Source organism: Macaca nemestrina, chromosome 6 (assembly GCF_043159975.1).
Source record: "Macaca nemestrina isolate mMacNem1 chromosome 6, mMacNem.hap1, whole genome shotgun sequence".
NCBI classification, from domain to species: Eukaryota; Metazoa; Chordata; class Mammalia; order Primates; family Cercopithecidae; genus Macaca; species Macaca nemestrina.
In genome coordinates this window covers 144,728,748-144,800,836 of record NC_092130.1, presented here as the reverse complement: position 1 = coordinate 144,800,836, position 72,089 = coordinate 144,728,748, and the positions used below count along the sequence as shown (strand labels likewise).

General features: G+C 41.1%; 1 long non-coding RNA gene across 1 annotated transcript; it reads left to right on the top strand.

The window, feature by feature from the left end:
- The first annotated feature begins 19,736 nt into the window (after positions 1-19,736).
- On the top strand, positions 19,737-54,969 carry LOC105473075 (uncharacterized). The gene is made up of 6 exons (XR_011625073.1): positions 19,737-22,197; positions 23,051-23,214; positions 24,288-24,485; positions 27,273-27,490; positions 48,519-48,605; positions 51,270-54,969. It is a non-coding gene; the product is annotated as an uncharacterized lncRNA (long non-coding RNA).
- The last annotated feature ends 17,120 nt before the right edge of the window (positions 54,970-72,089 follow it).

Below are 72,089 nucleotides of genomic sequence, written 5' to 3'. Positions count from 1 at the left end.
TATCTGAAACCAAAGTTTCACCCTGATATTTTCTATTCTTACTTTCCATTTGTTCATCATCTTCCTCTTCCTCATCCTCCATCTCTCCCTTCCTCTTCTTTACTCCTCCTCTTCCTACTCCTCCTCCTGCTCTTCCTTCTAGTGGAGTCCCACTAAATACATTTCATAACCCACAATTTGGAAAACTCTGACCTGCAGGGTGGCCTTAAAAACAATATTTATTTTGGAACAGTTGTATTACATAAATATTTCTCCACTATATGCAAAAATATTTTATCATAGCACTTAAAATACATATAATTCTGATTCATACCGAGTCCCGATACACTATAATCTTCTTCTTCCTTCAAGAAGAAGATTAGAAGAGGTAAATATTTCGCCAGACTCCCTTACAGCTATTCAGCTGGGGGGCCAGGTGTCCAAGTTCTGGCCAGTAACACCTAAGCAACTATCTGCTGGGAGTATTGGAAAGCATTTGTCTTCCTGCTGTTGCTGTTCTGTGCCTTTCCTTCCTGCCTTAAAAGTGAAAGTCATGCCTGAAGTAGAAGCAACCACATTGTGACCACGAATGAAAAATCAAAAGAATCCCAGGGGTGTTGGTCCTGACAATGTTGAACCTCTGAAATGAAGCCAACTTCACTTTGTGACACTTTCTACATCACTAAACTTCAGGAGAAAATGGTCTTCATGTCCAAAGCACAGAGCAACTCTGTGTCTGGTCCTTCGGTTCACACATTTGCCTTCTCTTCATTAAACTTGGAGGTCCCAGCCAGGTATGGATGAGCCTTGTGTGAAACAGAAGAGCAGGGCTTCACCATTGCATGTCAAGAACAGATAAAGCAACAAATGGAGCCCCTCAAAATTTCATATTAGTTTATATAAAAATAGAGGGTCTTCACTACCGTGTGCTAGTTTATTTTGAGTCTTGAGAGGATAAATTGACCCTAAGCATAGAAGACCCTAGCCCTGGGCTTTATGACTTCCCTGGCTTTTCCTTCTCACAATTAGTATCTTTTCAGAAAAACCGCCATTGGCACAAAGGGAGGCAAATGAGTTATGATGTTCAGGTTTCCCTGGGAATTCTGGCCAGGTAGTGAATCTCAGTCTTATTAACTTGCACTTGCTGTTGCTGACCTTGTGGGGAAGGTCAGAGTCTCTCTAGGTGATAAGAACAGATAGGGCTGAACCATTCTTTGGGCTTAGTGTGAGTCACTCAATGCAAATTGATGAAGTTATTGTGACACCCCCTGTATTAGTCAGATTTCCCCAGAGAAAGAAAACCAATAAGATGTGTAGATAGATAAGTAGATAATAGATAGATATTTGTCTTTTTATATATGTATAATATTGATTGATCTATAAGATGGATATGGATCAATCGATCAATCAATAGATAGATTTATTTTAAGGAATTGGCTCATGAAAGTATTGGGCCTGGGAAATCTGAATTCTGCAGGGAAGTCCAGCAGCCTAGAGACTCAGGGAAGAATTGCCGTTGCAACTTGAGCCTGAAGATGGTTTAGAGACAGAACTCCTTCCTTGAGGGACCTCAGTCTTTTTTTTCTCAATGTCATCAACCAGTTGAATGAGGCCCACTCACATTTTGGAGAATAATCTGCTTTATTCAAAGTCTACTGAATCAATGCCAGGTGCAGTGACACACACCTATAATCACAGCACATTGGGAGGCCAAGGTGGGGGGATCACTTGAGGCCAGGAGTTTGAGACCAACCTGGGCAGCATAGCAAGATCCAATCTCTGAAAGAAAAAAAAAAAAAGCCTACTGAATTAAATGTTAAGCATATCTAAAAATATCTTCACGGCAACATCTAGGCCAGAGTCTAACCAAATATCTGTGTATCATAGCCAAGACAAGTAGACACGTAATGGTAACCATCACATCCTCTGATTAATAAATCACACTTCCCCTTTACTGAGCCTCTCCAAATAGGAGGACAGAGGTGTCCTTAAGGAGCTGTCTGGCTTTCCAAGTACTTTTTTCTACTTCTATCAGCTGAATTAAGATTTTCTTCAAAAGAAAATGCAGCCCTAAGATAAATTCTTTGAATTTAAGAGGTTTTTTTTCAGGAACTTGGAAATAATCAGTTTATAAGTGCAACCTAAAATATTTCTGTCTGTAATTTCAGTTATCTTGAGTTTGTAGATTGTACTGAAATAGCTAGCACCTATTTTCTTCCACTTAAAATGCTCCAGAATTTCTGGCAAAAAGAATAGCTATAGGAGAAAAATTTTACATGTTTTCATACATATAGATTTTAATTTTCTTATCTGCAAATTTAGAAAGTTGGACTGCATTATCTCTAAAGTCCTTTTTAGATGTAGTGTTTTTGAGTTCATAATCATGATGAATAGAGTGAGTAGCCACTTGTCCCATGGAAGAGTAGAGTGTAGGTGTGTGTAAGGTAGGGGCATGCTAGGTATTTTGTTTTTACATAGGGCAATGACTCAAGTCACCAAAGCACAGTTCTATTCTTTTTCCTTCCTTGTCATCACTCCCTGCACCCCACCATTACATCGTGACTGCCAAGACCATAGAATCTAGGTTATCAGTGGCCAGGTTCAGTGGTGACCTGCCAAGTGTGAAACAAAATTTATTTGCATAAACCAGAAGACCTTGTTTGTGAGCATTGCCACTAGGATCTATACAAAGGGACTGGGAGGGATGAGACTGGCTCTTTTTGGACAGATGAGGGTTTGTGGAGCCTTCTAGCCTTATGGAAGAATGCAGGCACTGGACCTGCCCAATCTCAAGGAAGAGGCACCAGGAGAATCCACCCAATGACTTTTGAAGAAAGCATTCTGGAAGATAGAGTTGGTGTGCATTTCTCATCTTGAATCCTCTGAAAGTCTGGTGTTGGCCAGGACAGCTGAGAGAGAGGGAAAACGTGTCTGAGATAGCCTACGTCCCCACTGTGGGGTGTGGCAAAGGCGTGTGAGCTTTCCATGGGCTCAGCATGAGCTATAGAAGTTGGTGAGCCCTAGAATCTGGTTGCTAATGAGGCCTATAGCTTCAGGATGACTAGAGATGGGTTCTATAGGGGCAAGGGAAGGAAGTGCATTCCTGTGGGACTATCCATGTCCAAAAGCTATGCAGAGGGGCACATTAAGTGCACCACACTTTACAGCTTGCAACAGACAAGGACAGAGAGGCTGGAGGCAGCCAAAGAGTGGACCGCAAGCCAGATGCAGAACCTCCCCATCACCAATATTCAGCCAGGTTCGTTGAGGCCTCTTCCTTCTCTTTCTGAGGCTGAGGCTGCCAGGAAATTATCAGAGTGAGGGACCGTGGGATCTTAAGAGTCAGACAGGAGGAAGGGGCGAGCAGAAGCTCAGAGGGAGTGTTAAACTAGATGAAAACTGGTAATAATGATAATAATGCCTGTACTTGACTGAATGCATACTGGAGAGAGATCCTGTTACAGTTCAGTTCAAAGGGGCTAAAAAAATGACTGAGTTGGTCTTAGTTGTCTAAATTGTCCTGAAATCAGTTTTCCTCTCTCTAGGCAGATATGAGGACTAATCAAAGAAACGTGCACACAGATAAACAAAAAACAAGATTTATGTTTGCACATCACTGCTTGGTGACTTTCCAATGCACATACGCTGCATGGAAAGTTCTAGAATGATTCTTTTAAACCCAGCATTATCTTTCACAGAGGGTAATTAAGCATGGCAAGTGTTTGCCACACTTGTTTAACCTGAGTGGTTTTGTATGGACTGATTTAATCTGGCTGAATTCAGCCTTGCTTTGCTGATTTTGGTAACCTTCCCAATGGAAAGAAGGGCTGAGACGATTGGAAGGAGTCTGTGGAAAAGGGGAGAGGGGACTAAGGTGGTCATAGTAAATCTGTCTTCAGACTGCTGGCTGCTCCTTCTTAGAAGGACAATTTGACCAAAACAAAAGGTCAGGTACCTGTTGTTTTCAGGTGAGAGAATGTTTATTATACACAATGCCAGCACACAGATGGGACCTAGTAAATGATAATAGCTGCTTCTGTTATTTACAGATGCATAATCTTTCATGGCATCGTCACTGCTAGGAGACTTCTCTTAAAGTCGCTCAGCTGACTTCATACCTGAGTTCCTGGAAGAAGCTGGTCAGCAGGGGCGGCTCCGTGACCTTCCAGTGTGCAAGGGCATTGCTCAGTGCATCTGGGTAGATAATTCTGTGTTTCTGATTCATTGGCCCTGTGTCTAGTTGTGTTGCCTGCCTTTCTTCCCCTAGGAAATTCCTAGTATGTGCTGGTACCCAGCAGATTTACTCTGAAACATTTGTACTCCACAGGGCTTTTTTCTTCTTCATTGACTTTTGGCTTCTGATTTCAGAACTTCTGCCCCAACTAACTGGTAAACGCAGCTGGATACCATCTGGTTTATGTGCTTCCCATCACAGATGACCTACCTCAGGCAGGCCACTTGATTTTCCTTTCTTTAAGGTCAGCCAGTATATGGAGAGCACAAATGGGAAGCGTTCAGGGGCTTTCTGAATCTAAATTAGCTTTCCTCAAAGGGTGGTATATGCTAAGCCCTGGAGACAGTGTTTAAGTGAAAGATAAGTCACCCTGATGATAAAAAATATACAGAACAACTGCCATTTAATGTGCACTTGTATAGTCTCTAACGCCCCCAACAGTCTTCTGGGATGAGGACCCCAAAGCGTGAGGGGATGAAAGAACTTGCTCAAGCCCACACAGCTGGAAAGTGGGTTTGAACCCAGTCCTGCCTGACTTCAGAGTTCACATTCTTGCCTCTGTGCCAAACTGCCTCCCAGGTGTCCTTCACCAAAGAAATAATATGAATTGGTTGAAAGGAAGGATTTTGTGTTGCTTCAAAGGGTAGAGGTGGAATCACAGAGTGAAGCCGAAGGAGGCAGATTTCAGTTCAACGTTAAGACAAGACTTTTAACCACGGTAGGTGGCTAAAAAAATGGGATGAGCTATTTTGCAAGCCAGTGAGTTCGTGGCCTAGAGGGATTCGTTCAAACCCAGGCAAGTGCAAATCTGTGCTACTGCGCGGAGCATTCCTGCTTCAGCTGGGAGGTTGGACTGCAGAGTTTTTCAGGCTCCCCCAACTCTTTAGAGTCTATAGTTCTGTGATTTTTAGAGGACATGTCGCAGAAAGGTGACTTCTGTTCCTCAAGCATGCCAGGTTCATCCCGGAAGCTGTTGTAGGCCCGCACTTGCTGTGAGGCCTCTGGGCTGGTTCTATTCTCTGCTGAATGTTCTCTCCCACACGATTGCCCCCAGGCTAACTCTACCTCCACATCTTTTCAAAGAGGCCTACCCTATTTAGAATATACCCTTCACAAAAAGTGCATCTCTGCTAGCACTCCCAATTCCTCTTCCTCTGCTGTAACTTCTTTTTTTTTTTTTTTTTTTGTAGCACTTGTCATCACCTTTTATACTATGTAATTTACTTTGTTAATTCATTAATTGTTTATTGTGTTTCTTCCTCTGCCAGTTCTGTGGGGCCAAGGTTTTTTGTTTTTTTAAAAAAATTTGCATCCTGGTACCTAAATGGTCCGTGTCATGTTGTAGACAATCAATAAATATTTGTTGACTAAACGGTGGAACCACGTGGAGAAGTCTGAGCTCAGGCTCTGCTGACAGCTGGGTAGGCAACGTTGGGCAAATCACTTCATCACTCTGGTCTCAGATTCCTGTTGGGGTCTGTACATCTGTAAAAATAATTGTGTGATTTTAAAATTCAATTGGCTGGGTTGTTATATTCCTCTTAAAAATACACCAAGCAATTTCAGATGAACACCGGTACAAATGTAAGAAGAAAATATGCCAATCATCACTTTTGAACCACACTTTGGTCTTTTTGCAGCTGAATGGCTAACCTAAGCCTTTTCACACTCAGGTTCTTTGTTGCTCTGAGAGCCATTTATTATTGGAAACACACCATTGAAAGATAAATCTAGTGACCAGTACACTTCCTCTATGAACCCTTATGCTGGGGATTTTCCACTGCTTGGTTACTGCTTAGGGGAAAATTTTAGAGCAGCAGGAAAAAACATTGATAATTTGCTCCTGTTACTGGCATAAGTCATGATTGGCGCCTCTAAGCACACTGGGGATATAGCAACTAGTCTGATTGTTTGATTTTTTGTTTTTTAATCCACACACATTTTGTGAGTTTAACTATTATTTTCAGGTGTAGTTAGATGGCTTCACAAGAATATGGAGGATGCATGTTATATGTGCTATGTGAAAGTATAGTTATTAGATAATCATAGATATTAGATAGCTAGATATTTGTCATATCTAATATATGTGCAGTCATACATCACTTAACAATGGGACTATGTTCTGAGAAATGTGTTATTAGGTGATTTTGTCATTGTGCGAACATCATGGAGTGTACTTAACAAATCTAAATGGGATGGCCTTTTGCTCTTAAGCTACAAACCTGTTCAGCATATTACTATACTGAATACTACAGGCAATTATAACACAGTAGTAAGAATTTGTGCACCTAAACACATCTAAACATCAAAAAGCTACAGTGAAAATACTGTATAGAAGATTGTTTAAAACGTTAGACTGTATAAAGCACTTACCATGGATGGAGTTTGCAGGACTGGAAGTTGCTCTGGGTGAGTCAGTGGGTATGTGAGGAGTGAATGTGAAGGCCCAGGACAATTCCGTACACTACTGTAGACTTCACATACATTGTTTTCTTAGACTAAACTGAATTTATTTTTTAAGAATTTTTTTCCTCAATGATGAATTAATCTTCGCTAAATGTAACTTTTTAACCCCATAAATTTTTTTAACTTTTTGACTCTTTTGTAATAACACAGCTTAAAACATGAACACATTTTACAGCTACACAAAAATATTTGCTTTCTTTATATCCTCATTTTAGAAGCTTTTTTCTATTTTTATAAATTTATTTTTTTCCGTTTTTAAACATTTTTATTAAAAATGAAGACTCAAATATACACATTAGTCTAGGCCTACACAGGGCCAGGAGCATCCATATCACTGCCTTCCACCTCCACATCTTGTCCCACTGGAAGGTCTTCAGGGCAATAACACGCGTGGAGCTGTCATCTCCTCTGATAACAATGCCTTCTTCTGGAATCCCTCCTGAAAGACCCACCTGAGGCTGTTTTACAGTTAATTTTTTTTGTAAGTAAAAGGACTATAGTCTAAAGTAACAATAAAATATAGTATAATAAATACACAAACCAGTAACAGTCATATGTTATCATTATCAAGCATTATGTCATGTACATAATTGTGCGTGCTAGACTTTTATAGCACTGGTAGCACAGCACAGTAGGTTTGTTAACAAAAGCTTCACCACAAACGTGTAGTTCATAATGCTATGACATTAGGATGGCTATGTCATCATTAAGCAATAAAAATTTTCTAGCTCCATTATAATCCTATAGGACCACCATTGGATACATGGTCCGTATACGCCATTGACGTCTTTTCTGCAGTGCATGACTACACTGAATGTAGTAAAACACATACATAGATGATAAACTAAAGTAGTATTTTCTTGTAGACTAAAAGGCTTCAAGAAACTAGAAAAATAAGGACAAAATCATTCCAAAGCAAACCGAAAGAAGAAAATAAAGAGCAGAAATCAGTGAAATTTAAGTCAGTGAAATTTAAATTTAAATCCAACCTGTGTTGCCCAGGCTGGAGTGCAGTGGCACGATCTTGGCTCACTGCCAGCTCCACCTCCCGAGTTCATGCCATTCTCCTGCCTCAGCCTCCCTGGCAGCTGGGACTACAGTCGCCCGCCACCATGCCCGGCTAATTTTTTTTGGTATTTTTAGTAGAGACGGGATTTCACTGCATTAGCCAGGATGGTCTTGATCTCCTGACCTCGTGATCTGCCCACCTCTGCCTCCCAAAGTGCTGGGAGTACAGGCGTGAGCCACCACGCCCAGCCCTTTTTAGGTTATACTGACACTCATAGTAGAGATTCTTGATAAATATCTATTGAGTTTTTTCAGCACTTTGCCCATCTAGACATAATTACATAATAAGTGGAATCAAAGTCCTCTCTCTAAGCTGCATTACTCCTTGGTTTACTTATTTGAAAGCATCCTAATATTGCTTTTATTAATGTCATCCTGAGATACAGAAAAAAAAATTTGCTAATACGAAAAAAAAAACCCCACTAGTTTAACTGATCTCTCAACTAGGGCTCTCTATTTTAAGATTCCTCTGTGTATCTAGAGTGCTCCAGTTGTGGCTCATAACTGTTTAAAATACCCATTTCTGTACAACAAACCTCCCCAAAACTTAGTGGCTTAAAACAATAATAATCTATTATTTCTCATGATTTTGTGAGTTGAATAAATAGTTCTAGTCTTGTGGGGGTCAGTTCTGCAACTGCAATCAGTTGGCAACCAGGCTGCGCTTGTCAGCTGTGATACCTTCATTCTTCTCTGCATGGCCTCTCCTTATGGCTAGCTTGGGCTTCCACACAACATGATGATTTCCAAACAGCATTCCAAGATGGCTTCATCACATGTCTGGCATTTTGGCTGGGAAACTAGACTAGCTGGAAATCAGCCATGTGTCCTCTCAAGCAAGGTACCTGAACCTCTTTACATGGTGGCTCAAAACTCCATTAAAGCAAAGGTTGCTAATTTTTTCTCTAGCCTAAACTGGTATTGCTTCTGCTACATTCCGTTGGACAAAGAAATTCACAATACCATCCCAGATTGAAGGAGGAGGGAAAATAAGCTCCATCTCAGTGGAGCTTCCATCAGTGGAAGGAAAGTATAGAATTTGTGGCTATCTCTATAGTTCTAAATCTAAATCATTTATATTCCTCTAATCTGCAAAATACACTATTCCTTCCTAACATCCTGAAAAGTCTTATTCCACGATGGCATCAGGCTCATACTTAAGATCCAGAATATTTTCATTCAAATCAGGCCCAGATATAAAAGGGGTTTCTAAGGTGCTGTTCCCTGGGTACAGCCAATCACTGTGGCTCTTCTCTATCTAAAGATCTCTGAATTAAAAACACAAGTTCTTTTTCTTCCCTGATACTCAGCCTACAAAGAGGACAGAGTAATGGATACTCCCATTCAAAAAGGGAGGAAAGGGAAGCACATAGCAGCCTGTGGCCCACAGTAATTTTGAAATTCATCTGGGGAGAGGTTGTTAGATCTCCTACTACAGCACAGAGACTATTCCTTGATTAGGGGGCTTGTCTGCTCTCTCATTTCTCATTTGGCGCTTTGGCTTATTTTTCTCAATCTGCTGTTCTTGGTGGCTCTTGGTTCCACCCTCTGGATTTTGGCTCTATCCCTGGAGAACCCTTTCTTTTCCCTAAAATAAGGCCCATGTTCACAGCTGAGTAACTTTCTCTGCCTGGTTTCTGCTTTTGTAAAGTTTAGAGCCTGGAAGCCTCATTTTATTTTGTACTTCCCTGTCTCTTTTAGTCAAAACTGGTGAGGCTTTTACCAATAAAAATTCTCTTTAAAATGTTGTATATTTTCTATTCATCAAATTGCAAATTCACTTTATTAAATAAACATCACACCTGGCCAGGTGCAGTGGCTCAATGCCTATAATCCCAGCACTTTGGGAGGCCACGGCAGGCGGATCACTTGAGGTCAGGAGTTCAAGACCAGCCTAGCCAACATGGTGAAACCCTGTTTCTACTAAAAATACAAAAAATAGCTTGGTATAGTGGCTCGTGCCTGTAGTCCCAGCTACTCGGGAGGCTGAGGCAGGAGAATCACTTGAACCCAGGAGACAGAGGTTGCAGTGAGCCGAGATAGCACCACTGCACCCCAGCCTTTGTTTCTGTCTCACAAAAGAAAAAAAAAAAAAAACACCTATAAACATCATCAGAATAGGCATTTTTCCCCCTTTGAACTGCAAGTCAGGTGCTGTGGGGAAATGCTCTTAAGAATCTTACATTTTTTTGAAGTATTATGAAAGGGTTGCACAACCGCAAATCAAGGTCATGTAACCTTGATTCAGTCTTTACTCTGAGAATATCTGAGTGTCAGCACCATGGATTTAATCTTTACCTTGATATGACTCCTTATTTTGAGAACTTTTTTTCTCATGGAGATGCAATAAATATCAGTTTTCTTTTCCAAACTAGTACGTCCAGATATGGAAACATTTTCTCTCAATTCTGTTTTAAAAAGGAATAATTTCTTCTTTGGCTCATTTCTGTTTTCCCATACTTCATTATAGGTGGCTAAAATAAGCTGACTTTCACTTTTGACATTTTGCTTCAAAATTTTCTTAGCCAGATCCATAAATTCATTGATGTGTTTTCTGTCTTCCAGGTAACCACAGGCAACAATGTTGCCAAACAATTCCAGCACTGCCTAAGTTTTGCTTTCTCTAGCTTCTGAGAGCAAATACTTCACTGCTTTTCCAACCTCCACTAGTAGTCTCCTTGCCACCCTTCCAACTTCCACCTGCTCTACATGATCTGAAGCTGGTGCCACATGTTTTAGTTTTGTTGTTTGTTTGTTTGTTTTTGAGATGGTGCCTTACTCGGTCACCCAGGCTGGAGGGCAGTGGCATGATCTCAGGTCACTGCAACCTCTGCCTTCCAAGTTCAAGCGATTAACCTGCCTCAGCCTCCAAGTAGAGTAGCGGGGACCACAGGCACTCACCACCACGCCTGGCTAATTTTTGTATTTTTATTAGAGATGGGGTTTCACCATGTTGGCCAGGCTGGTCTCAAACTCCTAACCTCAAATGATCCACCCACCTTGGCCCCCCAAAGTGCTGGGATTACAGGCATGAGACACTGCACCCAGCCTGCTTTAGATTTTTGTTACAGCAGCATTGCACTTCTAGTTACCAACTTCTGCATCAGTTATATTTGCTGTGTAACAAAAGACCCTAAAGCATAATGTCGTTTTTAAAAAGCTATATATTGTTTCTCAGGATTTAGTGAGTTGAAAGAGTGATCTTCCACTAGTCTCACTTGCTCAATTATGAGACTGTATTGATCTAACAGTTAATCTAAGGCTGCTGGCCAAAATGCCTTAGTTCTTACATGTCTATTCCACATAGCTAACATGGGCTCCTTCAAGGCTACATTTCAAGATGGCTCCATTCACATATCTAGCATTTTGTTCAGGATGACTAACATCCTAACATTAACCAGGCTTCTAACTTTCCCTGTGTTCTCTCCAGCAAAGTAACTTTACGTTGTAGCTGAAGGCTATAGCAGAACAAAGGTAGAAGTTGCCAAGTTTCTTAAAGCCTGGGCCTATAACTAGCACAAAATCACTTCTGCTGTATTTATTGGTCAAAGGTCACAGGGCCAACCCGGATATGAGGGGAGAGGAAAACAGATGCTACTTTCTGATAGGAACGGTAGCTAGAATTTGTGGTCATTTTTAATCCACCAATGACCTGACAATGACTTCAAGGATATGTAAGATCCTTCAATGTTTCTTGGTTTTTAGATTTTGTTTCATGTTAGAAATGTCTACCTCCCACAGAATACTTAATAGTTCTTTAGCAGAAAAGATTAGAATAAGAATCATTTGTGTTTCTCTCTTAGCACCTTACATAGAGTGTGCCACTCAAGAAATAATTTCTGGATGAATGTCGGCTGAATGAAATATTCAGTCTGAATTTTCTAATATATGTGTACTATTGTATTATAATTCCATGTGAAATTGGTTTTGATTCATGGTAAACTTGCCAAATCTAATTAACTATTTGATTGTCAACAGCAGTCAACCCCCTAACTGCTGGTTTGACAGCAATTTTACTATAAGTAGACCCTTCTTAGTAAAATGAAGCTTTTCATAAACAGTCTTTCTCTCAGGCAGCAGTTCTTAACCCTTGATGCACAATGGAATCATCTGGGATGCTTTTAAAACATATTATCCCAGAGCTCTTTCACCTAGACTAATTAAATCAGAATCCCTAAGTGCATTAAGATTTGTTTCTAGGTGATTCTCATGTGAACCCAGGGCTGTGAACCACTTTTCTGGAGCTAAGGCTTTGAAATTGCATCTTGCATTTCAGGGAGGTAAATTTAACCCTTCCTCACCCAGCTTCAACCACAGCAGTCCAGCTTTTTTGTCTGATATACATACTCACAACCTGTAAACAATTGAGGTCACCAAATGAATTTAATGCTAAGAAAAAGTTGAAAACACTAGGGTGTTGTGATAGCTGAGGACTCTTGGCTTTGTGAAATAGAACAAATAATCATTGGAATATTTTTCTTGGCATTTATACAACTGGTCTACATGAACAACTTTGAGGTTGTGACTATTTAGTAGGAGGCAAGATCTGCTTTCCAATATCTCCAGGGTGTTTGTTTATGCACAGGCTTCCAATCATGTTGCAGATCTGAAGCTTGTTGGTCGTCTTTATTTACCCAAAGGTTACATAGGGCCTAGTGTCTGTGTGTAGTAGATCAAGATAACCTTTTCCTGTTTCTATAGGAAGTATTTTGCAAGGCTCAACTTGTGACAAACCCCCAAAGTTCACTTTTCAAAAGAAAATATACCAACTCATTTTCCTTGACCTCTGCAGAGCTAGTTCTTGTGGGGAATTTTTACCCTATAGTAAGGGGTAAGAAGTGGCATGGAGACGTTTTCAAGAAAAATTAATTCTCTAAGGGCTAAACAATGCTTTTAATAATCAAAGAAGATCAAGGTCAGAATGCTTTGTTATTTGAACACTTCCTCAGATCAAAGGGTCAGATGTAATTATTTCCTGCCCTTGCTGCTCAGGTAGGTCAGTTCTGAAGATAAACCTCTACAATTTAGCAAGCCAGGTTCTTCAGGTAAAGAGCTTATTGACAACATCCACATAGGTCTTCATTTCAGTGATCTACAAAACAATTGCTGGTCCTGTTCACATTTCCTCACCTCTCTGTTTCTTCAGTCTCTTGCAATCTGAGTTCTGCTTACACCATTCCATTCCAACTTCTCTGGCAAACATTGCCAAACCAAGGAGCAGTTTATGGTCCTTAGCTGGCTGTGCTCCTCAGCTGTGTTTAACCAAGTGTCTCTTCTCTAAATTCTTTATTTCCTCAGTTTCTCTGATAGTACACTCTGCTGGTTCTCTTTGACCGTTCATTCTGTCCTGCCCTTAAATTTGGGGAATACTCAGGTACTCATGTTTGGATCTACTCATCGTGTGTCACCCTTTCTCACTGATTTCATGCACCTCCTTGTGTTAACGATTAACAACTACTGATGATTCCTAAATCTCTTTTCCAGGCCACAAGGTTCCCTACATTTGAGTTTCAACATTACATATTCTTGTCCTTAACAAATGTTTTCCAAAGCACAGCCACTGAGCCAGTGTGAATTGGTATGAAAGAGCTTCTAGCAAAATTCACATGTGCTGTAGCTCTCCGCCACCATGCCTGATGCTGATTTCTGACCATCAGTCAATATACTTCCTTTCCTCAGATAAGTTTATTTCAGGAGCATGGGGGCCTTTACATGTCCTTTTCTCCTTCCCCTGTCTCTGTGCCTCAATCAGGTACCATTGCAGCATCAATCAATACAGTGTGTCATTTGGAAGCTTGCACCACCAAAGAAGAGAGATTTACAGTAAAATTTACTAGTCTATCCTTTCTAGCCAATTAGATATAATGTGCAGGATATCCTCTGAGTGTCTGTCTCTTAGAATTGGCATCCAATCTTTGATTTCTTGTTTTTTATATGCAAGAAGATGTTTTAAGAAGACATCCTTTTATTTAGCTCTGTCCTTCTGTCTTCATATTACCACACATTCTCCATGCCGTTTCCATAATCTTATTTATTTGAAGAAACCCGACCTTTCATCATGGACATTTTGGTAGATCTTCCCTGTGCCGTGTTAACTTAGGGCCCTGGAGAAAGGGCAGTGAGCTACACTGTAGGCCTTGGCAGTCCACTGCACAGCGCCATTTCACACAGTAATTAATGTCCCCTGCAGGACCCCTGTTACAGAAACATTTTTTCTCTCTTCTCTTGCACAGGCCTAAATGATGCTTACAGGCTCTCTTGAGAAGCTCAAATTGATATAAAGCACAGCCATATGCTCTGTAACTGCCTGCTTTAGACATGTAGCTAGGGTTTTATCTTTACTGCACTTTGGAGACACTCCTGACACTTGCCTATAAAAGACCCTTCAGTGTCTGCTCACTTCTGGTTACGACTATTCTTAACCTTGATAAAGTTGCTGTTGTGACGATTTGACGTGGTACTCTGTAAGGCAGTCTCCAGGTCTGTCTTACTCACTGCCCTATTGCTAGTACCTAGCACATGATACATAGGGGCTCACTAAACATCTGTTGGAAAAATAAATAAATAAATAAATGGCTATATCCTTATACTTCTCAGCTAATAACTTAGGTTCCCATTGCTCAAGATGGCTGAGGCAGATGTGATGCATTCCTTAGGCCACCAGGAATGTGGGTTTGAGGATTCATCTTGAAACCAGACAGATTTTGATCATTACAGAGCAAGTAGAACTGTTTACATTTTGCCCTGTTGTGTCAAAGGTCACTTAGTCCTTAAGTCTTTCAAAGAAGAACCTGGACAAGTTGCTGAGCATGACTTCCTGGGCCGGTTGCCCAATAAATTTACTTTAGCATTAGGTTATCCTGTAGTAAAAGGGAGTCATCCAAGAATAGACCCTAAAAGCCTTTTGATAGGAATAGGAAATAAGGGAATCTGATTTCAGGTAAGCCTATGGGAATTTCCTATAGCAAGTTGGGTCCTAGGAGTGACACATCATGGTGGGCATTTTGTCCAGGCTTTTCAGATTGCCTTGTAAAAACTCTCAGGAGGCTAAACTCAGTTATCAGCGTCTACAGCCATAAAATGTCAGGGACACATTTCCCTCATCAAGCACCCTTCCAAGGACGCTGGTGAGCATAACAAGGTCTCCCTTCAGTGAGTAATCAATACTACTGCATTTGGATCACAAAGAACCCAGACAGTTGCTCTTTTCAAATCTTTGTTTGCAACCCATAACTCTTCACCACCTGCAAGTCTCTATCTTTATATTCAAATGGCTAAAACCTACACACTCTACACCAGAATTTTCCAATAGAATTTTCTATATTAATAGAAATATTCTATTCCACACTGTCCAAAATACTAGCCACTAGCTATACGTGCTAGTGAGCACTTGAAATATGGCTACCGTGACTGAGGAACTGCATTTTAATTGGCTTTCATCTTTTGCTTACTTTTACTTTAGTTTCAGGGGTACGTGTGCAGGTTGGTTATATAGGCAAATTGTGTGTCATGGGGATTTGGTGTACAGATGATTTTGTCACCCAGATAATGAGCATGGGACCTGACAGGTAGTGTTTTTATCCTCATCCTCCTCCTACATCCTCAAGTAGCCCCGGGTGTCTCTTGTTCCCTTCCTCGTGTCCATATGTGCTCAATGTTTAATTCCCACTAAAAGGTGAAAACATGTGGTGTGTGGTTTTCTCTTCCTATGTTAGTTCACTTAGGAAAATGACCTCCAGTTCTATCCATGTTCCTGCAAAGGATATAATCTCATTCTTTTTTATGGCTGCATAGTATTCTGTGGCATATATGTACAACATTTTCTTTATCCAGTTTACTGTTAAGAGTATTAAAGTTGATTCTGTTTCTTTGCTGTCATGAATAGGGCTGCGATGAACATACACATGCATGTGTCTTTATGGTAGAACAACTTATATTCCTTAGGGTATATACCCAATAATGGGATTGCTGGGTCAAATGGTAGTTCTGTTTTGTTTTTTTGTTTGTTTGTTTGTTTCAGACAGTCTCACTCTGTCACCAGGCTGGAGTGCAGTGGCACGATCTCAGCTCAGTGTAACCTCCATCTCCTGGGTTCAAGCAATTCTCCTGCTTCAGCCTCCCGAGTAGCTGGTACTACAGGTGTGTGCCACCACGCCCAGCTAACTTTTGTGTTTTTAGTAGAGACTGTGTTTCACCATGTTGGCCAGGATGGTCTCGATCTCCTGACCTTGTGATCTGCCTGCCTTGGCCTCCCAAAGTGCTGGGATTACAGGCGTGAGCCACCACGCCTGGCCTCTGTTTTAAATTCTTTGAGAAATTGCCAAACTGCTTTCCACAGTGGCTGAACTGATTTAAATTCCCACGGGCAGTGTATAGGTGTTCCCTTTTGTCCACAACTTTGCCAACATCTGTTATTTTTTGACTTTTTAATAACGGCCATTCTAACTAGGATGAGATGGTATCTCACTGTGGTTTTGAATAGCATTTCTCTAATGATTAGAGATGTTGAGCATTTTTTCATTTGCTTGTTGGCAGCATGTATGTCTTCTTTTGAATATTGTCTGTTGATGTCCTTAGGCCACTTTATAATGGGGTTATTTGTTTTTCACTTGTAAATTTGTTTAAGTTCCTTATAGTGAATTTCATTTTGATTCATTTAAATTTAAGTACTCACAGGCCATTAGTGGACACCGCTCGACAGCTCAGCTTTACACAATTGAAATATATATAAACACAAAAGACAACACGTGAAGTAATACTTCAAGTATTCTAAAATTATAAAAGTAATATATTGTCAATAAAGATAAATTTTAAAATAGATACATGTAAGAGGGAAATGCTAAAAACACTCCTATCTCAACACCTAAATGTAAGCACTATTGACATTGTGACATATGCACTTTCAGTTACTTCTATTGTATGTTAGAAGGGAAAATAGTGCAAGACAGCCAATATATCGTCAGAATGATCGAGAGAACATGAAAACTCTAGATGAACCTGGTTTAAATGGAATACAATAAGTATGCCAGGATCTGCCCCCTGCACAGATGACAGGCCAGATGGCTGCCCTGTGGGGTGAATGACCACTCATGTCCACACATAAATCATTTCCCTATACTGTCTATGATGCCCTATGTTCCCATAGTATTTAGAATGGTGTACATCTGTTAAAAGCTAAATATTATGTGCAGCACTTCACATTTCAGCTTTTAGCATTTTATGGGGGCACTATCTAGACTGTCAAACCCAAGGCTGGAGCATTTAAGGAGGCCTAGGCAGCTAATGGGCAGTGCTTGGCCACTGGCACAAGCAAGGAGAGAACACCTACCAGGGAGAGCATGGGGAGACCCATCTTCATATTTTAGTCTAGGACAGGGTCATACATGCTACAAAAGTTCATTCATTCATTCATCACATATCCGTTCAACAAGTAATTTGTAAGTACCTATTCTGTGTCAGGGTCTTTGAGAGGGAAATGGATATATTGGAACTGTAGAGGCCAAGGTAAAATCTCTTTTTATCCTCTGTAGGTTCACTGAAAATCAACTGACAAAAGACAGATTAATAAGAGAAAAGGCATACAAATTTATTTGATTATAGTTGTATACAGGAGCCTTCAGAATAAAGACCCAAAGATACAGGGGAAACTGCCTATTTTTAGGCTTAGTTTCAATGAAGTATGGACAGCTGTGGAGAAAAATGACTGGACAGAAAGGGATAAGCTAATGTTAATGGACTGAGTAGGGAAGTCCAGCAAGGTCTGTCTGTTTGGATTCCTCTTAGCTTCTCTGTGTAGCATTCCTTCCTTCTGGGTATGCAGCAGGACCCTCTTGAAATGAGGGTCTTATGACCTACAATCAAACAAGATAAGTCAGATAACTTTTTTAAATTTTTTCAAAATTAAACTTAAGATTGGTTAGATTTTGACTGTGTCTCTTTAGCAGCTTAAGAAGCAAATGAAATTCCTCCTCGAAGAAGTATTCATTCTTTATCCTGCCACTAGCTTACAGTGAGCACAGACTGGAGTGCAGTGGTGTGACCTCAGCTCACAGCAGCCTCAACCTCCAGGGCTCAAGTGATCCTTCCACCTCAGTCTCCCTTGTAACAGGGACCACAAACCCTCACCACCACACCCAGCTAATGTTTTTATTTTAAGTAGAGACAGGGCTTCACCATGTTGGCCAGGCTGATCTCAAACTCCTGGGCTCAAATGATCTGCCTCGGCCTTCCAAAGTGCTGGGATTACAGGCATGAGCCACCATGCCTGGCCTAGACAATTTTTTTTTTTTTTTTTTTTTTTTTTGTGGCCAGTTTTTACACAGAAAGGCTTGGGGGAAGTTAGAGTAATATTTTTAGGTTTTATGGCTGGCTTTGGGGAAAAGGGATTCTGGTTTCTACGATATGCCTTGGGGAAGACAGATTCTAGTTTCTATGGCTGGTCTTGGGGGAGAATGAGGGGCCAGAGACAGGAGGGCAGGAAAATGTCAGAGAAAATCTTTTACTCTGGGGGCTGCTTTATAAAGAGGCCTTCATTTGGGGGTATCATTTTCTGACGAAAAGGTGACTTGACTGGAAGTTGAATTAGTAAGCAGGGGGTAGATCTTTCAGGCCTGCAGGCCACATAAGGACTTCAGTGTTATTTCTGAAGGAAACGGAACGATCATGCAAAGTTATAATCAGGAGGGTGATAGGATCCTAGTCGCTAAGAATACAGCACTGAACACAGTCTGAGAATGTCCTTATCCTAAAGGAGCTTCTGTTGTAGTGGGAACCGAAATCAAAGGAAAGGAAAATTGAGTTTACAGAAATTGTGGAGAATTCAGTGGTGCCCTTGAGGGGACAGGAGGACTCCCTGAGGCAGATGATGTCAGGCTATGGTACTTCCTATGAGCCCCAGTATCTGTCTACTCTGCCAGGAAGGGGCTTTACCTGGTTCTGGCTCCACTTTGTCTGAATCTTTTTTTGCACACTGTTGACTTATTTCCTAACCTGATATGCATTGTGTTCCTGCCAGACAAATCAGTTAGCTAATTGTCTAATGACATCTGAAGGCATTCTTCTAGTATTACCATTCCTTTATTTCCTAGTTCAGATTATTAAGGGCTGAAAATTTCAAGCTAGCAAAAGTCAAAACTCACTCTAAGCTAGTGGCAGGATAAAGAATGAGTACTTCTTCCAGGAGGAATTTCATTTGCTGCCTAAGCTGCTGAAGATACACAGCCAAAATCTAACCAGTCTTACGTTTACTCTCAAATGATTTCTTGTAGAGAAGCCTCAGAAATTCACTAGGCCTGTGCCCCGCTCAGTCACAGACCAACTGCTCATCCTCATTCTTGTGACTAGCCATCACCACTCCTGGTAACGCAGCGCAAAACTGAAGGGGGTGCTTAGAATGAACTTCCAAAGGGAAAAGGACAGGATGTCCAGTTCATTTTCCTTTTTAGATGCAATTCCTACACATGAATCGGACAGTCCCAAGTTCAAGGAGGTCCAGCTGGGAGCCAGAGGGCTATGCGCAAGGATGCCACCCGCTGATTAAAGTCAGAGACCAGGCCAGGCATGGTGGCTCACGCCTGTAATCCCAATGCTTTGGGAGGCTGAGGTGGGAGGATCTCTTGAGGCTAGGAGTTTGAGACCAACCTGAGCAACGCAGCAAGACAGACATCTCTACAAAAAATTTAAAAATTAGCCGGGTGTGGTGGCATGTTCCTGTAGTCTCAGCTACGTGGGAGGCTGAGGCGGGAGGATCACTTGAGCCTGGGAGTTCAAGGCTGCAGTGAGTGGATCACGCCACTGCACTCCAGCCTGGGTGACAGAGTGAGACCCTGTCTCTAAAATAAAATTAAAAAAAAAAAAGAAATAATAAATAAAAGAAACCAGGCAGCACACTGAGTAGTACCAGAATCTGGTCCAAAGACAAAAGGACACTGATGAGAGGGGCTGATGGGGAAGCAGGAGAGGGATTTGGGGAGTGACTGGGGTTCAGACTAGGGCTATAGTTCAGGAGGGAGACAAACATGAGAGAGGACGTGTGAGGAGATGGGAATCAAGACTCAAGGCACATTGGCTGAGGGATTTTTCTTAAGTTTTCCCCAACATTTGGGTATGGCCTCAAGTGCAAATTAACGAGGTGCCAAGAAAACTCCATCATCGAGATAAATAATATTTTAATACAATATTTTAAAACTCAAAATTAATGCAAAAACAATCCATGATAGACAAAATATTCTAATTGTAACTAAAGACAGTATCCATTGCAGTGAACGCCCTTGTCTGGCACCAGTGGACCTGGGGTGTTCTCTGGTTGTGCGACATAGTAAGTTGCTCTACCTTTCTGCCTCTCAGTTTACAGAGAAACAAACTGAAAGCCAGAGAGGTGCTCATTCTTTTAACGAGCCATTCATTAAATCAGATTCTCTTGGCGTGGGAGGAGGGGTGCGTGCTGGACATCAGTAGTTTTAAAAATTCTGCCCAGTAAGTCTAACGTGCACCGGAGTTAAAAAGAATTAGGAAATGATGACCTGGCTCACCAGAGTAATTCCAACTAAAGTGTAAGTGGTTAAGAGTAGATTCCTTTATTTCTCCTGCCACACATTGTCAGCACATGGACAGTAATACTGTTGGTTGAGGGCAGCATAACACCAGGGCGGGTCATGGGAAAGGATAAAGCAATGTTTATTGAATGCCTGCTTCCTCCCAGTAAGCATGCTGGGTGCTTTTCGTTGGTTTAATTCCCATGGTGATCAGATGAGGTTGGTATAATCACCTCCACTGAAGAGATGAGAAAGCCAATGCCTTTACATAAGGAAGCCTTTCATGAAAACCTTTAAATAGCATCACAAAGCAGAGTCATCCCAGGGAGCATTGGACCTACCTGCTCGTTCTACAGACCCTCCAGAACTGCCCACATGTCTGCCCTCTACAATGAACATTCAGCATCACCTAAATACAGCTCTCTGGTTAAATAACTGGGGAGCCGCACATTCTCCAGCAGCTTCACAGTGACTGGGACAGAATGAGGGAAAACAGAGGTGGAACTGGCTCTGAGGTCTGTTGAGAATATGACTACACCTGGTACGAGGAGGTCCATTTGTGATAAATTGGCTGCAGCCCAGATGATCCCTCTGACAAAAGATTTTGCATTCCCTCATTTTGCTTCCCCACCTCATTTTCCCCCCAATCAACACATTTGAGCTCTAAATCTGTGCCAAGCACTGAACATCCTTTGCACATTATTTTTAATCATCTTAACAAGTCTATATGGTAGGAATGATCATATCCATGTCATTCATGACCCTGAGGCTCAGTGATGCCAAGGAATTACCTGGCTTCTCACAAACTATAGGTAGCAAAGTTAGGATTCAAAGTCAGATGTTCTTACTCCAGAGCATGAACTCCAAAGCACGGTCTACACTGCATACTCTTTTTTTAATACCCCAGAACAGAGCAGATATACTATATTCTCTAATACCTTTCTGTCAGGATCAGCTATTTGAAATATGGTGGGCTGGAGCCACCTTAGTCAGCTGGTCAGAATGTGGTACAGTGGGTATCACTGAAGACCCAACAGCTTCTTGTTGATAAATAGCATAAAATTCCCACCATCTGAGTATTTTTCCATCTAAGGAGACAGCATATTTTACCTGGGTCAAGTGGTAGTTTATTCACAGCCAAAGGAAATACTAGAAATTAAGAACCTTCTATAGTTTGTTTGACATCAGCCTGTAATTATGTAAGCTGATTTTTTAGCATCCTAGTAACTTTCCACTTCAGTCTAGATTGGAAATATCCCCTCGTCTCCTAAAAGCTGGGGTATATTATTTCTGCAGCATCAGTCAGAGGATGCAAAATTACAGCAATTTCAGTATTCAGAGTTTTTTCTCTTCCTCGTATTTAACTCAAATAGACCCTTCATCTTTTGGTTCCCATTTCCCTAAAAGTGTGACACCCAGAGAAGATGCTTGAGGCCAAGGACTGTATTTTTATCCATCTTTGTTTCTCTAGCACCTAATACAGTGTCTGACATGCTACAAACATTCAGGAAGTGAATGAATGAAGTGTGCTTGGAATGTGAAGGTGCTACTGACCCACCATTGACATAATCCGAAAAATTTTTTCTAGAAGTGCAGATGATTTTCAGCAAGCCACCATGTCATCCTTTAACTTGCTTCTCCTGTTGTTTTTAACTGCTTTCCTGCAGCTAGATTTACTGACACCTCCCCACTGTGGTCTCAGGGTTACCCTAACCCCACTAAGTCTTAAGTAGAACACATGGGAGGCAGGAAGCTTATCAGTGGCTTAAGTGCCCACCACCTACAGGGGCTTAAGAAAGGATAAAGAAAGGATAAAGTCTCCAAAGCAGGAGTCCGGGTGATGAGCTATGCCTTCTGGGTTCACTTCAACCCTTCAGAGTCTCCAAATACATCTAATCCTCATGACAATTGTGTAAGGTAGGTATCTCAGCCTTCGTGTCTCCCTTTAAAAGTCCTGTCTCTCAGAAGCCTTCCCTGACGACCTGACATAGCCTGTCCCTCTTCTCCTTTACTCTCATTTCTACATGTGTTAGGATTAGGTTTGCTTGTGTAAAACAAAAACCCAATATAATAGATTCACCAAGAAGAGTTATCTTTCTCACATGACAGGAGGCTGCAAGAGCATTCAAGGCTGTCTTGTGACTTCTCCAGTGCCATCAGGGTCTTAGGCTTCTTTTAGCTTTCAGCTCCCCCAGGCTGAGCCTGTGGCTTGGGGCTTCCTGCTCACTAGATGGCTGTTTTTTCTTTCAGCATCCTGTTTGAGTTCCATGCACAAAAAAAGGGAGGGGAAGGATAAAGGGCAAAAGCAAATGCCAACTAAATTGACCCCTTTAACACATTTTCCTGTAGCCCTTTGCAGGAATGTCTGCTTATCTTACTAAACATACCTGGGGCTCTGGGGATGTGAGTGTTTTTAATCAGTTAGACCGTTTCTAAAATAAAATGGGGTTCTTTTCATAAGGATAACAGGGAGGTGAGACTGGCATCTAACTGTGTCTTGTCACAGCATGGCAGCACTTGGTGCTCTAGGAAACAGCCCTGGGGGCCCAGGATTTTGGGGTCATGGTGCTTCCCCCCACCTCTGGGTGACCCAGTCTACAGCACCAGTCTTCTGTCATGCTTCCCCTCTCCTCACACACCCTCCCTCATATGTGTCTCCCTCCTGAACTAGAACCCTACCCTGAACCACAGCCACTCCCCAAAGTCCCTCTCCTGCTCCTCCCTCAGCCTCTCTCACCACCACATCAGGGTTCTTTTGTCTTTGGACCAGATCCCGGTACTGGTCAGTGTGCTGCCTGGTCTCTGCCTGAATCAGTGCATGGCATCCTTGCCTGCGGCCCTCTAGCTCCCAGCTGGACCTCCTTGAACATGGGACTGTCCAGTTCATGTCTGAACTTGTCCGGAGGATGACCACAGGCCTGTTTCTACAGTCAGGTTGGTTTCAGTACCCAGGAGTCACGAAAAGAGGATCTAATGTCTTGTGGTAACAAAGTTCTAGAATGCTTTGCATTTGGCCCTCTTGGGGCTGGATGTACCACACTTGGAGTTGAAGTGAGGTAGCTTTCATCCTCCCTCTCATATCACCTGGCTGCTGAAGTAGCATCCAAGATGTCCAGGAGGTAGGATTTCAGGGGGCCGGAAGGCATGTCATTCTCATCTAGGCTGACTGTTGTGTTTTATTCATGAGAAACAGAGGTCTGGAAAGGTGGGATTAATTTTTCTAAAGGAAGCAGAGCTGCACCCACACATATGGGATCTTAGCCATGCAGCCCATAGGAAGTATGTCGAGGTGAGCTAGGTGTCTGAAACACTGCTGGGATTCTTCCCAGAGCCCTCTCCCAGCCTCCTTCACTACCATGAAGGCAGAGGGAAGGGTGTGAGGGTTGCTACCGAGAGGATTTCCATATTCCTAACAAGGAGAGCATTTTGGTGGAGAGTTGAGAAGATAGAACTTCAGGTGAGTCTGGTGCTGCGTGATTGAATAGAGAGAAATCCAGACATTAATGATTCCAGGGCACAAATAGGAGGTCCAGGGCAATGTGGAAATTGTTCAAGGTGCTCGGGGTTGCATAACAGAGGAAACAGTAATGGCAGGTAACATCCATTGAGCACCTACTGTGGGCCAGACACTCTTATTAGAGCTTTAGCTAAATCAACTGACTGCTCATAGCAGCCCTGTGAGTTCAGTACTGAAGGCCTACAATCCTATATCCAAAATCCTTGAGGCCAAATGTGTTTCCAATACTGAATTGTTCATATCATAGAAAAACAATATGGTGCCTATACCATATATTATGTAATGATTCCCAGAGGGGTCTGGGGCAGCAGTTAGTAAACAAGCATGTGGACATTTCTGCAGCCAGTGGGCTAGACAAAGCCTACCAAAACCTTCACATTGAATATGACACCAAATAAGTTTGGGTATACCACTTACAAAAAAGCATTTGGTTTTCTGGGCTTTGGGGATTTCAGAGCTTTCAATCCTCATCCTTATTCTGATTTTCCAGAGAAGAAAACTGGCAGTGTGGCTCCAGCATCTGTGCTGTTAACTACGCTGTGGCTCCAGCATCTGTGCTGTTAACTACGCTGTTCTGCTGCCTGATGACAATGCACATCTATCATACCCTATACACGCCATGTCGCTGTAATATATGTGGTCTCTACCAGTCCTCAAGGAAAGACTAAGGAAGGGGGAGCAAACTCTGGTACATCTCTTTAACAAATGGTGAAATCAAGGCTCACAAGAGTGGTATCTAGTTCAAGGGTGCACAGTGGATGGATAGAGGCACAATCCAAAGCAAAGCGCAGGTCTGCAGGCTCCTGGCTCCCCTGCTATTGGATATATTCCTTAGGAATTATTTGAAGCAAAAGTAACAGGAAGAGAAATGTTATTATAATATTTGTGGCAATGGAAGAATAGGTTCGCAGTGGTGGCAGAATCAACAACATAGAAACCGATGCTAACATTTTGAATGAAATGTAGAACAGGAGAACATGGTGTCTTCTTATCATCCCCAAAGGAACCAAAAGGTTCTAACCAGTCAAGCAAGGGACATGACAGCATCTGCAGCATTTGTTCTCTGAGACCACGATGATCTCTCTCACGATTGGGGTTATCTGAGGCCTCCTGCCTATCTCCAAGGGTGGGTAAGGAAGCAAACAAGCAACCAAACATTGTCCTGATGACTGAAAGGTGAGGGGAGGGAAGCCTCTGCTGTTGTGTCCCAGGGACCTTAGACTAAATGTCAGAAAGCCACAGCCTCAGAGAGTCTTGAGAAGAGTTGTCTGTGCTATTCAGAAAGGTGTCAGAGGAGAGAGCTGCAGCCTCCTGGTCTCCCTGAGACCCCAGGGTAGTCAGCCTCCAGAGGGAATAGGTGAGGGATGCAGAGGATGCTGGTTCTATCTTTATGCTCAGAACACATGTAGCCCTAGTGTAGACAGGAGAACAGGCAGGGGTTGGAGCAGGTGGGGGGTGGGGTCAGGTGGCCCTGGGTGATCCTGGGAAGGATGGAGGTAGGAGGGACCTGGGAAGAACTTCAGGACTCTTCTATCTCTCATGTCACCACATCACAGTGCTTGCATTCCAGCAGGAATCTCTGCAAATGTTTCCTCTTCTGGCCTATAGCTATAGTTTTTCTTCGATGCCCAACTGGCAGCTACCTACATGGTATTACTTAAGGGCACCAAAAAGTCCTTTTGGTATCTCACAAGTATCTCATCACTAGAGGGACTCCTTTGTACTGATGAATTCTGCAAAAGACATGCAAGGATTTTGTGAAAGAAATGCCTTAAACATGCCACCCATCTATCCAGAATGGTCTCTCCTGGCTTTTCCATCTGTTAAATTTCTACTCATCCTTCAAGACCTTCCCTAGACCTGTGGCTCTTTCCTGAATGCCTCCCATAGTTTTCCTATATCAACCTCTATTAGAACTGCTGCCACTCTGTAATATTGTTCTGTTTACAGATTGGTCTTACCCACTGGATAGGGGTTATAATAATACAACTCACAAGGACTAAATTGGGTGATATATGTAAAGTGCTTCACACAGAGTAGACATCAAGCAAATAACAATTCTCTTCTCTGGCCTTCTGTCAGTTATTAAATTGAACTGTTTCTAGTATTCACTGCTTTCCCTCCTGCTTCCCTAGCACCATCCTAATCCATTCCTCTTATTACTTTAAGAGGTTCCTAACTGCCCTCTCTGCCTCTAATATATTTCTTTTAACCTTTATGTTTCTTACTGGCTGCTGGCTATGAATTCCCCTAAGATATTTCTGTCTTTATATTCTTCCACTATTCAAGGACTGCAGTAGCTTCCAGTGTTCCACTGCATTAGCTCCTAACTCCCAGCAGCATGTCCAGCAGTTCATTTGCTCCCCACAGACCAAAACCCTTACCAATGCTTTGCAGGTGACCCAGTCCCCATGCACCAAATGTGCTGTGCTAATGACTTGCTCCAGGACCTCTGTTCTCACCTTCTAACCCACAGTGTTCTCCTTACTCCACGCCTTCTTCCAAATCCCTCCTTCCAGATTTAGCTTACGTTGGATATGCTCCATGAATCAATTACATACTTTAAGTAGTCAATTAATAATCACACACTGAGTAGCGCATTAGGGGAAAGTATAAAGGAGACCCTCCGAGCTCTCAGGAGCTAATCGTGGAGGTTCACTGCATACTCACATCCAGTATCATTAACTTCTCAAGATAAATGCCAAGTGTAACCCACGTTTGGCTGGCCCTCTCGTTGACCTGATACCTTAGGTGTGCAGTTTCCTGGAAAGTTTCCCCTAAGCATTTCTGAAAGTTGAAAAAGGTGTCTCATGTGAGTCATCAAGAAATCCTTGCAGCTTCTCTATCAGTTAGGCATGCTTTTGGCCCTAAGTAATAGAGCATCTGATAGTGTCTCCAGCAACAAAAATATTAAATGTCTCACAACGGGAGAAATCTGGAGGCAAGCAGATGCAAAGCTTAGTGTGGGTTCATGAATGACTGATAAATGGCAAGGTTGACTAACCTGGGGCTATGAGGTTATAGATCTTTAAATTCTCCCTGACTACTGAAGGGATATGTTCCAGAGGCAGGCATGTATGTAAGGGAGATGGGAAATAAGGGATCCAGTGACCTGGTTGCAGATAAGAAAGAATATGAGCACTGATCTTTCAGGGAATAACTAACTTGGTACTTAAAAAAAAGTATGTCTACTATGCTTGACATTCTACCACATTGGTAGTCAATCGAAAACAACAAACAAGTAAAGGGGAGTATGGGCACTTTTATTGCACTATACTTTCCTATCTTCTTTTTCTTCCTAGACTTCTAATATCTGTGTATGTATTTAAAAACTCAAAGTTCCGTGGTCAATACTCAGAGCTTTAAAGAATCAGTGTCCACACATCGTGGACATTGTGTGGTTGCTGGTTAGATTGTCAGTCACATTGTTGACGGCCTACCCAGCAGTGATTCCCTTCTTTTTTCTTCCTAATAGGACTCAAATGTTCTTTGGGTCTGAAGCCAACCCCATGCAGCTGTGTATCTCGGAAAGGTTGAGCCTCCCTGGATGGAGCCCGACAACGTCCTTAAGGACTCAGGCTCTTTTCAACCTTTGCCTTCACCATCTTGGCCTCTTGGCCTTTCATCCTCCTGCTTGTACTTCACAGCCTCTAGACAGCTGTCATCACTGCAGGCATCAGGAATGACTGAAAGGTATGAAGCAAATGGAAGGGTCAAAAGCCTTTCTCTTCTAAATGCTTTGTCTTTTTCTTAAGAAAGGGAAGTTGCCAATACCCAACTATCATGTTAGAATTCCCTGCTCCAAGTATTGTTGGACACTACTGGGCTCTTTTTTTTTTTTTTTTTTGGAAACAGGGTCTCATTCTGTCACTCAGGATGGAGTGCAGTGGCTTGAACATGGCTCACTGCAGCCTTGATCTCCCATGCTCAAGTAATCTTCCCATCTCGGCCTCTCAAGTAACTGGGACCACAGGCACACACCACCATGCCCGCCTAATTACAAAAAAATTTTTTTGTAGACGGGGTCTTGCTGTGTTGCCTAGGCTGGTTGAACTCCTGAGCTCAAGCAATCCACCGACCTCAGACTCCCAAAATGCTGGAATTACAGGCGTGAGCCACAATGCTTGGCCTGGACACTCTACCTTTTTCAGGCACAACCATTCCTTATGGTAGGGTTGCCAGGTTTACAAATAAAAATGTAGAACACCTAGTTAAATGTGAATTTCAGAGAAACAACAAATAATTTTTAGTATAATTGTGCCCAAATGTCGTATGAGATATACTAAGAAGTTATTTGCTGTTTCTCTGAACTCACATTTAAGTGGGCATTGCGTATTTATCTGGCAACCTTTTCTATGGGCACTGCCACAACTTCCTCCAGAGACCACTGTTTCCTTAAGGAAGTGTCCCCATGGGTGGCCTGAAGACCTCAAAATGCCATAGCACCAGGGTGTTCAATGAGAAGGTTGACCTAAACGCCTCTCTTCCCCTTTTGTTTTACTATGTTCATGTAATCCCAAAGAAAAGTCACTTGTGCCTCACTGTCTTAATACATGTTCAACGAAACATCTTTTTATTTAGCTTTTAGTCACTCTTCCTTGAGACTCAAACCTGAGTTCTGGGGGTGGAGCTGAGCCAGAATAAAAATGCGAATGAAGACACGATGCCATTCCCAGCTTCACCTTTGCCCACTGGAGCCAAGGTTTAGCCAACCTTGTCTGTCTGCCTTGACTTAACCTTTATCAGGGCACTCCAGCCCTGTTCTCTTAAGCAGTATGTTTTTAGTTCATGCAAACAGACCTACCCAGCTATCTACACAGGTATGTCAGAATCTTCCAAGTAGGTGCGTCTTAGTCTCAGAAAAGATGCATGCATTGTGTCCTCTTCAGAGGAGGGGCCAAAAAAGCCTTCACTGCTTGAGGCAGTCTTCATGGAAATTAGGATTTGGCTTTGTCCTCAAACGGAAGAGGAGGGACAAATCAAAAGGCAAGAAGAGGATGTGGCTGGCAAATAGGACTAAGTGTGTTTTCAGGAGATTGAGACCAAGACTGAAGCAGAGATTGCCTGCTATAAAGTTGGGAAATGAGACTGAGAAAATTCTGGGCCAGATTATGAAAGACACTGTGGGTAAGAAATGACAGTATGTTTGATTTAGTGAGAAAAAGAGCCCAGTTAAATGTGAATAGAAAGAAATGTTTCAGATGATATGATGTAGGCTTGTTTTTACACTTCCCCTCATTGTTCCCCAGTGTAAAATTAGATCCCTTAAAGATAAACACAGTACCCTTTGTTGAAGATATGCCCTCTTCTGCCAGTTAGGAAATCTGAACCTTTAAAAGAATTTACTATTTCTAGCTAAAGTCTTTAGTTCCTGGACTAAACAATAAGATCACTAGTATTGGAGAAAAAATCTATTTTATTCTCTGATATTAAAATTAACATCAGCTTTAACTCAAACACAAGGATGTTCCAGGGTAACTTTGAACCTTACTAATTCTCTGACAGCCACTTCCTTCCTCCTGGGGTCGGGCTTGTTTACAGAGAATCTTCTGGGTGTGTGTAGCTTCCTCCCCATTTCCCACCCACTGATAAACATAGTGCTGGCCTTCAACCACTTAAGCCCTGCAACACATGCAGGATTTTCTTGCCCAATGAATTGAGTGCACCCTGTTTTCTAGTTACACTGTTCTGAGAATAGTACAATTGATCTTCCCCAAAGTAAATCCCCTCCCCTTTATGTACCTTGTCACTCAACAGCCCCTTCCCTAGCCAGGGGTCTGGTGACCTCCATCCCTAACATCCTGCTTTAAACCCTGACCTGAAAAGGATGTGATTAACTATTTTACATAATGCCTGGAGATGTTCACATGGGGGTGGGGAGAAACCTGCAAAATTGAGATGCACAAAAAAATACAATACAACCCTCTTCTAAGACCTTTTCTTCTCCCTTAAAAAGAAACCCCCAAAACTCAGGCAGTGAGGGGATGAGGTAGGGTTGGGAGAGAATTCCTTGTTACTTCTGTTTTTCTTGAAATTTTTCCACTGTGATATTATTCACATGTTTACTAGGATATAAATGGTCACCAAAGGTCCGTCCATATGTGATCTTTCCAGCAAAACAGGAAAGAAGTCATGTCTAACATAAGTGAATCTCACAGACAGACAAATATTGCATGTGCTCATTCATATGTGGGAGCTGAAAAAGTTGGTCTCATGCAGGTGGAAAGTAGAATGATGGTAACCAGAGGCTGGAAGGAGTGGGTTTGGGGTGGGCGTGGGGAGGTAGAGATGAGGAGAGTTTGGTAAATGGGTACAATCCTACAGTTGAATAGAAGGAATCAGTTTTAATGTTCGATAGCCAACTAGGGTGACTAGAGTTCACAACAACATATCATATATTTCAAAATAGCTGGAAGAGAGGACTTGAAATGTTCCCAACACATAGAAATGATCAATGTTAATGGTGATGGATACCCTAAATGCCCTGACTTGACCATTACACATTCTGTGCATGTAACAAAATATCACATGTAAGCCATAAATATGTACAAATATTATGTATCAATAAAAAGTAAAAAAACAAACAAAAACAAACAAAAAACAAGTAAAGCTCAAATTAGGGGGATTTGGGCAGCAGTCATTACAGCAGGTGCTGTTTCTTCAGGCCAGAGGAGGCCTTTCCCAAATGAGCAATAGGGCCAGGCACGGTGGCTCACACCTGTAATCCCAGCAGTTTGGGAGGCCAAGGAGGGTAGATCACTTGAGGTCAAGGCTCGAGACCAGCCTGGCCAACACCTTGAAACCATGTCTCTTCTAAAAATACAAAAGATTAGCCAAGTATGCTGGCACACTCCTGTAATCCCAGCTACTCTGGAGGTGGAGGCATGAGAATCATTTGAACCCGGGAGGTGGAGCTTGCAGTGAGCTGAGATTGTGCCATTGCATTCCAGCCTGGGCAACAGAGAGAGACCCTGTCTCAAAAAAAAAAAAAAAAAAATGAACTTCAGACTTTGCTGAAGGCCAGAGTGCTCCTTGCATGGTCCTTTAGCTTCCGACCCTTCACTGCAGTCATCAGAAGGATCTTTCTAATGCAGTTACTATTATTTTCCCACATGTTTACTCAGGAACAGATAATAAATATACATGGCACAGAACTCAAAATACCTTACAGGTGATTGAATAAAATGTAAGCCTACTTCCTTTTCCCATTCTCTGGTTACACTCTTCCTGGAGGTGACCTCTATTATCAGTTTCTTTGTTTATTTTTTCTTTTTTCTTTTCTTTTCTTTTTTTTTTTTTTTTCTTTTTTTTTTTTTTTTTTTTGAGACAGAGTGTCTCTCTGTCGCCCAGGCTGGAATGCAGTGGCTCAGTCTCAGCTCACTGCAACCTCCATCTCCCAGGTTCAAGCAATTCTTCCGCCTCAGCCTCCTGAGTAGCTGGGACTACAGGCACGTACCACCATGTCCGGCTGATTTTTGTATTTTTAGTAGAGACGGGGTTTCACCACATTGGTCAGGCTGGTCTTGAACTCCTGACCTCGTAATCTGCTTGCCTCAGCTTCCCAAAGTGCTGGAATTACAGGTGTGAGCCACCAATCAGTTTCTTAAATATCTGCCTTCCAGAGATGTCTATGGTTTTTCAAAAATAGAATCAGAGTTGTTTGATAGGCTTATTTGCTTATTTTTTCAGTTATTACAATACATGAGTGTTCTTAAATTGTAATCCATGTGGTTCAAAAATTAACAAATTTAAGAGATAACCAGTGAAAAGTCATGCACACAACCCTGTTCCTAGCCTTCTTCCTGGTTTCCATGCTATACCACCCCTTCCCCCACCCCATCAGGTAGTTTTTTTTATGTTCTTGTGAGTCAGTGCAGACGTTTTAAAGGCACATGCAACCAAACGCAATTCCTATCCTCCCTTTAAAGCAGTTCTTTAACTTGGGACTCTATAAAGACAACAAAAATAATTATTTGAATAAGCAAACTATGCATTGATGGAATTAACACTATGACTTTATGAAGCAGTCAACTTAAGCTCATCTATATATTGCATATTTGTGGTTTGTTTTGCATATATATAAAATATAAACATGTTATATATGTGTGTATTATATATAAAACAAACTACAAATAATAAACAAATTTAACTGCCTGGGTTTCCTTCGCTTCAGAATATTGTGATCCCCTTAAAAAGGACCCTCCCCGACTATTGAAAGTACTTAAAAATTAATATTACCTGAGCCCCTACCAAACAGGACAGAAGCCCAATTAATCAGAATCACAGCCAACAGTACATATAAGGGTACTTGGTGTACCACACAGGTGGGTCCTGCTACCCATGAGGCCTATCTGTCCCTGGAGGGGCCCGTGAGATTACAGGACCAAGATGACTTACCACCTACGTCGGTCTATGGTTTTGCTTGCCATGTGCAAGGGGGTGTTTGTAGAGCACTGTGGCTTCTGATGGGAGGAAGGAACTTCTGCTCAGAGCCCTATCGTTCTGAGGACCACCTTATTTAGGGGTTTCCCTGGTTTCCCCCTGGCTTCAGCAATCCTGGATTTTATGTAATCATTGCATTTTCTCTCATGAATTGGCCCATATAACACGCTTTGTAGATTACTGCTGAGTTTACCTATTTGGGAGACCACCCTGGAGAAGAATGTCCCAGTTGCAGTCTTGGGATCAACTGTGCCCCTGGGGCATTGGCTCCTGCTCTTCTTCTCGAAAGACCTTTCCCATGCAGCCCTGAATTTTGAAGTCCCACCCATCCTTTAAAATCCAATTGAAGTGTTTCCTGAAAACAGCTCAGCTCTATCATTTGAATGTGTGTCTTCTTCTTGGCCACTTATTGCTATTTCTATCATACCATCACATTCTGAGGACAGTTGCATTCCAGCTATAATTATATTGGTTTTTCCCTGCCATAAGACTGCATATTTTGTGATCTTGGCTATTTGTCTTTGTGGTCCCATGGCATAGCTTAGCAAGGTGCCCGGTACACAGTAGGATCTCAATAAATATTTTTTTAAATAGAATTGATCGCTTGGCAAAAGAAACTACCATCAGAGTGAACAGGCAACCTACAGAATGGGAGAAAATTTTTGCAATCTACTCATCTGACAAAGGGCTAATACCCAGAACCTACAAAGAACTCAAACAAATTTACAAGAAAAAAACAAACAACCCCATCAAAAAGTGGGCAAAGGATATGAACAGACATTTCTCAAAAGAAGACATTCATATAGCCAAGAGACACATGAAAAAATGCTCATCATCACTGGCCATCAGAGAAATGCAAATCAAAACAACAATGAGATACCATCTCACACCAGTTAGAATGGCAATCATTAAAAAGTCAGGAAACAATAGGTGCTGGAGAGGATGTGGAGAAATAGGAACACTTTTACACTGTTGGTGGGATTGTAAACTAGTTGAACCATTATGGAAAACAGTATGGTGATTCCTCAAGGATCTAGAACTAGAAGTACCATATGACCCAGCCATCCCATTACTGGGTATATACCCAAAGGATTATAAATCATGCTGCTATAAAGACACATGCACACGTATGTTTATTGTGGCACTATTCACAATAGCAAAGACTTGGAATCAACCCAAATGTCTATCAGTGACAGACTGGATTAAGAAAATGTGGCACATATACACCATGGAATACTATGCAGCCATAAAAAAGGATGAGTTTGTGTCCTTTCTAGGGACATGGATGCAGCTGGAAACCATTCTCAGCAAACTATCACAAGAACAGAAAACCAAACACCGCATGTTCTCACTCATAGGTGGGAACTGAACAACGAGATCACTTGGACTCGGGAAGGGGAACATCACACACCGGGGCCTATCATGGGGAGGGGGGAGGGGGGAGGGATTGCATTGGGAGTTATACCTGATGTAAATGACGAGTTGATGGGTGCTGACGTGTTGATGGGTGCAGCACACCAACATGGCACAAGTATACATATGTAACAAACCTGCACGTTATGCACATGTACCCTAGAACTTAAAGTATAATAATAATAATTAAAAAAAAAAAAAAAGAATTGATCACTTGGTTCAGTCCTCATTCTTAGCATAACTGGACGGCAAAGGGCATAAGAGGAGAGGGGAGGTGCTGAAAACTGCTTACTTCACAAGTTGAGTTTTTTGTTGCTGTTGTTTTTGCTTCTGTTTTTTAAGAGGCTTTCAATACGGACAGCATAGCAGGATGGCAAAGACCTCAGTCATCTCTGGCCTTGACACAATCTGGATCTGCACTGAAATTACTATTATCTTGGGCAAGCTATTTGACCTCTCTAAATTTCAGTTTTCTCAACTGTAAAATAAGGATGAGAATAATAATGCCTACCTTATGAACTAGTTAGCACAGTGGCTGGCAGTAAACATTCAATCATTATCATTTTTAATAGTTTTTATTAAGATGACTGTCTCTATCATCCATCTCTGTTTACACATGGCCAGAAAGCTTTGACAATAGCAGCTGAAAACAGGAGTGTTTTGAACCAAGACTGAGACCATTTCCACTCCCAAGCTGCTATTTGCTTGGAAGGAGGGAAATTAAAAAGCCACTAATGAAACCTCAGTGAGCTTTCATTTCTCACTGGGGAAGCTGGCTGAATAATTGTGAAAGTTTTGTTCAAGTCTGTTCTTTGGTTCAAAAATAAACATTCTCATTTCTAAGCTGACACCAATACTCGGAACCATGGGGCACATTTTAAAATTTACTATTTGCTACAATACATGAGTGTTCTTAAAATGTAATTTTAAAAAATCTGTCCAATTATCTCATTTAGTCTTAATAACAGAATGACATTTAAGCTTAAATATTATGAAGGAAAGTTTTCCAACATGAAGAAACTACAAGGAACACTCAGATAGCAAAGGGACATGGAAAATTTACAATTTCTAAAGCTAACTTTTTAGTAAGACTGCAAATACTGTAAAAACTTGCAAAAGCTCAGGAAGCAGAGACTTAACAACTGAAAATTGTTTATCAGTTGTGCTGGAAATTTCCACTGCTTCTTTTGCTGTGGAAGGGGCTGTACAGTGGGGAAGTACTGTCTCCACGTGTGTGTGTGTGTGTGTGTGTGTGTGTGTGTTGCCTCTTCAGCAACCCTTTGCAATGCTGTGTCATGCTCTGTTTTCATTCCAGCTTCCTCTGTCTTTCAGCATTTCCTGGAGTCGCCAGAGGGCCCTTGCCTGACTTGTTTTCTGTATGATCAATGTTCTGTGGTACATGTCTCTACTCCCACAATCTGACCTATTAATACCTCCATTGCAGAGGCATTAGTAATATTTACTAATGAAATCGTGTTTAGAAAAGCATAATAAGATACATATTGACTTGTATCAACAAAGGAAATATTAATCCAAATCAGTTGACAGTTTATGAAGAATGATAGCTCAAACCCTTAGGAGCCCAGGATACTACTTGAACCAAAGCCCTTTTGTAAATTATAAATGATGAAATTGAAGCACAGAGAAAAGAACCAATGTTCCCAAGGTCACATAGCTAATTAGAAAGTCTGGCTTTAGGACTAAAAACTTATGGTCAACCACATAAAGAATAGAGTGGTGGTCGGGCGCGGGCTCATGCCTGTAATCCCAGAACTTTGGGAGGCCAAAGCAGGCGGATCACGAGGTCAAGAGATAGAGACCATTGTGGTTAACATGGTGAAACCCCGTCTCTACTACAAATACAAAAATTAGTTGGGCATGGTGGCACGCGCCTGTAGTCCCAGCTACTCAGGAGGCTGAGGCAGGAGAATCACTTGAAACAGGGAGGCAGAGATTGCAGTGAGCCGGGATTATGCCACTGCACTGCAGCCTGGCCACAAAGCGAGACTCCATCTCAAAAAAAAAAAAAAAAAAAAAAAACAAGAAGGAATTCAGTGGTTACCTACTACAGTCATGGCCTGCAAATTAAGAAACAGCATGCTTCTTTTCCTTAGGGAGTCATGCTTGGGAAACAAAAATATCAATATGGCATGTTTAAATTCTATTTGGGAAGCAGCACCACTAAGACAAACACTGCAGAACTTAAATACCAATATAAGTGTGGACAAACAGAATAGACACGCCTCCCTAAGTGTCTAACTTTTCTCTGGGAGCATGCAGACCAGGGGGAAGACTACAGCTAAATCACAGGTAGCTGTGGGTGTGGTCGAGAATAGGAAAATGGCGCATCCTGGAACTGCAAGGGGCCAGTTTGTCTAGGCTAATATGAGGGCCAGTCTGGGGGAGAGCTGTGGAGTAGACGTTTGGCTAAAGGGGAAAGAATGGAAAAGAAGCAGGAAGGTGCCTGCCTGACCTGCTGGGGCTGCTGTCTTGGTCTTTGGGGAATTGATTGAAGTGTCAGGAAATGTTCTGCTTTCCTCTCCGGGCAATTACTACATGAAACAGCTTCTGGAGCTTTTCATGTTGCTCTGGGAACACAGTTTCCTGCAGTTGGAGGGGAGGCCACAGGCTTTCCTGGTTGGGGTACCTCCCAGGACCAATCTCATAAAGGCACAGCGAGGGGCCTCGCTGGAAGCACATTCAGAATCATTCTTCCAGGTTGAGGGGCATGTCGCAGTCGTCAGGCTGGCTCTGCGCAGGGATGGCCCCGGGTTAGTGCTGCAGATTCCATCTGCCATCAGTTTTCAAGCTTTCTTCCAAATCTAGTAGGGATTATCAGCTGTGTGACAGGAAATGGCTGTGGTGTGCAATTGTAAGTGGATCTGCACGTCAACCTTTTCAAAACCTTCCCAGACCTCCCCTCACCACCAAAGGAAAAGAATATTCACTCACCAGCAGCAACAGCGGCAGCAGCCCCCAGACACCTGAAATTCTCCCCTATGATAAAGTCATTTCCTGGGATTCAGTTTATCTCATATTTCTAGAGGGGAAAACTGAAGCTCACAAAGCGTAGGCAGCTCATTGAGGGAATCGGCATTTGGATCTGGATTTTCAACATGGATGCCAGTATTTTGTTTTGTTTTGTTTTTTTCTACTCATCAGCACAGCTCCTATTGCTTCAGTGTGAATTTATCAGGCCAGCTCTTGTGCGTGAGGAGAGGCAAAAAGAGGGCAGACTGTGGATGGGCAGCACAGGGACACTTAGAGGTGCAGGAGAAGCATCATTTCAGGCTAAGCTACAACTAGCCAGAGCAAAATTAAAAATTCATTTGTGTTTGCTTCCTGCTATCATGTTTTTCTCTGGAGGGATTGGGTTGTATCCCCCTCAGGGATATTTCTGAAGGAAGTTGGATAGCTTGGGCTATCCCAAAGTCTCTAAAAAGACTTTCCTTAGCACCAATGGCCTAATGAGGTTTTTACAAAGGCCACATTTGGCCAAGAGGTGGACGAATACAGCATATACAAGATTCTTTCCGTCAGCGACAGAATCCCAAATCAAACTAAAATAGGCACAAAATAAATGTGTTGTTTCACTCAACCAGAAAGAACGGGGACCTCAAGAGTGACTGGACTCAGAAATGTAGAGGATGCTTTCACATCTCTGTCCATTTCAATGCCCTGCTTCTGTCTGGATTGGCTCCATTCTCTCCCGCTAAATACGAGCTTCTGCAGACAGCTGCAGGCCTACATTATTCCAGTTAGTGACTCTGGAGGAAGCAGAGAGCGGCCGTCTTCCAGTGTCATACTGAAAATTTCAGGGGAGGGCTCTGAATAGGTCTGTTTTAGTCAGATATTCAGCCTCTAAACCAACCACCACAGCAAGTTTCATGGAATACTCAAACTGGCCAGACTGGGATGTGTATTTGCTTATGTGGATGTGGGTAGTCAAGCTCCCAGCAGTAAATAGATGGCTCACTCAGACTAAGGAACTTCAAAATCATTCAATGACAGGACTACTCACGAAGGTCTGCCAGCATCCAAGGAAGCCAGCCAAGGGGGTGCAGAATCTCAAGGCTGGAAAGCTCTTACCATCCTGAAGCCTGAGGGTCAAGGGGAAGGGGAAATTCCTGGAACGAGGAGAGGTGGCCATATGGAAAGCCTCCCTGACAGACAGATGCCGTGGCCTTCAGTAGAAAAGTGCAGCCAACTGTCCCCAAGCTGGCAGAGAAATCACTAGGAGAAAAAATATCTCTACCTCCCTCTTCTTCCTTCCTCCAGTACCCTGCCAAAGGTTTTCAATGATCAAACCCAAAGGGAAGCCAGAGAGAATGGGACCCCTTGATGCATCCATGCCAGCCAGGAAGGTGGAGAGAGTATCTGGAAGGGCAGTTAGAATATATGCTATAGAGTACTATGATTGACATTCCCAGCATGAATGTAGAATCTTGAGGAGAAGACTTACAAAGGAAAAGCAGGTTGCTCCTACCATAAAAAGTGAGAAAAGTGCTGAGCGGTTCAACATAACAAATGTCCATTACAAATTATAGGGAAGGAGCTGGTGCCCAGGGCCTGCGCACAGTAATTTTACAACCAGATGAAGGCTCTGAGATCCAAAAGACATCACTGCCAGGCAGAAGTCCATAGGGCTGGAAGACCTGACTCTGTCACCAATGCTCTGCCCATCAGAGCCCACTATAATCTCTCTCTCCTCTCAGTACCCACCCACTCACAGCAGAAGCCCTCTGGGCACTGCCATTTGTGCCACTGCATTACTTGATCTCTGTTTTTACATAGGCCTTAATTCCTCAACTAGGTTTAAAACTGGCATCCAGCCTAGGGATTCATACCAAACAGATGTTTCATAAATTTTGGCGATAAAACACTGCTGACTCTAGGCAGAGAAAAAGTGTGACTTTTTTTTCAGTTATTTGAGCTCTATGTCTACCCCCAGCCCTTTTTTTTTCCTCTCATTAAATAAATAATGCAAGATAGAGGATAAAATGGATCTGGTTTGGGGGCTGGTGAAATGGTGCAATCATTTTTAAAGGCCAGGCATGGTGGCTCATACATGTAATCCCAGCACTTTGTGGGACTGAGGCAGGTGGATCACCTGAGGTCAGGAGTTCGAGACCAGCCTGGCCAACATGGCAAAACCCTGTCTCTACTAAAAATACAAAAAGTAGCTGAGCTTGATGACACATGCCTGTAGTTCCAGCGACTCGGGAAGCTGAGGCAGGAGAATCGCTTGAACCCAGGAGGCAGAGGTTGCAGTGAGCTGAGATCATGCCAGTGCACTCCAGCCTGGGTTACAGAGGGAGACTCTGTCTCAAAAAATAATAATGGAGTGGGTTGAGGGTCAGGAGCAAGATGGCCAAATAGGAACAGCTCCAGCCTCCAGCTCCCAGCACGAGCGACACAGAAGACGGGTGATTTCTGCATTTTCAACTGAGGTACTGGGTTCATCTCACTGGGGAGTGCCGGACAATCAGTGCTGGTCAGCTGGTGCAGCCCAACCAGTGAGAGCTGAAGCACGGCGAGGCATCGCCTCACCTGGGAAGCGCAAAGGGGAAGAGAATCCCTTTTCCTAGCCAAGGGAAACTGAGACACACAACACCTGGAAAATCGGGTAACTCCCACCCTAATACTGTGCTTTACCAAGGGTCTTAGCAAATGGCACACCAGAAGATTATATCCCACACCTGACCCGGAGGGTCCCATGGCCATGAAGCCTCCCTCATTGCTAGCACAGCAGTCTGAGATCTAACTGCAAGGCAGCAGCAAGGCTGAGGGAGGGGCGCTGCCATTGCTGAGGCTTATGTTGGTAAACAAAGCCTCTGGGAAGCTTGAACTGGGTGGAGCCCATCACAGCTCAAGGAGGCCTGCCTGTCTCTGTAGACTCCACCTCTGGGTGGAGTCTGACAGCTGTCTGACAGCTTTGAAGAGAGCAGTGTATCTCCCAGCACGGAGGTTGAAATCTGAGAACGGACAGACTGCCTGCTCAAGTGGGTCCCTGACCCCTGAGTAGCCTAACTGGGAGACATCCCCCACTAGGTGCAGACCAACACCTCACACCTCACATGGCAGGGTACACCCCTGAGACGAAGCTTCCAGAGCAAGAATCAGACAGCAGCATGCGCTGTTCAGCAATATTCTATCTTCTGCAGCCTCCACTGCTGATACCCAGGCAAACAGGGTCTGGAGTGGACCTCAACCAATCTCCAACATACCTACAGCTGAGGGTCCTCACTGTTAGAAGATAAACGAACAAACAGAAAGGACACCCACACCAAAACCCCATCAGTACATCACCAGCATCAAAGACTAAAGGCAGATAAAACCACAAAGATGGGGAAAAAGCAGGGCAGAAAAACTGGAAATTCAAAAAATCAGAGCACATCTCCCCCTCCAAAGGAACGCAGCTCATCGCCAGCAACGGATCAAAGCTGGATGGAGAATGACTTTGATGAGTTGAGAGGAGAAGGCTTCAGTCGATCAAACTTCTCAGAGCTAAAGAAGGAACTATGTACCCAGCGCAAAGAAACTAAAAATCTTGAAAAAAGAGTGGAAGAATGGATAACTAGAATAATCAATGCAGAGAAGGCCATAAACAAACTGACAGAGATAAAAACCATGACATGAGAAATATGTGACAAATGCACAAGCTTCAGTAACCGACTTGATCAACTGGAAGAAAGAGTATCAAAGATTGAAGATCAAATGAATGAAATGAAGTGAGAAGAGAAGTCTAGAGAAAAAAAAAAGGAAAAAGAAATGAACAAAGCCTCCAAGAAATATGGGATTATGTCAAAAGACCAACTAAGTCTGATTGGTGTGCCTGAAAGTGATGGGGAAAATGGAACCAGGTTGGAAAACACTTCAGGATATCATCCAGGAGAATTTCCCCAGCCTAGTAAAGCAGGCCAACATTCAAATTCAGGAAATACAAACAACACCACAAAGATACTCCTCGAGAAGAGCAACTCCAAGACACATAATTGTCAGATTCACCCAAGTTGAAATGAAGGAAAAAATGTTAAGGGCAGGCAGAGAGAAAGGTCGGGTTACCCACAAAGGGAAGCCCATCAGACTAACAGCAGATCTCTAGGCAGAAACTCTACAAACCAGAAGAGAGTGGGGGCCAATATTCAACATTCTTAAAGAAAAGAATTTTCAACCCAGAATTTCATATCCAGCCAAACTAAGTTTCATCAGTGAAGGAGAAATAAAATCCTTTACAGACAAGCAAATGCTTAGAGATTTTGTCACCACCAGGCCTGCCCTACAAGAGATCCTGAAGGAAGCACTAAACATGGAAAGGAACAACCAGTACCAGCCATTGCAAAAACATGCCAAAGTGTAAAGACTATCGATGCTAGGAAGAAACTGCATCAACTAATGAGCAAAATAACCAGTTAATATCATAATGGCAGGATCAAGTTCACACATAACAATATTAACCTTAAATGTAAATGAACTAAATGGTCCAATTAAAAGGCACAGACTGGCAAATTGGATAAAGAGTCAAGACCCATCAGTTTGCCGTATTCAGGAGACCCATCTCACAGGCAGAGACACACATAGGCTCAAAATAAAGGGATGGAGGAAGATCTACCAAGCAAATGGAGAACAAAAAAAAGCAGGGGTTGCAATACTAGTCTCTGATAAAACAGACTTTAAACCATCAAAGATCAAAAGAGACAACGAAGGCCATTACATAATGGTAAAGGGATCAATTCATCAGGAAGAGCAAACTATCCTAAGTATATATGCGCCCAATACAGGAGGACCCAGATTCATAAAACAAGTCCCTAGAGACCCACAAAGAAACTTCGACTCCCACACAATAATAATGAGAGACTTCAACACCCCACTGTCAACATTAGACAGATCAACGAGACAGAAAGTTAAAAAGGATATCCAGGAATTGAACTCAACTCTGCACCAAGTGGACCTAATAGACATCTACAGAACTCTCCACCCCAAATCAACAGAATATACATTCTTCTCAGCACCCCATCACACTTATTCCAAAATTGACCACATAGTTGGAAGTAAAACACTCCTCAGCAAATGCAAAAGAACAGAAATTATAACAAACTGTCTCTCAGACCACAGTGCAATCAAACTAGAACTCAGGACTAAGAAAATCAATCAAAACCGCTCAACTACATGGAAACTGAATAACCTGTTCCTGAATGACTACTGGGTACATAACGAAATGAAGGCAGAAATAAAGATGTTCTTTGAAACCAATGAGAACAAAGATACAACATACCAGAATCTCTGGGACACATTTAAAGCAGTTTGTAGAGGGAAATTTATAGCACTAAATGCCCACAAGAGAAAGCAGGAAAGATCTAAAATTGACACCCTAACATCACAATTAAAAGAACTAGAGAAGCAAGAGCAAACACATTCAAAAGCTAGCAGAAGACAAGAAATAAGTAAGATCACAGCAGAACTGAAGGAGATGGAGACACAAAAAACCCTCCAAAAAATCAATGAATACAGGAGCTGGTTTTTTGAAAAGATCAACAAAATTAATTGATAGACCACTAGCAAGACTAATAAAGAAGAAAAGAGAGAAGAATAAAATAGATACAATAAAAAATGATACAGGGGATATCATCACCAACCCCACAGAAATACAAACTACCATCAGAGAATACTATAAACACCTCTACGCAAATAAATTAGAAAACCTAGAAGAAATGGATAATTTCCTGGACACTTACACTCTCCCAAGACTAAAACAGGAAGAAGTTGAATCCCTGAATAGACCAATAGCAGGCTCTGAAATTGAGGCAATAATTAATAGCCTACCAACCAAAGAAAGTGCAGGACCAGTCGGATTCACAGCGGAATTCTACTGGAGGTACAAGGAGTAGCTGGTACCATTCCTTCTGAAACTATTCCAATCAATAGAAAAAGAGGGAATCCTCCCTAACTCATTTTATGAGGCCAACATCATCCTGATACCAAAGCCTGGAAGAGATACAACAAAAAAAGAGAATTTTAGACCAATATCCCTGATGAACATCAATGCAAAAATCCTCAATAAAATACTGGCAAACTGAATCCAGCAGCACATCAAAAAGCTTATCCACCATGATCAAGTGGGCTTCATCCCAGGGATGCAAGGCTGGTTCAACATTCGCAAATCAATAAACATAATCCAGCATATAAACAGAACCAAAGACAAAAACCACATGATTATCTCAATAGACGCAGAAAAGGCCTTTGACAAAATTCAACAGCCCTTCATGCTAAAAACTCTCAATAAATTTGGTATTGATGGGCGGCGGGTGCCTGTAGTCCCGGCTACTGGAGAGGCTGAGGTAGGAGAATGGTGGGAACCCAGGAGGCGGAGCGTGCAGTGAGCTGAGATCCGGCCACAGCACTCCAGCCTGGGCGACAGAGCGAGACTCCGTCTCAAAAAAAAAAAAAAAAAAAATTTGGTATTGATGGAACATATCTCAAAATAATAAGAGCTATTTATGACAAACCCACAGCCAATATCATACTGAATGGGCAAAAACTGGAAGCATTCCCTTTGAAAACTGGCAAAAGACAGGGATGCCCTCTCTCACCACTCCTATTCAACATAGTGTTGGAAGTTCTGGCCAGGGCAATCAGGCAAGAGAAAGAAAGAAAGGGTATTCAGCTAGGAAAAGAAGTCAAATTGTCCTTGTTTGCAGATGACATGACTGTATATTTAGAAAACCCCATCATCTCAGCCCAAAATCTCCTTAAGCTGATAAGCAACTTCAGCAAAGTCTCAGGATACAAAATTAATGTGCAAAAATCACAAGCATTCTTATACACCAGTAACAGACAAACAGAGAGCCAAATGATGAATGAACTTCCATTCACAATTGCTTCAAAGAGAATAAAATACCTAGGAATCCAACTGACAAGGGATGTAAAGGACCTCTTCAGGGAGAACTACAAACCACTGCTCAGTGAAATAAAAGAGGACACAAATAGAAGAACATTCCATGCTCATGGATAGGAAGAATCAATATCATGAAAATGACCATATTGCCCAAGGTAATTTATAGATTCAGTGCCATTCCCATCAAGCTACTGATGACTTTCTTTGCAGAATTGGAAAAAACTGCTTTAAAGTTCATATGGAACCAAAAAAGAGCCCACATTGCCAAGACAATCCTAAGTCAAAAGAACAAAGCTAGAGGCATCACGTTACCTGACTTCAAACTATACTACAAGTCTACAGTAACCAAAACAGCATGGTACTGGTACCAAAACAGAGATATAGACCAATGGAACAGAACAGAGCCCTCAGAAATAATGCCACACATCTACAGCCATCTGATCTTTGACAAACCTGACAAAAACAAGAAATGAGGAAAGGATTCCCTATTTAATAAATGGTGCCGGGAAAATTGGCTAGCCATAAGTAGAAAGTTGAAATTGGATCCTTCCCTTACTCCTTATACGAAAATTAATTCAAGATGGATTACAGACTTAAATGTTAGACCTAATATCATAAAAGCCCTAGAAGAAAACCTAGGTAATACCATTCAGGACATAGGCATGGGCAAAGACTTCATGTCTAAAACACCAAAAGCAACGGCAACAAAAGCCAAAATTGACAAATGGGATCTCATTAAACTAAAGAGCTTCTGCACAGCAAAAGAAACTATCATCAGAGTGAACAGGCAACCTACAGAATGGGAGAAAATTTTTGCAATCTACTCATCTGACAAAGGGCTAATATCCAGAACCCAGAAAGAACTCAAACAAATTTACGAGAAAAAAACAAACAACCCCATCAAAAAGTGGGCAAAGGATATGAACAGACATTTCTCAAAAGAAGACATTCATACAGCCAACAGTTACATGAAAAAATGCTCATAATCACTGGCCATCAGAGAAATGCAAATCAAAACCACAATGAGATACCATCTCACACCACTTAGAATGGCAATCATTAAAAAGTCAGGAAACAACAGGTGCTGGAGAGGATGTGGAGAAATAGGAACACTTTTACACTCTTGGTGGGATTGTAAACTAGTTCAACCATTATGGAAAACAGTATGGCGATTCCTCAAGGATCTAGAACTAGAAATACCATATGACCCAGCCATCCCATTACTGGGTATATACCCAAAGGATTATAAATCATGCTGCTATAAAGACACATGCACACATTATGTTTATTGAGGCACTGTTCACAATAGCAAGGACTTGGAATCAACCCAAATGTCCATCAGTGACAGACAGGATTAAGAAAATGTGGCACATATACACCATGGAATACTATGCAGCCATAAAAAGGGATGAGTTCCCTACAAAGGACACGGATGCAGCTGGAAACCATCATTCTCAGCAAACTATCACAAGAACAGAAAACCAAACACCACATGTTCTCACTCATAGGTGGGAACTGAACAATGAGATCACTTGGACTCTGGAAGGGGAACATCACACACTAGGGCCTATTATGGGGAGCGGAGAGTGGGAGGGATGCCACTGGGAGTTATACCTGATGTAAATGATGAGTTCATGGGTGCTGATGAGTTGATGGGTGCAGCACACCAACATGGCACAAGTATACATATGTAATAAACCTGCACGTTATGCACATGTACCCTAGAACTTAAAGTATAATAAAATAATAATAATAATAATATCGATAAAAATTTTAAAAATTAAAAATCTGTGTCCTGGACACAGGGAACCAAGGCAGTGGCCCAGCCCCAGTAAACTGTGTGGCTTACAAGGCCTGTCATTCACTCTCTCTGGATCTTGGATTCTCTTCCCTACTAATTGAGATGCGTCAGTGACTTACCAGCCTCAGTGCTATTGATACTCTGGGCTGCATAATTCTTTCACGGGGTCAGGGACTGCCTGTGCATTGTAAGGTGCTTAGCCACATTCCTGGCCTCTACCCAGTAGATGCCAGCAGCAACCTCCACCCCCTCCCCACCAAGTATGACAAACAAAAAAGTCTCCAGAGATTGCCAAAACTGCCCTGGGAACAAAATTATACCTCCTTCTCCTCTTGAAAACCACTGGGCTAGATGGCTTCTGACCTGTTGAAATAAAGGCTTGGTTTCATGTTTTTGAGACTGAAAATAACAAGGACAAATACAAGACAGAAATTTACTTTTCTCTTATATCAAAGTCGGTGATGATAAGGCAGCTCTTCTCTGTGAAGTTATTAAGGACCCAGACCTCTTTTATCTTGTTGTTTTGCCATCCACAGGGTTTTCTCTAGGCTGGTCCATGTTGGTCTGCCACTGCATCCAATCAACAGGATGGAAGAAAGGGGAGAGGGATAAGTAGGTTCACGTAATCACTGTCATCTCATTGGCCAGAATTTAGTCACATGGCCATATCTAACTACAAAGGAGACTGGGAAAGATAGTCTTTCTAATGGGCTGCATGAGCCCAGCTTAATTCATTTAAAATCACAACTTGGACTGTTCTTCACCTACTTTTTTTTTTTTTTTTTTTGGTTGGTGGGGGAAAATGTTTGGGAAATGTGTCCTCAGCGAATTTGGGGAGGTGGGAATTCAGTTCTCTCCATGCTCTTTATTTCCTTCCCTTCCTCAAACCTCAGAGCCTCCAAGGCCCAGCTGTCTGTATCATAGATAGAATTCCAGCCGCCTGACAGATCCGTCCAAAAAGCTCAGAGCTGGTTGTCTTCATACTGAGAAAAAATTCTGAAGGTCAGCTCTCAGTATTTTAGTAGTTGCAGAGAGAACTACATTCTGCCGAGGGCTCTGGGAGTGAACCTGAAGCCATGTTTAAAGAGGCTTGTGTGAAAAGAGAGATGTAAGAGATTTGAAGATCACAGCGAGCCCTGAAGAGTCAGATTCTGCCCAGAATCGGATGACTTCTGATAGCAGTGGCGGGAGCGTCCAGAGGCAAGGGGAGAAGCGAAACTTTTTGCATCTCTTAGTGTGGCGTCTTTAGCTTTGCCTCTAAAATTGCTCATTTATTAATCTACTTAATACATAATTTTATTAATAAACTCACAAATTCAATTGTTTTCTCTTCTAGATTGGAATGTCATGTATGTTAGACTGTTTCTCCTCTGCTAGCTGATAATAGCGCAGCAGAGATAAGGTTTAAAATCCCCAATACTCTGCATTTAATAGTAGAGTTATCCCTCAATATCCGCAGGAAATTGGCTCCAGGACTTTCTGTGGATACCCATACCCGAGGATGTTCAAGTCTCTGGTATAAAATGGCATAGTATTTGCGTACAACCTATGTGCATTCTCTTGTACAGTTTAAATCATCTCTAGATTACTTATAATACCTAATACAATGTAAATGCTATGTAAATAGTTGTTACACTGTGTTGTTTAGAAAATAATGACCAGGAAAAAAGTCCGTCCATGTTCAGGACAGATGCAATTTTTTTCAAATATTTTTATTCACGTTTGGGTGAATCCACAGATGTGGAAGGCCAACTGTACTTATTACATGTGTAGTTCATTATACAGTATATGTAACTATCTAATTATACAACATATAATTATCCACTGCAACATATAGTTACCTATTATAATATATAATTACATAACATTTTACAGATAAGCTGTAAAAGAAAAAACATAAACTGTAGGAAACCAAGAACACTCAATATAGGAAAGAGAGTGCTAAATTGAACTACGCTTGATTCTTAGTTCAAGAAAGTCAGGATGGGTGAGATTGTGTTTTTCTCTGTTACATAACAAAATTGGCCTTCTAAGTTAGAGTTTGTTAATTCTCAAGCATTTAATTTCATGCATTTTCAGTAGACTATTGGCTATAATTACTGTAATTTTTAAATTTTTTATTGTGAAGTATCATACGCATGCAGAAAAGTACACTAGTATGTATATGAATTATCATAAATGAAAAATATAAACAAATTACTATGAAGTGAACACTCATCTGTCCATCTCCGCAGGATAAGAAATGAAAAACACTACCACTGCTCAAAAGCCCCCTCATGCCCTTTCCCAATTACCACTCTATTCCTTCCTCAAAAGATAAACACTGTGCTTACTTAACAGTATAATTTCATTTTGCCTGTTTTTTAACTTTATATAAGTAGAATCATACCTTCTTCTTCTTCTCCTTCTCCTTCTCCTCCTCCTTTTTTTCCGAGATGGAATCTCGCTCTGTCACCCAGGCTGGACTCCACCTCCCGGGTTCAAGTAATTCTCCTGCTCCAGGTTCCTGAGTAGCTGTGACTACAGCCCCCGGCCCACCCCAACCACTCCTGGCTAATTTTTTATATTTTTAGTAGAGACAGAGTTTCACCATGTTGGCCAGGCTGGTCTCGAACTCCTGACCTCAAGTGATCTGCCCACCTTGGCCCCCCAAAGCTCTGGGATTACAGATGTGAGTCACTGCACCTGGCCAAATCATGCATTTTCTTAAAGCATTCTTAGAGGAAAACATTGGGTGCTCGTGTTTACCATTGAGTCAATAAGATGGGATATTTTAAATAGGGACTGCCTTGAAATTTAGAACATAGAGTAAGTGAAATTTTGTCTCTTTATGAAAAATGTCTATCTCTAGATAGACTTATTCCACCAGAAAAAAGAGCAAGGCTGTGACTGCTCAGTTTAAGAGATCTAGAAGCTTTTTCTAGGAGGCAGCAACTTGTCCCCAAATAAAATAGTTATGTTCTCTTTGACAAGAACGCAGAAAGTTCCCACAGTCAATCACACACTAACAGATGGGATTTAGTGACTGGGGAAAAAAAGCATGCAAATAAAACTTCAAAGAGACAGAAAGATTGAAGAAAGAGAAAGATAAGATTTTGCCTTATTTATTTTAGAAGTGGTTGTTAAATAAAGTCACTCATAATACATTTGTCTTTCTGTTTTGTTTATAGATCACGGTAACTACTTGAGACCGGGCACGGTGACTCATGCCTGTAATCCCAGCACTTTGGAACGCTGAGGGAGGGAGATCACTTGAGGTCAGGAGTTCAAGACCAGCCTGGCCAACGTGGTGAAACCCTGTCTCTACTAAAAATATAAAAATTAGCTGGGCTTGGTGTCTCATATCTGTAATCCCAACTACTCGGGAGGCTGAGGCAGGAGAATCTCTTGACTCCAGGAGGCAGAGGTTGCAGTGAGCAGAGATCAAGCCACTGCATTCTAACCTGGGCAACAGAGGGAGACTCCTTCTCAAAAAAAAAAAAAAAATAATAATAATAATAATAATAATAATAACTACTTGAACCAGGAAAGGGAAGAAGAAAATGGAAAATTAAAGAATTAGAGTTTACATTTATCAGTTTTTGCTAAATTTTGTTGTGTAACAACCAACCTCTAAACATCAATAGCCTAAAGCAATAAAGGCTTTTGCCTTACTTATATTACTTCAGCTACAGTGAGCTGCCACTGTGTTCCACATGTCTTTTTCTTCCATAACACAAGCTTAAGAAGCAGTTTGATCTGGGATATATCATTCCTAAGGCAGAGGAAAAAGAAAAAGAGATGGCAGAGCTACTCAGTGACTACTAAAACTTCTGCTTGGCCCTGACATGTGTCACTTGCTGCTTAGATTTCATTAACAAAGCAAGTCACTTGGCCAAGCTTGACATTAGTTGACATTAGTCCTTTCTAGAGACAGCAGATCATTAGAACAGTGCAGACTATTACAGGAGTCATTTTCAAATGAAGATCAGTCAGAAATTATAATACAAAGATCAGGGTGAAAGGGAAGTAGTTCCCCAAAATTCAACGTGCACAATCAGAATCTACCCATTTGTAGATTACCCATTCATGTAAGAAAATCCACTAAATAATTCATAATATATGCCTCAGATATGTTAGAAGCCCATATAGTTCATAAAAGAACAGTGGCTTCTTTAGGAAGCATCTTTCACTCTGTGCACTGGATTTCCAATACATTGTTTTGTTCTCTGGAAGAGTGTGAAGAATTCTCAGATGAAAGGAAGAGCCGTAGCCTAATCCCTGCTTTGTACCCAGAAGCCTCTGCTTACAGCCTGGATTTTCAGTATCTCTTCTGTTCTATAATCCTCCTCTATATGGACTCCTGTGAGGATATAAATTATCTATCTTCAGCCATAAGTTTTCTGTGATGTATTTTCAGAAATTTCACAGTGTCTATCCTTGCTGACAACATAAATCCTTTCTTCATACTGAAAAGACCAGAAAACAATTCTGTTTCTTTAGACGGTTCTTTGCTCTACAACTTCCTCATTTAAACAGCACTTCCTTAGCCTTGTAGAATTTGTTTTGTTGAAGTGTTTTCTTTCTTTTTGAAATAAGCATTTTTTCATCTAATTTTGAATGATTCCGGCTGCTGGATTACCTATCTTGAAAGTGAGTCAGGAGACTTGTTGGTTTGGGGGGACTAGAGAAGCAAGTGGATTTCAATTTTTCAAAATGCAAGTCTGACACCTTCTGGAAAGCATGTGACTATTACACCCACAAGTTAGTTCCCTTGCTCCACTATTCAGAAGACCAGGGGTACATGAAGTTAGATGGGGAAAATCTTGCATTTTTATTTCCATAAACTGCTGTTTAGGATTTTCTTCAATTATGAATACGGACAACTAACCATAGTAGTAGTATTAGTAATGTTGTCAACAGTAGAAATTATAGATTTTTAAAATTACATTATAGTTATTGCAGATATCAAAAAATATTGTTTCCACTCACCATTAATTTGAAATTCTGATAGATCTGTCATTAGATCTCGTTATTTAATGAGTTAGTATAAAACACGTACATTAGTATTTCATACATTTGCTATTTTAACCTTATGACTTTTGAATATTTCAGTATAATTGGTTTTCTTTGAAATTCTATGTATATTATTAATATTTTGCACATTTAAAGAATATTTTGAGAAGTTGTCTATAATTTACAACCAAACAGCTACAGGTTTATGGTACAAAAAAGATTAAGAATGCTTGTTCTAGATGCATCTAAAAGGGATAAAGGAGGACAAAAGAATATAATATAGAACTGCATCTCTCTTTCACAAAAATAATTATTTTTAGTTCTTGTGTATAGAGTTAAATGGCAAGAGTATTTTAGCATAAAATAATGTTTTGGTATTATATTAATCATTAATGTACAAAGCTTGTCTTTCCTTTTTCTTCTCATGAAAATGGATCCCAAAACTGTGTCAAGGAAGCTACCCCTTCTTCCTCCACTCCCCTCCCTCTACCCCACACCACAAAGTAAAGTTTTTTAAAAATGTCTTTTTTAAACTATGAAGTTCGTTTTTAATTTTTATATCAGGTAATAGTTCCTGGACACTGAATTGCAATTGACAAAGGGAATAAGAAAAGACTAGCGAATTTCCCATCATCCATTAAAATGCTTCTACATTAGGAACAGCAGAAACACACCTGAGCTCTATGGTGTTCCTGGGCGAGCAAGGGGGCCACTGCTGAGCACTGGAGTCTGTGTGTGGAGCTGCTTATTTTACAAGTGGACTGGAGAGTCGGCTCCAAGTGTGTGGCATATGCTCTGAGGGAGCACAAGATCATCCAGCAGGAAGCAGAAAGAAAAAATTGGAACTTCTGTTTCTGTTTATCTAAAATTTGAAAACCAACCAATTTTACCAGTATTTCTCACACATTCTTTCTGTACGTCAGCAGGTCAGGATCCTACGAGAGGCGTGAGGCATCCTCAGGGAGGTGTGGAACTTCCACAAAGCAGTGGGGCTGGCAGCCAACCTTCATCCTTCCTCTGCTTTGGAGCTGCTGAGACATTTGCAGTTTTTGTGCACCTAGTTAAGAGACTCCACAAATGCATTATCTTGTTTTAACTAAGCTTGTCTTCACAAAGTGGAGTTCCGCATGGAACTGTGGGTTGAAGATAATATTTGCAATGATGCGATCTCATAAACTTACAAAAATACCATGGTTACTCCCAATGTGACCCTTTCAGAAACAATACAAAGAAAAAAAATGACCAACTCATCACATCTAATAATTAATTGAATGTCCTAAAATGGAAATGATCAAGATGATTTAATATACGGATTGATAAATGTTGTTGCTAATGATGACCTTGCCTGCAGTGCATATTGTTCCTTGAGAAGTTAGTTAATAGTAGCCGTACATATAAAGAACTTATATATATGTAAGTTCAAATATTATTTACTAAGAAAAATATGTTATCAAAAGAGTTTGAATAGTACTATTATAAAGCTCCAAGAATAAAGTTTTTGAACCAAACTATGAATTTAAAAGGTCTGTTGTGAGTTCAGAATCATTAGAAGAGGGAGTGCCATGTTGGCCAAAGTGTGTTTTGCTGGCCCAGGATTTTAAATCTAACAATAATGTGGAACAGCGAGAAGACATTGTTTGTTGAAATGGACATTAGGGTATTGTGGACTGAGTGTATTTATCCATCTCTGCCTGTCTCCCCAGTTAGATTGTGGACCTTATGCTGCCAAGAATTGTGTCTATTAGTCCCACATTCCAAGCTGCTGCCTGGAATCAGTAGGTGCTCAGAAAACATTTGCTGGGCTTATGGATTCAAAGAAACAAATAACTAAGGGGAATTTGACCTTTGGTTTATAGCACAACTTCTCTTTGCCCCTTAGCATTTCCCAGCGATGGGAAGTTATTCCTAGTTGGAAAGCAGAATCCAAATGACAGCATCAGGAGCTTGAGCTGACAGAAAGCATCAGCTCCCAGAGAGCTGGAAGTCCTTCCCCACCCTGGGCCTGCATTAGCCTTTCCACATTGTGCTATATTACACCAACTACAATTTCATGCCATATTTGTGTTGCTGATTGTCTACCACTATTATTTGGGGAGTTCCTGGTGGGGAGACACAGTGTCTTACTCATCCTTATTTTCCTGATGGCTAGAACAATGCCAGACACAGAAGAAAGCAGCAGGGAGCAAATGCATATGAGCACCTGCTCAGCGCCAGGCGCTTGACATGTGCTATCTATTCGATTATCACACTAACCTTACAACGGTTAAATTACATTCCCATGGCCACACAGTTTAAGTAAGGGATCCAGGATTTTGAGTCCAGGTTTGATTCCAAGTCCAGGACTCTTTCCACTCCCCCATATTATGTCAATAAATGTGGGATACATAAAGTGATTGATTAACTAACATAACCTCTTCATTGTGGCTCTCAAATGGTAGCCACACAAATGTGGCTCCCTGCCACGTAGTGGAGCCCACTTCATTTTCAAGAGCCTTAATCGTCAACTTCCTTTCATTGATCTAAACTCTGCTTCCCTACAACTTCTACTTACTGCTCCTTGTTCTTCTCCAGAGCCACATGGGATAACTAATGCCCCTTCCACAAAATCATCCCTTGGCTTCTGAAGACAGTCACTATGTGTCTACCCCTCACCAAGTAGCTGTTTTTCCATGCCATCATTACCAATTGGCTTGCAGGAAGCAAAAAGGAAGCCTGATTTTAATCTTTTAATTGTGGATCCTTTGCCATGAGCTGTGTACCTTATCTAGACAGAAGGTTCCTGAATTTATCCTCAGCTAGACCCAAATGGGATATGCCTTCCTGGTGCTCCGTTATGCATCAAAACACGGCAGTGAACACCCAACTGGCCATTGCTTTTTCCCTTGTGTCTGTTCACCTATGCTGGCAAGCACGGGTTGCAGGCCTGGGGAAGGTGAGTGATTCACCAGGTGTGTCTGGATGGGCTCTATGGAAAGTACCTTTAGCAGCTTCTCTCAAAGTGCGGTCAGGGACCACCTGCATCAGAATCAGTGGAAGTCTGTGTTAAAATGCAAATTCCTGGCCCCACCCTAGAACACCTAGATCAGAATTCCTAGGATAAGACCTGGAATCCTTACTTTTAAATGAGCAATGATTCAGCAATGATTCAGCAATGATTCTGATGCACACTCGAGCTTGGGAGGCTCTGGACTAAAGCAGGCCATGACTAAGTGGCCTGGCAGTTGCCATGTGGATAGTGAAATCCACATTGGTGGATGGCAACTAGAGTCAGTTCACATAAATAAGAAATATTTTTAAATGAAATGGGATTGTCTGTACTTATGTAATGTAAGAAAAGCAAAAGGTTCTGGCAAGGAAGCTTAGCAGCAATCACATAGGAAACCATGATTTAAAAAAAAAAAAGGATCCTGTAGTTAGCAGGGCTGGCCTAGGCAATGTAAATAAGTGGACACTTGTAACAGCCCCTTTTAAAGGTTCTGAAAATTCCTCTGAGACTCTCTAGTGGTGATTTATAAAGGAGTGAGGTGATTGCAACCAATAGATTTTATTTGATTTGGAAGAACACATGGCTAAGATGGAAGATGAATTCCTAATGTTAGCTTGGACCCATCTGAGGGCTGTGTTGACAAGGGACAAAGTAGTCTCTTCCAAACTCAGTGTCTCCTATGGGGCTTTCACTGAGACCCAGTGAGTTGAGTCCTCGGTGTCTCTGAAGGATTTCTGAAATAAAATAACCCTTCATCCCCACTCCCAAACTCTTTTATTAAAAGAAAAGATTTTTTAATATAAATTGAATAAACCCCGAAATCCCATATGGCTCAGGTGATACTTAGATGCCTTCAGAAACATCCGGGAACCAAAAGTAATAAAAAGAAATTCCATTTTTTACTTTTGTTTTTTAAAGAAATTAAGGCAGCGCTTTGAGAGGCTGAGACAGGTGGATCCTGAGGTCAGGAGATTGAGACCATCCTGGCTAATACAGTGAAACTTCATCTCTACTAAAAAATACAAAAAATTAGCTGGGCGTGGTGGCTGGCGCCTGTAGTCCCAGCTACTCGGGAGGCTGAGGCAGGAGAATGTCGTGAACCCGGGAGGCGAAGCTTGCAGTGAGCCGAGATCGCGTCACTGCACTCCAGCCTGGGTGACAGTGAGAGACTCTGTCTCAAAAAAAAAAAAAAAGAAAGAAAAAAAAGAAAAGAAATTAAGGGAGATTCCATTTCTGTCACTAAGTACTACTTAAAATCCTCTCTCCCCTTGTTCTTTCTCTCTCACACCTCTTAGCTGCCCAAAGCCTCTTCTCCACACTCTGACTCAGTTTTCTCTGCAGAAAGCCTCTGGACTTACTGGGGCTGAAAGGTCACATGTAGGGGAAGGAACAGCAAGGCAAAAGCTCTTGTAGAAACCATAACTGATGCCTTGGGAATTCTGCTCTGAGAGCTGTTATGAGCCCTCCCTGGAATGTTTTTAGCTTCTCCGGGGGTCTTGCTGTTAGTGAGGTTGTTTCTGTCACTGACTTCTCTTCCTTCTCAGCCTCTATGGTCTTGCACCTGACTGAAATAAACAGAAGCCACTAGACAGGTCACTAAGAAGTTAGAAGTTCATGAACAAAACAGCTGGTGTATTTGAGCAAATATTTTATTCTTTTTTTTTTTTTTTTTTTTTTTTTTTTTGACGGTGTTCACTCTTGTTGCCCAGGCTGGAGTGCAATGGTGCAATCTTGGCTCACTGCAACCTCCACCTCCCTGTTCAAGCAATTCTCCTGCCTCGGCCTCCCGAGTAGCTGGGATTACAGGCACCAGCCACCACGCCCAGCTAACATGCCCAGCTAATTTTTGTATTTTTAGTAGAGTCAGGGTCTCACCCATATTGGCCAGGATGGTCTTGAACTTCGGGTGATGCACCTGCCTTGGCCTCCCAAAGTGCTGGGAATTACAGGTGTGAGCCACCACACCCGGCCACATTTTATTCTTTTAATTTCAATTGTTTTATTAAAACTCAGACCATCCTTATCTGGTGAACTGCTTGATCTGGTGAACTGCTTGAACAGCAGGCGAAGAGAAAATAGCAACCGATCAATAGATGCCAGTAGGCAGTCTCATTCCCAAACAAGATAAAAGACCATGGACTCTGAGCTCAAACCAAAATATTTACATGATATCTTGTTGAGGACATTCTCGGCAGTTTGGAGGGGACATTAGGGTGTAGACAACAAGAAAAATCACTGAAGGATGTTGGGAATGGCCTGGGCTAGAAAAGGATGAGCTAACGTGTTGGGTTAGGTTTCTCCAGCTCTGATTTCTTAAGCAGCCATTGGAATAAGAAAGTGGGCAAATTCCCAATAGGGGAGGACAATCCCCCTGATCCCAGCTCGTTGGGAAAAGGGCCTAACTCTGCTTCTCCCTTCCCATTCCCCAGCAGCAACATAAAAAAGCACAAAATGTCTCAGTGCCCTGGAATTTCTTCACTCAGATGACCCTGGGTGGATTTGCATCAAAAACACAGATTTATAAAACAGCAAATTATTTGTGAAAAATTCTTCACTTTAGAGGAAGAACTGTAGAGCATCACCACAGGATTATTCATGAATACATTTGAAAAATATGAATCTAGGTAAGAGATTCTGATATACCCATAGATTTTCAGGAACATATCTTCTGCATTAGAGAAACATTCTGCAAAAAATGTCCATCAGGCCCAAGCACTTTTAGCAGCTGAGTAGCCCATCTGGGAAACAACTCCGGAACCCCTTCAGACGAATCCGCTGAGGCTGGGTGACATGGCCATCCCTGAGCCCCTGCTAGCTCATTTGTGGGCAGTATTTTTCACAGATGCTCCCTCGCATGTAGCAATTTCCGGATATTTTTCAAATGGTTTTTATCCTGCCAGCTGGGCGCAGTGGAGGGACTATAGCTTGGAGAACTCAGCCGGATGGACCCATCAAAGACAGCTTGCCGGCCCGGTTGGGATTAGACTGCAATGTTTGCGCCTTGCCCTGAGGTTGGCACCTATCCCCTACCCTGTTGATTTCCATCCCCACTACTTCCACTTCCCTAGTCCTCTTGGCCTGTTATGAGACCACTAACCTGTCATCCTACCCCTATGAAAACCTCCTTCCCAGGTTCACATTAATGGACACCATTAATGTGCAGGCAATGTAATGGAGGGAGAACAATATTCTAAGAGTAGGAAAATGTGAGCTAGACCCAGTTCTGCCACTAATTAGCTCCATGGCCTTGGTCAAGTTGTGTAACTTCTCTGGGTCTCATTTTCCTTTCTGGTAAAATGAAGGGCCCCATCACTACTTTCAAGTAAGGCCTTTACCAAGTCATCCAACTTGTTCCAATAAGTCATACATCTGACAATGGCCCGTCCCTTCCCACCTCCTCTAATTATGTTTTCTGAAATATTTCAGAAAATTAGATTTTAGAAGGAAAGCTGTGTTCGTTGCACAAACCTACTTCAATAGGCTAGGGTTGAACATTAAAATTTGAAAGAAGACATGAATTCCCTTATTAATGCTGCTTAGGGGAAGAGGTTGAAGGAAGGCAGCTTCTATAAAAATCAATGGTGAACTGGAATTTATCACCTCTGTGTAAGTCTGACCTCTCAGGACTTTTCCTCTAGAGTCCCAGGATCCTGAGTAATGAATAATGAATCTAAACATGCCCTCCATGACCTTGAGGATATGCAAACATGAAATTTTGATAAAAGAATAAAAGAAAGAAGAAAAATTCTGGAAAGTTTAACTTTGTTTCTATTATCATACTCAAAATGAAAGTAATGTTTTCTCCAATTATAAAAATAATACAGAAATTGGAGACTACCAAAAAATATAAAGCAGAAAACAAAATCACTCATAGAGATAACCAGTGGTAATGTTATGGCTGTTTCCTTTTACCCTTTTTGATCTGGACACTATCAAAATAGTTTCCTTCATGATTTTGAAGCATCAGTCTTATTTTAAATTCTCCTGGCTCATAGAAATCTCTGAATCCCAGAGAATTCCAAGTACCAATACTACTTTTGGTTTCCTTTTCCATATTTCACTCTGACCCAAAATGAAAAATAATGCTGGCCGGGCGCGGTGGCTCACACCTGTAACCCCAGCACTTTGGGAGGCCAAGGCAGGTGGATCACCTGAAGTCAGGAGTTCAAGACCAGCCTGGGCAATATGGCAAAACCCCATCTCTACTAAAAATACAAAAAATTAGCTGGGCATGGTGGTACATGCCTGTAATTCCAACTACTCAGAAGGCTGAGGCAGGAGAATCGCTTGAACCCAGGAGGTGGAGGTTGCAGTGAGCCGAGATTGCGGCATTGCACTCCAGCCTGGGCAACAACAGCAAAATGCCGCCTCAGGAAAAAAGAAAAGAAAAGAAAAGAAAAATAATACTAACAGGTGACTATTTCAATATGTGGTAGAACTGGAACTCAATATGGAGGTTTGCTGCTGCTTAGCGTTTGTAAACACGCCTTTGTCTGTGTCTTTGTTTCAGTAGGGAGTACAAGGCACATTTTTAAAATATGCATTTTGCTCCTCTGTTTTAAATTTTTCAATGACTTCCTTTTGCCCTTTTGATAAAATTCACACTCCTCCAGAAGACTCACAGAGGCCATCGTAATTAGACTCCTGTTCCTCTCTCTGGTCTTGGCTTGCACCCCTTTCTCTCACTCTCTCTGCTCTAGAAATACTGGTCCTCTGCCCAGGTTATTCCTCTCCCTGTAGCATTCTTCCTCTTCCCATTGTCTGGCTAATTTCTCATTTATCCATCAGAACAGGTTTTTGATATGCCCCTACCTTGTATTCCTCCCGTATGAGCACATGTTGCATTTTATTGCTGTAATGTATTTCTTTATTTCTTGCCTTTCCGACTAAACTCTATATGCCCTGGGAGTAATGGCTATCTGTTTTGCTGTCCAGTGTACTCCCATCACTAAGCATGGGCTTTTTGCAAAGTGAGTATTCAATAAACACGTGTTGAATGTGTTAAAGAATAATAAATGAATGGCATTGTTAATTCACATTAACAAGAAAGCTTTTCAAGAGAATATATACACATATTATTGATATTATCTTTCACAGTGGGAGATTTTGTAAGTGGTCAGTACTGAAGAGAGAGAAATACACTTGTGCTGTTTTATAAAAAAGGGCAGTTGTTTTGGAAGTTGAGATTAAAACTTTTGTATAGCTTTTGTAACTGATGCTGCTACTTTTAAATTTCTCAAAAGTAGGCTAGGAACTACAGAGATGATCTGTGTCCCACAACCCCAGAGAGCACCATTCATATTGCGTTCTACCATATTACTCCATAGACAGCAGAAGCAACCTCTGGTATCAATACCACAAGGCCCTTAGTAGCACTAAAACCTGATAATGACAAGCCATATATGCAGCATATTTTCAGTGAGTAGACAAATGGAGAACTGAGGCTCAACTGAAAGCAGCAGGAAGTTCAAAGTTATTTATATTTAGTACATTAGACATTTTTGTATGGATGCAGCAACTGATTCTGTCTTTATAACAATAGGAAACGGCTCACATTCTCTGCAATAGTTCCTTACCTTCATGGGTGGGCAAGAGGATTCCTAGAAGAAAGTGGAGTAGTGAAGTTCAGTTATTATTAATGAGACATAGGATCTGTCTACATCCTGCATATGATGCAGCAGTCCACTTTTCAGCCAGACCAACTCTCTTACTGTCTTCCAGAAATGTAATAGGAAAGAGGGAAAGGATATCCCATATCCCAACTTCCTTAGGGAGGACAATTTAATCATTCTGTTATATTTCCGATAGCTATAATAATTTATAATGAGCTACATGTTATATGAAACTAAATCACAGTTCTGGTTTGTTTTATAAAAATGTAAAAAAAATTCTTTCTTTTATCATTATAGAAAAGAAAACTACAAAGAACCACACCTCAAGGAGAGACTTACCCCCTCCACATTCCTCTGAGACCCTATGACCATTCCTTTCATGCTCTGCTTAAGCTCTTCTTACCCACGCCATGCTTATTCCCAACTCCAACTCATCGCTCATGCTGACCAGAAGAAATTACTTTTCTTCTTCCTTTCACACAGTTCCAAATTCAGCTTACTCCATGAGGATCAATTTCTTTACTGCCTTCTTTCTAAGACCTTCCCCAGTACCTCCAAATCACACTGCTCTGCCATTTCCCAGACCTTCTTTTGCACTTATAGCCAGCATTGTTCATTCTGGTGATTAATCACACTCTGCTTTGCAATGTCCCTTGGCTATTCTCAATATCTCTCTTAACTCCCCAATGGATCTCTAAGTTCCTGGAAGGATGAAGCTATAACTTATACTCCTTTGTATTTTTATTACAGTATTAGCCAAATAAAAGATGTTGGAAGATACGATAAATGGTTGAAACCATCATGAAACTAACAGTGAACAAAAGGTGGACCATGTGGTAAAATCTGTAATATTTAATGGCAGCCAATTAAGAAAGAAATTATTTAACAACGGATAGACTAAGAGAAACCAGCACATTCATTTTAATTTAAGATAAATTTTTTATAATCCAAAAGACTGGATTAAAATGAAATGACCACATACCTTAACATAATAAAAGCCATATATGACAGACCTACAGCTAGTATCATACCTAATGGAGGAAAACTGAAAGCCTTTCCTCTAACATCTGGAACATGACAAGGATGCCCACTTTCACCACTGTTATTCGACATAGTGCTGGAAATCCTAGCTAGAGCAATCAGACAAGAAAAAGAAATAAATAGCATCCAAATTGGAAAAGAAGTCAAATTATCCCTGTTTACAAATGATATGATCTTATATTTGAAAAAACCTAAGGACTCCACCAAAAAGCTATTAGAACTGATAAACAAATTCAGTAAATTTGCAGGATACAAAATCAACATACAAAAATCAGTAGCATTTTTATATACTAACAGTGAACAATCTGAAAAATAAATCAAGAAAGTAATCTCATTTACAATAGCTACAAATAAAATAAAATACCTGGGAATAAACTTAATCAAAGAAGTGAAATATTTCTACAATAAAAACCATAAAACATTACTTTAAGAAATTGAAGAGGACACACACAAAAAATGAAAAGATATTCCATGTTCATGGATTGGAAGAATCACTATTGTTAAAATGTCCATACTACCTGGTATGGTTTGGCCATGTCCCCACCCAAATTTCATCTTGAATTGTAGTTCCCTAATCTCTACATGTCATGGGAGGGACCCAATCGAAGGTAATTGAATCCATGCTGTTCTCATGATAGTGAGTTCTCACAAGATCTCATGGTTTTATAAAGGGCTTTTCCCCTACTTTGCTCTGCACTTCTTCTTGCTGCTGCCATGTGAAGAAGAACATGTTTGCTTCCCCTTCTGCCATGATTGTTAAGTTTCCTGAGGCCTCCCCAGCCATGCTGAACTGTGAGTCAATTAAGCCTCTTCCCTTTATAAATTATCCAGACTCACATATGTCTTTATTAGCAGCATGAGAGCAAACTAATACACTCCCCAAATGCAAGCTACAGATTCAATGTAATCTCTATCAAAATACAAATAACATTCTTCAACAGAAATAGAAAAAAAAACCTTAAAATTTATATGGAACAACAAAAGATCCAGAATAGACAAAGCTATCCTAAGCAAAAGGAACAAAACTGGAGGAATAACATTACCTGAACTCAAATTATACTACCAAGTTATAGTAACCAAAACGACATGGCATTGGCATAAAAACAGACACATAAACCAGTGGAACAGAATAGAGAATCCAGAAATAAATCCATATATCTATGGTGAACTCATTTTCAAGTTTCCAAGAATATACATTAGAGAAAGAACAGTCTCTTCAATAAATACTGCTGGGAAAACTGGATATCCATATGCAGAAGAATTAAAGAAGGACCCTATCTCTTGCCATACACAAAAATCAAAACAAAATAGATTAACAACTTAAATCTAAAACTCTAACCTATGCAACTACTAAAAGAAAACATTGAGGAAACTCTCCCAGACAATGGAATGGGCAAAGACTTCTTGAGCCCCCACAGGTACAGACAACCAAGGCAAAAATGGACAAATGGGATCAAAACAAGTTAAAAAGCTTCTGCACCGCAAAGGAAACAATCAACAAAGTAAACTGACAACCCACAGAATGAGGGAAAATATTTGCAAACTACCCACCTGACAAGGGATTAATAACCAGAATATATAAGGAGCTCAAACAACTCTACAGGAAAAAAATCTAATAATCTAATTTTAAAATGGGCAAAAGATCTGAATAGTCATTTCACAAAAGAAGACATACAAATGGCAAACAGGAATACAAAAAAGTGCTCAACAACAGTGATCATCAGAGAAATGCAAATCAAAGCTACAATGAGATATCATCTCACCCCAGTTAAAATGACTTAGATCAAAAGACAGGCAATAACAAATACTTGTGAGGATGTGGAGAAGAGGGAACATTCATACACTGTTAGTGGCAATGTAAATTAGCACAACCACTATGGAGAACAGTTTGGAGGTGCCTCGAAAAAAACAAAAATAGAGCTACCATATGATCCAGCAATCTCACTGCTAGATAGACACCTAAAAGAAAGGAAATCAGTATATTGAAGAGATATCTGCACTCTCATGTTTATTGCAGCACTATTCACAATAGCCAGGATTTGGAAGCAATCTAAGTGTACATCAACAGACGAATTGATAAAGAAAATGTGGTACATCTACACAATGGAGTACTATTTCGCCACAAAAGAGAATGAGATCCTGTCATTTGCAACAACCTGAATAGAACCAGAGGTCATTATGTTAAGTGAAATAAGCCAGGCACAGAAAGACAAACATAACATGTTCTCACTTATCAATGGGTGCTAACAATTAAAATAATTGAACTCGTGGAGATTGAAAGTTAAAGGATGATTACCAGATGCTAGGAAGGGTACTCAGGAAGGAGTGGGGCAAGAGGGGATGCTTAATGGGTAAAAAACATTAGTTAGAAAGAATAAATAAGTCCTAATATTTGCTAGCACAACAGGGTGACTATAATCAATAACAGTGTACTTGTACATTTTTTAAATACACCCCTCAGGTTGGTTTAATTATTTTCCCATTATATTCCAGATATATTTCTATTTTTTTTCACTTTTTAAAAAATTATACGTTAAGTTCTGGGATACATGTGCAGAATGTGCAGGTTTGTTACATAGGTATACACGTCCCATGGTGGTTTGCTGCACCCATCAACCTGTCATCGACATTAGGTATTTCTCCTAAAAATATCCCTTTCATAGAACCCTAACCCACAACATGCTGCAGTGTGTGATATTCCCCTCCCTGTGTCCATGTGTTCTTATTGTTCAACTCCCACTTATGAGAACATGCAGTGTTTGGTTTTCTGTTCCTGTGCTAGTTTGCTGAGAATGATGGTTTCCAGCTTCATCCATGTCCCTGCAAAGGACAGGAACTCATTCTTTTTTTTTGGCTGCATAGTATTTCATGGTTTATATGTGCCACATTTTCTTTATCCAGTCTGTCATTGATGGGCATTTGGGTTGGTTCCAAGTCTTTGCTATTGTGAACAGTGCCGCAATAAACATACGTGTGCATGTGTCTTTATAGTAGAATAATTTATAATCCTTTGGGTATATACCCAGTAATGGGATTGCTGGGTCAAAAGGTATTTCAGGTTCTAGATCCTTGAGGAATCACCACACCGTCTTCCACAATGGTTGAACTAATTTACACTCCCATTGACAGTGTAAAAGCGTTCCCATTTCTCCACATCCTCTCCAGCATCTGTTGTTTCCTGACTTTTTAATGATGGCCGTTCTAACTGGCATGAGATGGTATCTCACTGTGGTTTTGATGTGCATTTCTCGAATGACCAGTGATGATGAGCTTTTTTCATATGTTTGTTGGCCACATAAACACTTCTTTTGAGAAGTGTCTGTTTATATCCTTCTCTTGCTTTTTGATGTTTATATATATATATATGTATAATTTAAGTTCTAGGGTACATGTGCACAATGTGCAGGTTTGTTACACAGGTATACATGTGCCATGTTGGTTTGCTGCGCCCATCAACTCGTCATTGACATTAGGTATTTCTCCTAATACTATCCCTCCCCCAGTCCCCCAGCCCCCAAGAGGCCCCAGTGTGTTATGTTCCCCACCCTGTGTCCATGGTTCTCATTGTTCACTTCACACCTATGACTGAGAACATGCGGTGTCTAGTTTTTTGTCCTTGTGATAGTTTGCTGAGAATGATGGTTTCCAGCTTCATCCATGTCCCTGCAAAGGACATGAACTCATCCTTTTTTATGGCTGCATAGTATTCTATGGTGTATATGTGCCACATTTTCTTAATCCAGTCTATCATTGATGGACATTCGGGTTGGTTCCAAGTCTTTGCTATGGTGAATAGTGTCACAATAAACATACATGTGCACGTGTCTTTATAATAGCATGATTTATAATCTCTTGGGTATATACCCAGTAATGGGATTTCTGGGTCAAATGCTATTTCTAGTTATAGATCCTTGAGGAATCACCACATTGTCTTCCACAGTGGTCGAACTAATTTACACTCCCACCAACAGTGTAAAAGAGTTCCTATTTCTCCACATCCTCTCCAGCATCTGTTGTTTCCTGACTTGTTAATGATCACCATTCTAACTGGTGTGAGATGGTATCTCATTGTGGTTTTGATTTGCATTTCCCTGATGACCAGTGATGATGAGCATTTTTTCATACTTGTACACTTTTAAATAATTAAATAATATAATTGGATTGTTTGAAACACAAAGGATAAATGTTTGAAGTGATGGATATCCCATTTAGCCTGACAAGATAATTATGCATTGGAGACCTGTATCAAAATACCTCATGTAACTTATAAATCTATAGACCTATCCTGTACCCACAAAAATTTTTAAAAATTTAAAGAAAATATAATACAGTAAAAGACAAAAAGAAAGAAAGAAAGAAAGAAAGAAAGAAAGAAAGAAAGAAAGAAAGAAAGAAAGAAAGAAAGAAAGAAAGAAAGAGAAAGAAAGAAAGAAAAAGGAAGGAAGGAAGAAAGAAAATAGACAGGTAGAAAGTGTGTTTTCTGGATTTGAGTGTGAAATTACTTATGAGCAATTGTCATTTAGTTGATTTAAAGCATAACAAACCATTTGAATTATAAAAGGGATGCTTGGTAAATCTGTTTACATAATTCAGTGTGGCCTGGAGTGCTCATTGCTTCTATTTTTGAGTAATGTTTCCAAATATTTAAGACACATAGAGCAATTTTAAATGAATTAACATCTACAAAAAACCTACATCTAACATCGTAATTAATGGTAAGAAACTAGAAGCTCTTTCGTTAAGATCAGGAACAAGACAAGTATGTCCCCTCTCATCACTCCTTTTCAACATCATACTGAAAGTCCTAGCTAGTGCAATAACACTAGAAAAGGAAATAAAAAGTACACACAGTGGAATATGAAAACTCAAAATTGCCAACATGCCAGATCTTCCTAACTTGCTATAGTCGTCCCAAAGTCCCAGCAAGTTATTTTGTAGCTATCAACCAACTGATTCTAAAGTTTACATGTAGAAGCAAAAGACCCAGAAGCACCAAAAAAAAAAAAAAAAAAAAAAAATGGAGGAAAGAAAAAGACAGATGACTGACACTACCGGATTTCAAGACTTACTATAAAGCTACAGTAATTAAGACATTGGGGTACTGAGGAAAGGATAGACAGATCAATGGAACAGAAGAGAGACCCCAGAAAGACAATAAAATGGAACAAAGAGTATTTTCAACACAGAGTCAAACAACTGAATATTCGCAAGGAATAAAAAGGATCTAGACATAGATTTTCCACCCTTCACAAAAGTAAATTCAAAATGAATCACAGACTTAAATGCAAAATCCAAAACTACAAAACTCCTAGAAGATAACATAGGAGAAAATCTTGATTACCTCGGGTATGGTGATGACTTTTTAGATACATCAAAAGGCACAGTTCATGAAATAAATAATTGATAAACTAGACTTTATCAAAATTAAAGACTTCTGCTCTTCGAAAGACACTCTCAAGGGAATGAGAAAGCAAGCCATAATTTTGGAGAAAATATTTACAAAAGACACACAGATGAAAGACTGATACCCAAAATATATACAGAATTCTTAAAACTCAACAATAAAAAACATGACAACCAAAGTTAAAAATGGGCAACAGACCTGACAGGTACCTCAGCAAAGAAGATATACAGATGACAAACAAGCATATGAAAAGATGCTGTACATAGTAAGTCATTAGGGAATTGCAAATTAAAACAACAGTGATATCACACTTATTAGAATAGCCAAAATGCAAAACACTGACAACCACCAAATGTTGACAAGATGTCAAGCAAGAGGATCTTTCATTCATTGCTAATGGGAATGCAAAATGGTACAACCACTTTGGAAGGCAGTTTGATAGTTTCTCACAAAACTAAGCATATTGTCACTATACAATTCAGTAATCATGATCCTTGGTATTAACCCAAAGAAGTTGAAAACTTAATGTGTTTATCTAAAAACCTGTATATGAATGTTTACAGTAGCCTTATTAATAATTGCCAAAACTTAGAAGCAACCAAGATACCCTCTGGTAAGTGAATGAATACATAAATGGTGGTCCATTCAGATTATGGAATATTACGAAGCACTGAAAAAGTAAGCTATCAAGCCATGAAAAGGAAAGAGGGAAGCATAAATGCATATTAATCGATAGAAACCAATCTGAAAAGGCTACATAATGTATGATTCCAGCTATTAAATATGTGACATTTTGAAAAAGGCAAAACTATAGACATAGAAAAAGGATCAGTGGTTAGCAGGGGCTAGGGAGGACAGAGAGGTGAACAGACACAGCACAGAGAATTTTTAGTGCACTGATATAGTCTGTTTTCATGCTGCTAAGAAAGACATACCTGAGACTGGGCAATTTACAAAAGAAAGAGGTTGAATTGGACTTACAGTTCCACTTGGCTGGGGAAGCCTCACAATCATGGTGGAAGGCAAGGAGGAGCAAGTCACGTCTCACATGGATGGCAGCAAAGAGCTCATGTAGGAAATCTCCTGCTTATATAATCATCAGACCTTGTAAGACTTATTCACTATCACAAGAACAGCACAGGAAAGACCTGCCCCCATGATTCAATTACCTCCTACCAGGTCCCTCCCACAACACATGGGAATTCAAGATGAGATTTGGGTGGTGGGGACACAGCCAAACCATATCAGGCAGTGTACCTGTCTGTATATTATACATGTCATTAGATATTTATAGAATCCACACAATGTATGTTAAGAGTTAACACTAATGAAACTATGGTCTCTGAGAGATAATGATGTTGGTTCATAGATTGTAACAAATATGCCACTCTGATGAGGAGTGGTGACAATGGAGGAGGTTTTGTGTATGAAGGGGCAGGGAGGATATGGAAATCTCCACACCTTCCACTCACTTTTGCTCTGAATCTAAAACTGAAAGTCTATTTTTAAAATCTGGAATAAAGTTTTTTAAAACTGCATATTGAACTCAAGACTTTTTTGAAAGTTTTCATATAAGAAAATGAACTGTGTGTTCCTTGTAGTCTAATAAGAACGTTATATTTCCTTCCTGAAGGTGGCGTTTGTGTACCATGGTCAAAGAATGCTTTCCTCATTTGTTAAGGGAAAAAAATAAATAAATAAAACCTTTCCCGGACAGTAAAACATCTCATAAAACTGTCATGAGTAATTCCAGCAGCTGAGTTGAAATGGACAGCTACTCAGAACACCTTTGCTTTTCCATGACAGGGGTGAGCTTTTATAAATTAAGGTTATAGACTTACCTGCAAACACTGGGACTTATAACTCAATTTACAGATACCTTAAAGTTGAAAAAGTGTTTGCAGAGCCTACACTCTGGGATGTGATACAGGCATCAGGAAGTTCATGAGCTAAAACAGGCCACAAGATCTAGCTAAGATGCCCCCAACAAAAACGAGAGTTCTCAGACCTGCACAGAACCTGTGACCAATTTGCTGTTAGCCACAAACACCTGCATTGTGGGAGCAATTTGAACTTGAGAGAAAAATCCCCTAACTAAAGGCACCTAAGCCCAAATTCTGCGTAACAATTTGCTCTGGAGCATGTTAAACTCACAGATTTCTGGACTTCAGAGATCCTAATATCAAGAGTGTCATCGGGGCTGAGGAATCTACATTTGAAAAGCTTCCTAGGATGGACAATTACTCAGATGTATAAATAGAACAAACTCCTGATATAAGCAGCAACACGGATAAATCTCAGAAACAAGATTCTGAGCAAAAAAAATCAGACACAAAAGAGTACACACTGTATGTGTGTGTGTGTGTGTGCATATGTATATATACACACACATATACATAACATATAAAGTATGTGTGAGTATATATTATATGTATAAAGTTATAGAATGAATATAACTCACCAATAGTTATAGAAATCAGGTCAGTGGTTGTATGGGGCAGGTTAGGTGGATTGACTGTAATGGGGCATAAGAGAACTTTCCAGTGTAATAGTAATATTCTATATTTTGACTGGAGTGGCAGTTACATGGGTGTATACATTTGTCAAAACTCATATAACTGTACACTTAAACTGTGTACATTTAATAGCATATAAATTGTACCTTGATAAAGCTGATTTAATGAAAGAGACTTCCTAGGTGATTTGAACATACATCTGGGTTTGGGAGCCACTGATCCTTTGCTACTGGAGAATGACCAGATCATAAGTGCACTTGAGCTGCACTGGATCTCCTGTGTGGCATTTTTATTTCCATTGACAGAACTTCTGAGCCCCAGGGCACCTTCCAGACCAAGTTGTCTGACTTCTAGATTTTCTATATGTGTTCTTCAGGGCTCTCTAGAAAGACAGAACTAATAAGATGTGTGGACATATGAAAGGGGATTTATTCAGGAGAACTGATGCAAGCAATCACATGGTAAAATCCCACCATAGGCCTTCTGCAAGCTGAGGAGCAAGGAAGCCAGTAGTGGATCCGTCTGAGTCCCAAAACCTCAAAAGTAGGGAAGCTGACAGTACAGCCTTCAGTCTGTGACAGAAGGTCCGAGAGCCCCTAGCAAACCACTGGAATAAGTCCAAGAGTCCAAAAGCTGGAGAACTCGGAGTCTGATGTTTGAGGGCGGGAATCATCCAGCATAGGAAAAAGATGAAGAAGGCTGGAAGACTCAGTGAGTCTGCTCTTCCGTCTTCTCCTGCCTCCTTTATTCTAGCTGTGCTGGTGGCTGATTAGATTAAAGCTGGGTCTGCCTCTCCCAGCCCACTGACTCAAATGTTAATCTCCTTTGGCAACACCCTCACAGACACACCCGGGAACAATACTTTGCATCCTTCAATCCTAATCAAGTTGACACTCAATATTAACCATCACACTATATGCGAAAACTGAAGCTCAGAAAGGCTGAGAGACTTTTCCAAAGTCACACAGTAAAATACAAGCAGATATCAGATCGAATTTCTGACAGCCTTTTGCTATTCTTAGTATCACACTGCATCCAAAGGAAGAAGAATGAGAAATGGAGAGCCGATGCTCTGATTTTGCTCCTTTACCCTTCATTGCCATCTATAGAATGGAGCTACCTGGTTATCTGAGCCGAGGAAATGGAATAGAGTCCAATTTTATAAGGAATGGCTGAAATACTTTGGTTTCAGACTTGTTTATTTACTCATTCAACGAATAACCAACAAATATTTGTTGAGTGCTTACCAGTCACAGTTTAAGGCACAAAAGCCAGTAGTGAATAAAACACACAAGATCCCTGCCTTCAAAGAGCTGTTATCATCAACAATAAAGAAATAAACAAATACATGAACAAGAAAATTTCAGATGGTGGAAAGTGCTTGAAGAAAACAAACAAGGTGATCGATAGAATAACTGCAAAGGAGGGTCTATTTTAGCTGGGCTTTTCAGAGCAGGCTGTGCTTGAGATAGTGACAGCAAGGGGCATGAAATATGGCTGGAGATGGAGAGACTGAAGACAGCTATCTCAAACACATCAAGAGCTGTCTGTAGAGAAGTGTGCTTGCCTCATGCTGACTCAGAAGGTGAAGTGAGAAGCAATCTGCATGCAAGACAGAGGATGAATTCAGATCAGTTTAGGGAAGAACTTTCCAACCTAGAAGAAAAGGAATTAGGATTTACTTGAAGGCATACTATATCCTAGCTTCCTTATTTGTAATATTTTGTTTAGTGCTTTAAAAAACTCTAGGTGATAGATGAAACAATATCTATTGAAGGAGTGATCTCCCCCTCTCAAGAAGTATGCATGCTCCCTGGCTGAGACAGAGACAAATGAGTGAGGGGTTCCTTAATCTCGGGGACCTGTGCCCCTGCAGATGCTGCTCTAATTATGTCATAGAAACCAATGGAAAAAGCCAATAAGATTCCCCAGGTAGTGAAAAGTTAATGACACTTCTTGAACAACAATAGCGTGTTTCCAGTTTAACTAAGCTTTAACCTTTAACCAAATTCTCAGGAAGGGCTTCCCTGAATATTCTCCCCGTGTAATGCAGCAGAGTGGCACTCTAATGCCGCCCTCAAAGAGAAGGTGACAAGGCCATGAGTTCCTCTTGAGGATGAATACCAGCAGGAGTGGGAAGGGCGCTGAGCTACCTGTGACCTACAGAAACTCTGCCTGGCTCACTTCCCTTCATTAAGAGAAAACGTGCTTGATTCACTTCAGGAAAATGAGATTATTTATGAGAAAGAAGTAGCCTTGGAGGCTCTTAAACAAGTGGCTTTCCAAACAGAAGAGTAAATCTGCACCACAGACAGCCCTGGGAAGAAAAGGACAGCCCTAGATATTTTGGGTTGTTTGGGCATTGACCTTCCTGAGGATCCAGTGCAAGGAATGAAGTAAATGAGCTCGATTCCTTTAATTCTATGAGTCATAGCTTTGTCGAAATTACTCAATTGTTGATCCCACTTGGCTCCACATGGAAGGCAAAATTCAAGCTATAGTACAGGTAGCAACATGATCCACGTACAATTGTGCAAAACAAAATTCCCATAGGCCAGGCACATTCCCATTGCCTTCGGATGGTGGCTTATGAAGATACAACCATGTCCTCTGTCTTTTGTCCTATCCTAAGTTGTTATTCTCTGAGGCCATAAACTACTCAAAGGCCCAGTCTTCTCTTCTTTCTAGCACCATGCCTGGCAGAGAGAGAGACAAAAGGCACCTGATTCGTGTTTGATAAATGAATAAAATTTCACAAGTCCTACTTTTCAGATCCTAATAACAGCTTCCTGTGCCCAGGAGTGTACTGAAACTTTACAGATATTACCGCATTTACTCCTTAAAACAACCCTATGAAATGAGTACTATTACCATCCTTATTGTTTGAATCATCACTATTTTCATATGAAGAAAGATCTAGACTTGAAGCCACTATGCTATACTGCAGGCTGGTTTTTACCCTGTTGATGTGGGAACATGGGACAGGCAGCATGTGGCAAACCTGGAGACTGCTTTGTCCCAAACCAGAGTCAATGTCTCACCTTACACCATTGCCAGTTTCTTAGTAATTTGGGCACTACGTGGGTAGAGGTGACACTGATGAATAGAGAGAAAAAAGCCAAGAGGCAGGAGTAACGTTTCTGCCTCTGATTTTGCCTTGCTCTTCTCTGTTTTGCAGTGCTACTGAGGGGCATATAGACTGAAACCTCCAAATTAGAGTGAATCCACAACTTGTAACAACCAGTGTGTGGGGGAGTCTAGGATGGCAGACTAGGGTTTTGATATCTTACAGCAAAAGATTTTTTGCTTCTAACTTGATAAGGTGTGAAGACTTTTAGCACTTTACATATGAAGCCTACATCTCAATTTATTTTTAAAGTGTGACCATTTGGGAGTTTACTAAGTGCTAGACACCATGCCAAACCCATTGGGTGCATTATCTCAGTCAATTCTCAAGACAACAAAGAGCCCTACCGATTTAAATTGTTTTCCTTTAGCTTCAGTGTAATGTATTGGCTTGTGGGGAGGTGAGCAGGTAGTGGTGACAGCCAAGGGCTGGGCACTCAGCTACAGACAGGTGGAATAAATTTAAAAGTTTTGGCAGGTAATTTTCATCAAACAATGCGAAAAGAACTGGCTCCTTGACAACCTGCATGTCCGTCTTGGTCAACTCCTGATGAACCAAGACAGTCACAGGACTTCAGAATCCTATGCAGCCATGGGGAGGCACCACACTTGGCTCTGAGCTAGCAAATCTTTCACTTCAAACAGTGCATAACCCAAGAGGGAGAGAAGTTACCTATTTTACAGCAGGAAACACATACACACACACACACACACACACACACACACACACACACACACACACACACACAGAGAGAGAGATCTGGGTTTAAGTTTCATCTTTAAAAACTAGGGTTCCTGCCGGGCGCGGTGGCTCAAGCCTGTAATCCCAGCACTTTGGGAGGCCGAGACGGGCGGATCACGAGGTCAGGAGATCGAGACCATCCTGGCTGACACAGTGAAACCTCGTCTCTACTAAAAAATACAAAAAACTAGCTGGGCGAGGTGGCGGGCGCCTGTAGTCCCAGCTACTCAGGAGGCTGAGGCAGGAGAATGGCGTGAACCCGGGAGGCGGAGCTTGCAGTGAGCCGAGATCTGGCCACTGCACTCCAGCCTGGGCGGCA